Source organism: Alexandromys fortis, unplaced genomic scaffold, assembly GCF_014885135.2.
Source record: "Alexandromys fortis isolate MF-2015 unplaced genomic scaffold, M_Fortis_MF-2015_v1.1 scaffold_3, whole genome shotgun sequence".
Lineage (NCBI taxonomy): Eukaryota > Metazoa > Chordata > Mammalia > Rodentia > Cricetidae > Alexandromys > Alexandromys fortis.
This window is the reverse complement of record NW_026067909.1, coordinates 26,941,521-27,013,609: the sequence shown is the minus strand read 5'-3', so window position 1 is coordinate 27,013,609 and position 72,089 is coordinate 26,941,521.

Sequence of the window (72,089 nt, the reverse complement as noted above, 5' to 3'; positions counted from 1 at the left end):
AGCTCCGCTAGCCTCCTTATTCTGCTGGGACTCTTATCACAAACAGCCCAGACTGGGTGGCTATGGCAACATAGCCACAGTTCTCATAGGTCTGGAGAGAAGACAGAGATGGGGGAGGTGAATGGATCGAGAGAGGATTGCATTTTGGAAAGTCCTAGTTCCTGGCCACCATCTAGCTGTGTGCACGGTAGCCAAAAGAGTGGGGTTTGGGGTGGGGCTTTTTTCTCCACAGTCACAATTCTTATCTATCTCTGGTCACATTTAATCTAATTCTGCTTCATACCAACTGCAGTCACATTGGGGGTGCTGGGAGGGCCTTTTAAAGCACTCCTTCCGGAATCCGTAAGTGGCCTGGACCCTGGGTAGACCCCTTGCGGTGCTTACAGTTACAGGTGTGGAAAAAGACCTTAGGTTGGATTTTCAGGGCTGCAAGCTCCCACCTAGTGTCAGCTCCAGGAACCTGTCAGGGGCAGGATACATGCCTTTAAACCCAGCATGTCACTGCCGAGTGCGACGTAAACTCAGAGCCATGTTTCGAAGATCTGCACTTCCGACAGCCAGATAGGGCTCATGTCTCCTGTTGCTGTTGAGTGACAGAATGTAGTAGATTGTGCCTGTTATACTGTCAAGATGCCACAGAAACCAGAGAACCCCAGACAAGGAACGAACGTTTGTAAGAAAACAGAATCCCTCTTTGAGATGCCTCTGCTGGCTTATCCAGTGTTTATCTTCTCGGGGACTGGGGCGTGGTAGGTTAGTAGGATTTAGGGCAGATAGTAGCTGGTGCCTTCTGGGTACTTCTCTGTTTTCGGACTGCACCTTGAGCAAGAGAGGCCCTTAGAATTGGGAGAAGACAGTAGGCAGCTCCCACTGCTTAGCGCTCCAGCTTATAAAATAATGACTCAGACTTGCATTCCAACACAGGTTTCTCTGATCTCTTCACCACTGGATCTTAAACCACTGTGCGGCAAAGCAGCCCCTGAATTTGGGGTATGACTTGAACTCGGACTCTTCAGTCAATGCAACAACCTCAGCAGCTTGTTGAGCCCCTCCCTTACTGTGATGTCTGGGGGTGAGGACTGCTACCCTTGAGTGGAAAGTAGTTTTGTGTGTGCTCCCGTGTCCTTAAAGGCTGAATAACCAATAGTGGTATTCCATTTCACTGAACTATGAAAACTCGGATGAGGCTGTCTCCACTCTTAACGAAGGCCTCCTTAATTATCTTCAAAGTTGCAGATTCTCTAAGGCAAGGATGTGTCTCTCACAGATGCGTAGCACTGCAGAGACCTGACCCTCTACCACAGGATGCTGTACCTCCTGGGAGCATGTCCAGTCTTTCCCGCGGAAGAGAATCTTTCTTTCTGACCCACCTACTGAGAAGGTCCTGCAGTCTGCTCAGCAGATGGGCCTGCCTTATGCTCTCATATCTATGATATGCACAAAATGGTGCTGTCCTCTCCAGTTCTTGCTCTCTACATAGACAAATTACCCTTGGAAGGCAGAAACAGCCCCTATTTCCTCAACAGTTTCCTTAGAACACACCTCCTGCTGGGACTCAATGCTCACCTTGGGAGGTGGATACTCTAACAGTGTGAGTGATGTAAGTCCTGCATTTGGTCTCACTGGCCTTTTCATGACCCACTAAGGGGTGGCATAGATGATGGAGAGATTCCATCCAGCGCTCTGAGTGTATCGAGCCATGCTATCCGTCCCACTGGAACTCTATATCCTGAGTAAGATGAGGTCCTCATCCCAGTAAACGAGGTGTCATGCTTCTTGGAGGAAAGACAAAGAGCAGACTATTTCCCCGTGGTCAGAGAAAGAACCAGAAGCAGAAGACAGCCCTGTCCTCAGCCTCCGGCAGACTGGGCAGGTTGGCAGCACACATAGTCGGAGGAGCTTTTTAGTTCTCCACTGTGTTCTCTGGTGTAGAGACCATGTTAATATTCATGAATTGCATCTGAAGCCACAGGAAAGTGACAACTCTAGCTGGCCGTGCATTTTCAAAAGGGAACTAACAATCTCAGAGCTCCATCTGAAGGAACAGTGTGGGCTTCAGGTGGCAGCATTCCTGAAGCCACTCAGCAGGGAATCAGGCATATGTGACCGAGAGTGCAGGGAAGGTGGCAAGGGAAAGATAATGAAGACCTTGATCCTTAGAGCCTGGAGCCTTTGCAGGGGAGTCAGGACTCACTGACTTCCACTCCGGGCAAAAGTAGTTACTGGAGTTCCTTACAGAACAGCAGCCCACATGCCTCCAAAAGAGAGCAGAACTCTCCAGGAAGTGGAGTATTTTTGAGAAAAAACCCTATCATGTTCTAACAACAGAGAAAATTCAACTATTCTTATTTTTAAAGAAAAAATGAAACCAAAAAAGAGATAAGTGTTCTCTTCTGAACCCACAACATAAATTAAATTTACACAGCTATCTTTCAAATACAAATAAAAATTTAAAAACCTTAAGGAGAGCATCCAGAAAAAATGTAATGAAATCTCCAAGTGAAGGACAGATCCAGATGTGTGCTTACAATATGCACACCCCAGGCAGCATGCCCACTGCTCAGTACCTTGAAGATCATGACCATAATTAACCAAATGTTGGACTCTTTCACATCCCAGGGCTCAGCTTAAGACCTAACTTCTGCTTCCATAATCACATTAGCATTGTGACCTGTCAGTGTGACAATTGACATCCACACAGGCACAGATCACCACAAACTAATGATACTGCACATGCCCAGTGAAAAAGTGATAGGTAAGGAGCAGAGAAGTACAGCACAGCCCAGTTGTGCAGGGTGTTCATCTCTGCACAGTAGTGCAGGCTGTCCGTCTGAACACAGCTTAGCAGGGTGTCCTTCTCAGCATAGCTGTGAGTGGTGTCCATCTTAGCAGTGGGCAAATGCCCATGTCTGACACATCCCAGCTTGGATTTACCTGAACTTATATACAGGTCTGCTCATTCCTTCTTACCCATAGCCCTCAAATACATCTTAACACCTCTGAGCTTTGGACGATAAAGATGGCCGTCAGACTCAGGGAGATGTAGAAGTCAGAACAGCACAGTCATGTCTTGGCCTTTTACAGGTCTCATCTAATAGTAACCCATACAATACATAACTCAATACATAGCAGCTGTGGGGGTCTCCAAGCATAATAGTTGTGGGGGTCTCAATACAGAGTATCCATTGGGGTCTCAGTACATAGTAGCCATGGGGGGTCTCAATGTATAGTTGTCATTGATTGGGGTCTCAATACATAGTAACTGTGGGGGTTTCAATACATAGTAGCCGTGGGGGGTCTCAATACATAGTAGCCATGGGGGTCTTAATTCATAGTAGCTGTGGGGGTCTCAATACATAGGAGGAGCTGTGGGGTGACTGAGCTGAGGTCTTAATACTGTCCTGTTCGGGTTGAAATAGATCACACTTTTTCTTCGTTTTGCTTAAGAAAAATAATTCTTCACCATTTCATAGAACAGAAAAGTAGTATTACATTCCATAATTTGTTTAAAATATTAATTTGGGCCTTAAGAAGAACGGGTTATACTTCTGTCCCTGACCTGGACAAGTTCTTTTGATACCTAAGACTCGGTTTCTCCCTAACAAAGTGGGCGACCATGCAGATGAGTGTGGAAAAACATCCAATAACTTCCGGTATGTGACATTGCATGACTGACAGGATGTCATAGGGTCATCACATCTTGTCGCTAACAACATGTTTGCTCCTCTGTGTTCTGTATTCTTCAAAGCTCCTGGCAAAGTAGCACAGATAATCAGTGTTCAAGCCTGGTTTGTTAATGTAGCTGTAAATGCTTAAGTCATTTACGGGATTATTATCAGCCAGTTATCACACTGCATATGAATGGAGTCTTCTATCCTGGCTCAAGGATTATTTTATGTGGTGTTGGTTTGTTTTTACAGCCAGCAGCTGCTACTGCACTGGAGACAGACATTAAATCAACACGTCTATTTGGGCCTTGTAAATGTGATTGTTTCACCCAGAGTTTGCTCTATGCTTCCCGGGGAAAACTGTGATGTTAAAATTCCCACTCAACTAACCAAGAGTTGTATTGACAGACTATCAAGACCACACCGCAGTGAGGGCCAGAGAACAGCGGCTGAAAATGGCCATACAAGAGCAGCTCTGGCTCCCTAATAATTGTCACCTGGATTTAGTGACTCAGGCTTGCATCTCAGCCAGATGGCGGGGTTATTCCAACTGGCACAGGATTGGACTACCTTTTCAAATCTCCAGAGAAAGCTATCATGGTGTGAGGAGAAATATTAAAACCTAAAGAACTGCAGAACAGTAGTAAGTCCGCATTGTTCACACATTCTGCTCCCGAACTCTGGCTGTCTTAAAGGCCAGTTGTTATGCTTCCATCTTTGGAACCTCTCCAGATCCATGGAGATCCAGTCTGCCCCTTGACTGATGTGGCTTCCTGGAAGGAAACCTAACGTGGTCTTAGAATGGTGCCACAGACATGTCTGATTCCTAACCTTTCACAGTTCCTTCATCTCTGACCATGCATCATGTATCCCATTTGTATCACCGTGATACAGCATCCACTGTATCAAACCTGCCCTTCCTATTCCTAGTTACTGTGAGGGATAGCTGAAACTTTGGATCAACTCATGGTTCAGTCTTGCAGATTAGCTTCTACTAGAGGAATGGCTGAAGGGGGCACCATGGAAGGATGCTCTCCCTCTTAGTAATCAAAAGAAAGGTAGAAAGTTCTTAAAAACTAAATTGGGCAAATACTGAACTATTTCTTAGCATACAACATTATGCATGCTAAGTGCAGATGTGCTGTCTCATAACTGACATGGCTTCTCTGACGGGAAACCTAAAGTGGAGTTCTAAAACTGTGATCCCCATCTTAGAAGAACATTGGAAAATGAGCAGAGAATGTCAGAAAAAATTTTATCAGAACTCTAAAAAGTAGCCAAAAATTTGAATCAGCCAAGAAACTACATTTTTTTTAAAAAAGGAGAGGGCATTATTGAAGGAGGGAGTGGCAGGTTCCACCAACTCTGTTCCTAAGAGGCAGCCTTGAAAAGAGGGGAACCATGTTCCGAGTGGCCCAGTACTGCTATGTGAGAGGAAAGTACACTTTGCTCATAAGGCTGTATGCTCTTCCGTGATGTCATTGCATGGCAGGGGACTGTAACAAGGTCTTGCTCTCTGTTTCCACGATGGACTCTGAAAATACCGAACTGTTGTAATAGGAAGGCTGCTTGTTGGTTCACAGCTGCTTAGCTCTGAAATAATCACACAGAAACTGTATTAATTAAATCACTGCTTGGCCCATTAGCTCTAGCTTCTTACTGGCTAAATCTTACATCTTAATTTAACCCATCTCCATTAATCTGTGTACCGCCACGTGGCAGTGGCTTACCCAGTAAAGTTCTGTCTCACGCAGGGCTACATGACTTCTCCTTAACTCCACTTCCTTTCTCCCAGCATTCAGCTTAGTTTCCCTGCCTAACTAAGTTCTGCCCTATCAACAGGCCAAGGCAGTTTCTTTATTCTTTAATTGTAATCACAGCATACAGAGGGCAATCTCACATCACTGAAGACAGCAACCTGTCCAGACCTGAGAGAAAAGACAGATGGCAGCATACAGTGCACCCCCCAAGGCCTGGGGCAGCAGCTGGAGGAGGGGTTAGGATCATCAAAAGCACCTGTGTGCCCACAGCTGCCATTGTCCTCAACAGTGAGACACTCACATTTTCCATGGGTCTCAGGAGCAAAGCCAGGATGCTCACTCAGACCAACACAACAGTGAAGCTCTAGCCACAGATATTAGACAAGAAAAAAAAAAACATTTAAAGCATACAAACTGGAAAGAGAATAAAACTATTTCTTTGTACATCATAAAATCTCATAGAAAATGCTGAAAAGCCCCATCCCCAAGCCAGGAAGTAAACATACAAAACAAAACAAAAACCAGTGGTTTCTATAGACTGATAATGAACAATTTAAAAAGGATTTGAAAATTCCATTTATAATAGCATCAGAAAGAACAAAATGCAAGCTGGAGATGTGGCTCGGTGGTGTGGTAGATAGCTTACTAGCAAGTGAGACTCCCTGGCTCCAGTCCTCATGATAAATAAAAGTAAAAGAAAATTCTTAAAAATAAATGTAATAAAAGAGAAAAACTCAGGGTTTTTCTGCTCACTGAAAGTTAGAGGCCCTATTATGAGAAATCGAAGGGGTCAGCAGTAAAGAGGAAGGTGTCCATGCTCACAGACTGGAAGACCGTCTTGTTAAGATGTCTGCATGACCACAGCAATGTTTAGCTTTAGTGTGATCCCTGTCAAATCCGTTGACATTTTCATTTAAAATTAGGAAAAGCCAACTTAAAACTCACCTGAGCCCTGAATAGACAAAACCACCTTGTAAAAGAACAAAATAGAAGACTTAGACTTCCTAGTGTCAGGATCTATCCTAGGACAGTGTGACACTTTATTTGTGTGAGGGGAGACATCCATGTAGGATGATCTAGACCAATGGGAGGGAGCCAATGGCTAGAATGTCACTCACACATGGACACTTGGCTCTCATCAAGGATACCAGGATCACACAGTGGAGAAGGATGGTCCTGCCCATTAAATAACGTGGACAAATGGCGTGTCTGTGTGCAAAGCTGTGGAACTGGACTCTTCTCTTTCATAATCAAAACCTATACAAGATTGACTAAAAGCCTAAACACAGCATTATTTAACTCAGAAGAAAATAGGGGGGAAATATTCATTACATCAGATTTGCTAATCATTTTCTAGATAGGACCCTAACAGCACAAGCAGCAACAGAAACAAAATAAATAAGAATTTAAAGTTTAAGCCTTTCATGTTGGGTGGGCAGGAGGTGGAGAGGATCTGGAAGAACTTAAGGGAGAAGAAAAAATATCTTCAAAATATATTGTATGTCATAATATTTAAATTAAAAAATGTAAACTGCTAGTGCCAGAGAGGTCGTTATCACCAGAGTAAAAGGTCATGAGGTAGAGAGCATATCTGAAATATAATCTGACAGAAATAGATAAACAGATTATGCAACCAGCTCAACCCAGCAATGAAAGTAATAGCTGTTTTAACAATGAAGTCTGTAGGGAAGGAAAGACATGAGGATTACCATTTACGGTCATCCTCAGCTTCATAATGAGTTTGAGTCCAGGAGAACACAACACAAAGAAACCTTGTCTCAAAACTCTAAGAATTCTTGAAGGACCAAACAATGAAAACATTTCTCCAAGAAGACTTGAACATTGCTAGTAATTGTGTGAAAAACCCTCATCACTTATCCTTCGGGAGTGTAAGGGAAATTACAGTGAGACACCAGTTCACACATTAGGATGGATTTCTAAAAATACACACCAACAACACATGTGCACAACCCTACACCAACACACCAGAAAACTACACAAGTACAGTGTGGGCGCAGATGTGAAGAAACTGGATACCTGGTCATCTGAGGGGAAGTAGAGATGTATTTTTGTTATGGGCTACAATTCCTAAAAACTTAAAAGAAATGATCTGTCTATGGTTGAACACTACCACTTCTGGGAGTATTCTCAAAAGGGGTGGAAGCTGAGTTTCGTTGTATTCTCAAAACAAGGAAGATAGATAAAAACAATCTTCAAAAGGACACACCATAAACAAACTACAGAAAGTCAGAGAGAAGCCCTCTAAATCAGGAGGAGAGACCAGTGGGTGTAAAGACTTTGAGGATTATCTCCCGCTTTTTCTCCAAAGCCATGGATACCAGGAGAAGATGGGGCAGAATAGTAATAAGTAGTAAAGGGGATTGAAAAAGAAAGTCAACCAAGAATCCTATATCCACTAGCTTGCATGCTTCAGAATAAGGAAAAATCAGAATATTTTAGATAAGCAAACATTGAGAGCTACCCTTAGAAATGCCACAAAGAGTATAAAAGTTTAAATCAGGAAATGCGGTACAGAGTGCAGAGATTGAGCCCGCTGACGTTAAGGTAAGCAGGGAAGCTAGCTTTGCTGTGGTTTTGGTTTGTGACTGATTGTAAGTACTACAGAAATTAAAAAATAAATGCACAAAGATTGTTGTCTGTTGTTGAGCATATAGCATATAAAGATAACTTCTGATGATCAAACATAAGAAATTGAACTATAGGAGCTGAGGTTTTTATACTATTGAAGTTAAGTCTCATGAAATATAAATGATACCGACATAGTTTGCTACCAAGACAAAGGGAAATTATATAGTGGTGACAGGATCAAGCCCCTGCCCTGAGTGTACAATTTTAAATGTATATGCACAAAATGAAAAATCGGGTTCACATATATATAAAGCAAATGTTGACAGAACCAAAGGAAATGCACAGCCCAGTGGTACGGACTGGAGACTTGAATATGTGCAACCCAAACAGATGAGACTCAGAGATCAGTAAATAGCAGAGGGCCGGCAGTTTCCTGAGCTCTGTTGAGAGGACAGGCTCTCTACAGCCCTGTGTGCAGCAGCCCCAGAGCATCTTTTTCCTAGGAAGAGTTCTCGAGAAGAACTTGAGCAGAGGAAAACATTAGCAAATCCTAGCAGAGTGGTGAGGAGAAAGGAGAGACCTGTGTAAACAGAACAAATGAAAGGGGGGTGTCATGTGTACTACACAGAAGTGATGACAGTGGAGGTGTCATTCCACACCACTCCACAGGAACAATGGTGGTGTCATCACTACATGTCATATGAAAATAAGGATGAAAAACTGTGTTATGAGCAGTTGCATAAATCTGGACTAAATGGTGAAAAAAATCCCGTCAGAAATGAGCATTGCTGGCATGATTAAAAACCAGAAAGTATTAAGAGGCATATTACAAGATGATACTGAATCTCATTTCAAAATCTCCCCTAAAAACCATCAAGACTAGATGGCTTTACTGGTGAATTCCATCAAATCTATAAAGAACAAAAACCAATCCCCCCTCAATTCTTCCAGAAATCAGAATAAGAAGGAGCACTTTCCTTTACATCCCTGGAGGTCAACATCACACCAAAATCAAAGCCGATAAAGAGATTATAGGAAAGAAAACTACGGGCCAACAGTTCTTGTGAACACAGATGCCAAAATCCTCCCCAGACACTATCCAACCTAGTGTACAGCCTATTGATTGGGTGGAAGATGCGACCCAGTGGGACCATTCCCAGGAGTGTGAAGGAGATCTCACATAAGGAAATAAGTCTATCAGCCAGCATCATATTAGGAGGAAGAAATCTACCTGAACATCTCCACTACACAGGAAATGCAGCCGAGAAAACTCACTATTTGTTCAGAAAGCTGGCCTAGAAAGGAAATTCTTCAGTCTAAGAAAGCATGGTTAAGAAAACCTACAGCTGATACAGCTGGTCTCTGGTTCAGCACAATACAAAGACAACGGAATCATGCAGACACCACAATGCCCGTGTCTGCAGCTGAGAGTATGGTCCTGGAATGTAGGAAGCAAAGGCTGCAGCAGGTGGGGGAGATGGAGGACCTTAGGTCTGATAACTGTTTTTCAGTTGTAATATCCAGACAATCAAGGAAAGAAAAGATTGGCCATTTTACTTCCATTAAAATTAGCAAGTCTGCTCTGTGGAAGATACTTGCTAGAATGAAAAAGCAAAGCAATAGTTTGGGATCTGTGTAAATCCTATATCCTGCAAGGAACTGTACCTAAAATGTACAAAGAACTCAAAACTGGATGCTATGATCTCATTATCAGAATAGCAGGCTCTTGGCTAGGCCGTGCCACCTCGACTTGCCTGATCTTGTCTAACCCCAGTTATCATGAATTCAGACTTCTTTTGTGATATTTCTTGCGTTTGCATCTTCTTGTGGATTCTTTCTTCCTATTGTTGATTTGGATGTCTGTTAGATTATATTTCTCAGTGAAAGTTCTTTATATATGCTTTTTTGTTTTTTAAATTTTTATTTCTTTGTATTTTAAAGCCATTAGGTTTTTCCCCATCACATACATGTAATATGTAATACTTTTGAATGTGCTGTTTGCTGTTTGTAATTGTTTTGACATATGGCGTGTGCTCAGATCTATCGACAGTTCCTTTCTATCCCTGTTTCAAAAGAGCTTCTTCACGCTGAGGTTAAAACACTCATGTGTTTTTGCAGTTTCTTTTGACCTGGTCTTTTCTCACATTTGATCATTTGCTAGTTTGTTTTGGTTAGTGGTTGTCGAAGGCCACATTTGTTTCCAAGTTGATGAATCACCTCGGCATCATTTTCTAGAAGTTTACCATCTCATTTGAGTCTCTGCTTTTATTTGAGGCGTTCTGTGGTTGCATGAAAGAAAGAAGGAAGGGAGGGAGGGAGGGAGGGAGGGAGGGAGGGAGGGAGGGGAGGGAGGGAGGGAGGGAGGGAAGGAAAACTGGGCGCTAATAAATTAAACACACCGGCAGATATTTAGAGGCTCCTTGGTTCTGGAGGAAGGTCTGCTGCATAGAGGGGTGTGTAGGTTCCATTTGGGGTGCCACAGAGCGTGAAACTCACGCCTCTGTGATGTATTTAACACTGGACACGGGTGAACTGGCATATTTCGTTTTGCCACATTGGAAACTGTTTTCCAAAGTAAACTAAAATGCGCATGCCCTTTGACCAGGCTCATGGGCTTGGAACTGTCAAACACACATGTGCCCACAGACACAGAGTGGAGCTGTTTCTCTCATCGTGACACATAGGATTAAAAGATAGAGAATGGGTTGGGCGTCTACAAGAGGGAATTGTCACTTTGCTATCCATCTGTGTCTGCTTCTGGGACTTCTGAGGTACTGGTAGTGTATGTGGGGGAGGGAGACCAAACTACCATAAGGCAGGGATTGATTTCACAGATACTGTTCCCTAAAGCTTGGTGCAGACTCCCTTAGGAATCAATGGAGGCTAGACTGAGCATGTGCACACCGGTCTCTGCATGGTGCCACCTATCCCTGTCTGGGAAAGGTCAGAGGCAAATGCTGAACACTGTGTCTAGGGGAAATGTCTGTATCTGTGTGCTTCACAGATGCAGGATTTCTTTGAAAATGAAAAGCCGGGCACTTGACACAAAAGTGGCCTGTGGCCAGGAGCCCATAGACCCCATTCCCTGTAGCCGTATTATTATTTATGGCTCTTCTTTTACAATGTACATGCACTGTTAACACTCAATATTGATTTAACAAGTAAAGCAAAACGCTGTCACTTTAGAATAAGGCACAGTTGATCCAACTTAGATGCCTCGGGACTCCATCCATCAGTAAACACAGTCTGCTCTGCAGGTGACTCCGGCATAGCCCTGTTCGCATGTACTCTGGGTATGGTTCAAAGTTAATAAACTATTCTCTACAGAAAGTCAGGAATGATCACTCAATAGTGAGGATAGATTAGCCATGTTTCTTTTTTTTTTTCTTTTTCACACAGGGTACATGGTATACCTTTAGTTCAGTCAGGGAGATGTGATGGGGGATTTGTACAGTGTGTCATGCCTACTGTATGTCTGTCCTGGAATTTAGTTCCTTAATCTCATAGACATACATGAGATTGTTTCAATCAAAGAAAATGCTTATTTTTTATAAGAGAAAAAGGGCATAAATTCTGAGTCACACAGTGAGGAGAGAAGGAAGCAGACCCAGGCCCGCCCAGCGCAGTGGCTTGGGCCTCTGTGGCTATTTCTCTCAAGCCAATAGTTACAGACTGGAGGTTTACAGTTCACCTCGCTTCCAAAAACTGCTACTTAGCTAGCTCTCTTTGGAAGATTATAAAAGGATGCAACCATGTTTATTAATGTCAGGAGTCATGGCAATATGGGCTTTTTGTTGTCCATCTTAACACAGTCACTGCTAAGGTAATTACTAAGTGTGGCTTACTTTGGTAAATGGCACTGTGAAAATGGGGATTGCTTCCCAAACCGAAGCCACATTCATGAAACCTCCAATAGAAGCATCTCTGATGCACACTTTCACCTTCAAAGCACGTTATGTTCTCTGCCACTAAAGAAATCAAAGGCACATGGTATTTTCAAAATCCATTAATGTAATTACCCCGAGACCCATCTGTTCTGTGATGGAAACACTGGTAGGATCTTTCTCTCAGAAGTGCCTCCCTTCGGGCTCAGTGACCCATCAGCAGCGCCCTGCCGATTTGGTTCTGACCTACTATGCCTCCCACAGGGCTCCGCGGTGCAGAGGTCATAGAGGAGTGGCTACAGAGCTTGGCTCAACCCCTGTATGCAGGCCTCATCCTCCCCTTGCTGGCTTCTGGGAGATGTCTGCCCTGCCCATGGCCCCTCCCCAGCCACCTCTTCATCTGGGGCCAGGTGGTGATAATCTCTGACCATCTCCTTTCTGGGTTCCTGATGAGTGCCCACTGGTTCCGTATATAAGAAACACGGACTATCTCCTGTACATTTCTCCAGGAAGTTCTAAATATTTTGAAGACGGTTTCCTTTTTCCTCTTTCATGTACCAACAGGCCGGGAGCCACGTTTCACAGTTACTAAAATGGACTCTGGATTGTCTCCTTCCCGCGATGTTTGTTAAACAATACCTTGGCCAAAATGCTGTCTCAGAAAATGACAGTGTGGGCCCGTGCTTAAAAGCCACACCTTGAGAAGAAGGAAACTTGTAGAAGCCAAACAAGAATGGCTTGGAAGAATTTCCAGCACTAGATGAAGTGGATGGTTCTTAACTGCAGCATGTATACAGAACCCCTTGTACAGCTGCTTAGAAGTGGCTTTTCCTCCTGTAAGCTTGTAGTTCTTGAACAGCCCCATTTCAGTCTTAAATTTCTCAAAATCAAAGCAGCAGAGTGAAAACAAACTTGATTTGCAGATTGGCGAGCGGTACCTGCTTGTTGCTCACATGTAAAGCAGGGAGATGACATGTTTCCCTCAGAGGGCTGCTCGCTGTAAGGGCTCAACACATCCAGTGGCCACTGGCTTCTCCACATCCCCGAGTGCCGTTCAAGGGACTGGCAGCAGAGTGGCGCTGTCGTGTAGAAGGTCATTTCTGACGATAAGCGTGGCGCCTGTGCTGACCTGTGTCTACAGCCGGCACTCTCTGTGAGTTCCGAGTTCACTGCGACAGAAAGTGGGTCTCTGGTATCGCCAGCACTAAGCACCGTCGAGTGTCACGCTACTTTATTACTTTGGAGATAAAAGTTGAGTGGCTCACATAAACACTCTGGCATCTTACCACACTTCACTCTGCACACAGTGTGTGGTGAAGGAGAGAGGGAAGCAATTAAGCCTGCAGCAGCTCACTGCTTGCTCCTGTGTGCTTAGAGCATGGTGGATTTAGCTTTCTGGTTACACGTCCCTCTGGTGACAGAAGAGGTGACCCTGTCTTAACTCATACCCAAGCAGACATGGTCCTGAGAAGCTGTGGCGGCGGAGGCAGGGGTGTGTGTGTCCATCTGTGTGCCACGTAAACTGGCTTGTGCTGTATGATTAGATTACCTATTCACTGATATTAAAACAAGAGCAGCTAGCTATTTCCAGAGTGACTGAAAACAGATAAACCCAGTGGAGTCCCTGTCTCCGGTACCCTAAACTCAAGTCTTCTCTCATGCTGGGTGGGAGGTTGTAGTAAGTAGTACTTGGTGGTTCCATGGGTTTTTAGATAAGTAGGAGTTCTTTTATATTGATTTGCAGAATTAATTTTCTAAGCCATTCATTAGGTTCTAAAGCAGCTAGGTGAACTGATGGTAAACACAGACATTCCTCTCTTTTCCAAGGCATGAAGTCTAGAATAAATCCTGGGTTGTGCTGTGATTCTATGGATTAGGATTTATAGTTTCCCACGGCTCTGACAGTGAACCACACCCACCGTTAGCAGAGATCCAGGTGAGACTGAGCTAACGATAAAAAGGGGATTTGGGATACTGGATGAACATGGAGTTTGAATCTATTACGCAGTGAGTGTGAATCCATTGCACATTGAGTGTGAAACCCTTAGCAGTGTGAATACAGATTGGTGAGTTTGAATCTGTCACATACTAAGTGTGATTCCATAAAGCACGAGTGTGGGCCCACTGCACAATATGAAAGCATTGGGGTTTGTGTTGCACTGTAATACCTCACGCAGACGTGGCAATGAAGAACTCGTGGCTTTTCACATTTTTGAAAATACAATGAGAATAAAAACCAAGTACAGTGAAAAATTAGCACTCTCAAAATGTTCGTTCTCTTTTCTTATTGAAAATAAATCCTCTCTTATACAGTACATCACAACCACATTTTCCCCTCTGTACTCTTCCTAGCTCCTCCCCCACCTCCCCTCTCACCTACATCCACTCCAGCTCCGTTTCTTCTTCAGATAAAAATGGTTCTCTAAGCAATAATGCCCAGACAGGACAACAAGAAACAATAAGTCAAGGTGAAACCCTTCTGTTGATGCTGGACAAGGCAAGCCAGTAGGAGAAAAAGAGTCTGAAGAGCAGGGAAAAGAGAGACACACTCTCTCCCACTGTTAGGAGTCCCCTTACACAGACACACACACACACACAAACACACACACATACACACACACACAATGTACTACCGAGGCCATCAGGAACCTTAGCAATAGAGAAACATGCCATAGGAAAACCTTGGCTCATTCCATCATGCTGTAGGGGGACTCAGTGACTTCCTGGCATTCTTCCTTCAGCTGGCTTGTGTGGCTCTGCACCAACCCTGAGACCAAGACAAGCTCTGTCTCACAGCCATGATTGGCCAAGGCAGTTGCTCCCTTGCAATATTTCTTGCCTTCTCATCTGTGTGAACCATTCTACTCACCCAGTGCCGGATGGTAGTTATAAACGTGGGTCTCTCTGTGCGAGTCTGCCTCACTAGCTCATGAACTCCTGGGAAGCAAGCTTTTCAGTTGAAGGGATTCACCTTTTTGCCTGTCCATGGGCTTCACAGGCATCTGATGTTTGACATTAAAAGGATGAAAACGCTTTGAAAGCAGCTGTGACACACAGCTCAGCCCTAAGGGACAAATTTGAGCCACTTTTTGGGTTTGTAGGTCCTGGTTTACTTCGTGGACGACAGGAGATATCCCTATATCATTTTAGTGGTTTCTTTTGGGGAGGATGGCCCACGCTGCCTTTTTTTCTCTGTGGTGTTAGAGGCAGCAGCTCTCCGGTGGAATGTACTGTAACAACCTAGACACCCCAGAGGTGACTGGAGCACTGCCTGCTCAGGAGGCTGGGGATGTCTTGGTGACTGAGGACAGTTTTCTCTGTGATGCCCTGAAGGGAGGTTCACGTGCCATTTAGCTCCACTACCTGTCCTGCAGGTAGCGGACTAACCCTGTAAGAGGAGAGTGTTGGTTTCAAAAGGCTTGCTTTCCCTGTTTGCCCGTGGTTGATGCTCTGTGTCCTGGTGTTTCACAATATCTGTGCAGTTTCAGTAGATGAAGAAGCTGGTGTGTTTTATCCTGGGCAGACTGGGTTTCTTTGGACAACTGAAGCACGCACGCAGCTGAGCTGAGTCCTGTGGGTAAAGTCAGGTCGCAGCACTAGGGTCCTCAATTGAGTTACGAGGCAGGAACTGGTGAGGCAGGCTGCTGCTCCAAATCCCTATCTTTGACGTATGTTGTTTGCCGTCTGCATTTCTGAGCATTCCTTAACCTTTTCTAAATTAGGATAAACTCTCATTGTGCCCAATAACAACAGATCAATGTTTGTGACTCAAAAACAAGACACTGCACATGTCTTTATGTCCCCAGGGGAGTCTGCTTGTGCTTGTCACTTGTCTCCTGCTGGCTTATGCTTCCATCCCCTGGCTCCAAATACCCGACTGCCAGACAGTTGGACTGATAGGACCATTGCCCTTTGATAAGAGAATATGATTTTATGCCCACATGGCTGTCTCAGTTATTCCATAGCATCCACTCAGCATGTTTTAGTGCACATAGGAAGGATATTCCTCTCATAATAATTGCATGTATGAGCAAGTGCATATGTGCATGTATTTATGTTTGCATGCGTACAATGCCATAGGCCGACCTTCAGTGTTCTTCCTCAGGTACTGTCTGACTTGCTTTGGGAGCAACTGCTGCGCACCGTGCCCCTGTGTCTGCACTCTGTGCGCTGGCACCCAGTTACCAAGCTTTGGGAAAGGGGGCTGGAGGTTAAAATACACAGACACACACAGACAGAGACATTCCCCAAGAATGCCCCCTTTATTGTGTTCAGGGCAGATTATATAGAGATAGCCACGCCCCAGCCAAACCCACCAGAAACCACTCTCCTGCCATCAGGAACCCCTGAAGGTCTCGTGCTCAGAGCAGCTGTAGGCACTCAGATCAGGGGATTACAAGAAATTCAGGATCTGGGGTCTCACTGCTCCCAACAGCAACAGTGTCTGATTGGCCTGTGGTTCACTGAGTAGGCTGTTGGCTAGCCAGGATCCACCTCTTTCCATCTCTCCCTGATGGGATTATAGGCATGCACCATCATGTCTTGCCCCTCCACCCTATTATGGGTGCTGGCCATAAATGCAGATCTCCACACTTCAAGGCAAGCAGTTTACCACTGAGCTGTCTCTCTAGACTTTCCTTTCACTTTCCAATCTCAATCATTATATTATTGTGTCTGTTTTCCACTTTTGCCAACTTTCACAATATATAGGGAGCAGAACGAATTATTCTAGAAAAGAAATCTCATTTGGTCAGGGTTAATTCCCACTTTGCCTTCATTCGATTCTCAGTCCTTTACTTATTGGGGGCTTAATATTCACACAGTGCTGATACAGGCATGGTTTCTGTGTTCTTGTCTTTCTTTCTGAAGTAGTGGAAAAGGAGGGAGCTCTTCTTAGCAGCTGGAAGAAGTATCTGAGAAGCCAGGTGGAGATGCTCTGGGCAGGGGCTTACCCATGAGTGTATTCATTGTCTGGGCAGGTGGTGCAACTCTGATAGGCACCCCCTACCTTCCCCCCCTCCCCCCCCCCCACCGCACGGAAAATCTTATGTCAGACTAGAGTCTGTTTCCTTGAAAAGACAAAATGCTGAATTTCTGTGTTGGGCAGATGGAAGTTTTCTCCCCAGGTGTGTCCTAGGGTTCCTAAGGTTTAATCAGATTCTTGTATTTGTAACTAGGCATGGGCATACTTCCATCTCACGTCCTTATTGCTCAGGGCCATGAGAATATCAGTTTAGATCATCTGCTCAGTACACAGAGAAAGATGCTATTAAAGGGATTAATATAGTTTTCCCTTTCTGCTGTGGTCTCTTGGCTTGTTTTAGTTCTGTGTTTTGTTTGGGTTTTGCCTTTGGGTATCCATTCTCCCTCCTTCCCTTTCCCACCCCCTTGCTTCGCCCTCCTTCTCTTCCTTCCTCCTTTTCTTCCTCCTGCCCTCCTTATTTCTCGCCTTCCTTTACTCACTAATGTCATTCTAAATAAATAAAATAAGTTAATGTTTGAGTTGTTATCATCATTTTAGCGTTTGCCTTTACATTGACCGGTGTAAAGATAAGAAGACTGTTTACCTTGTGTCCAGTCACTGCACTGCAGCCATCTGGGATCTGACATTGGGCTGCACTTGTAGGTTTTGCCCCAGATGAAGCTCGCCATGTTCTCATCTCACTTCTTGAGATGCCCTCTGCTTGTAGTGCCCTGTGAACTTGCTGAAGGCAAAGCAGAGTACAAGGAGAAAGAACCATTCGTTTCTTAGGTCACCGTTACTTTCTCTAATCAACTGAAGCTAGGCTAAGCAGAAAGTATGTACCTTGGGGCTGGAGCATCCCAGACTGAACTCCTCCTCTGCTCACTGGGGGATCTTGCTGTATTCCTACAAGTTGTAGGTCTGTGTTCATAGACTTTGGGAAAAAGGAGGCCATTGGTGACATATACTCTACTGTTGGGGAGAGGCCCCATGGTGACACTTTCTGGACCTGAGAGAGAACGCTGCTGCTGTGGCTGCATCATCAGCGCTTTTGTTCCACTGAGCTTCGTTTACAAAACACAAGATGGAAGATTAATTACTAGGTACTCCAAGGTGTGACAGCGGAGCCTCAGATCAGCATAAGACCCAAAGCCCAGTAACTGACTCAGGGTTGCGACCCCTCTAGCAACTCTACCACCCCAAAAAATTACATTATGATTCATAACAGTAGCAAAAATTGCAATTATGAGGTAACAACACAAATAGTTTGTGGCTGGGGATCATCACAGCTTAAAAACTGTGTGTATTAAAGGTTCGTAGGCTTGGGAAGGTCGAGAACCACTGCTGTGGAACCTCTCATGCACCCAGCACAAGCACCTGTGCTGTTGTACCCGGACCTCTAGCTCAAGACATGTTCTCTACATGAAAGCGATTTTCTGTTTGGAAATGAAAGACTTCGAAGAAGAACGTTTGAAACTCCATCTAAGAAAACTCACTTGGAGACCTTCTCCACATTCTGTTTCTCTAACTGGGCTTGAGTTTTGAAGCCTGAAGGTACAAACCCCACTCCATCCTCATGTTTGTTTATGCGGGATGTTTAGTAAATGTTCAAATAAAGTAATCAGTAGGAGGGGTGGGGAAGAATGGTTACTCAACATCTGCTAAGTCGTTTGACCAAGTGGAAAAAAGCTTGGTCAGTTAGAAAGCTGTGGTGATTAAGATGAGATGGGACATCACCACGGTGAGGTCCACACAACCAGAGTCCAAGGCAGGCCTGCCGGGCTGCGCCTGTGTTTCATCGTTATCCCAAGGGTGACTAGAGAAAACAACAGAGAGGGATATCACAAGATGCTCTTCTGGGAGTGTGGGAGGGATACCTCCAGGTGATTCTGCTGGGTGCTAACTGTTCTGGAGACGCGTGTGGTTTTATAGGCAGCACTCAGCTCAAGTGGGTGGATTGGGCAGACTCAGCCAGCTAAGAGGACAGGTCATGATTTTACTACCTTCCAGATTCCACAGCCTGTCTTTTGGTGATACCAGTGGGTTTTGCCTGAAAGGTCATGAGGGTCACGGCAGAGTTTGAGTTCATTGCAGCTGTGCCCAAGTCAATGTTTGTTCTATACCCTTGTCTCATCTTCACTAGCAGAGAAATTGTGTGGGGAAACAGCACAGGGTCAGCTAGAAGGAGAACCTGTAGCAGAAGCAAATATTAGAGCCCACAGAGCCTCTGACACTTAGAACAACGCTCAGCCGAGCCCCTAAGGCTGGTGACCCTCTGTAGGTCAATCATCATGGAATATAAGGAGGTCTGGGGCGCCACTCTGCTACCATCTGTGCGGGTCCCCACCGTGTGTGTCCAGGCTAGTTGCTTATGCTGCAAGCTTCCTCGGTCACATTTCTGTACCCACCTGTCAGGTGCGGTGTACTGAAGCTCTACAGGGGAACGTGTGGCTCTTGGACAATCACTTTCTGTCGAGGCTGGAGAGAGATGCGGAGCCTCTCAACCCTGAGAAATGCAAGAAGCATATGTTTTAGTAAATTCTAGTAGCTACAAAGCAGGCCAAATATACAATGAAACCAAAAGATTCCTACATGACCACCTTAGGCAGAATAAATAAAGCCTTAGAAAGCAGAAAATAAAGAAAAAAAAAACCCAATGAATTTGGATGAGAGTGTTTATGCATGTTTTGTAATATAAATATGTAAAATAATATATAGGAGGGAGAGGGTCGTGATTTTGCTTAAGGCAGAAGAAGACACAGCTGTGTCATTGGACCAGAAACAGAAGAACTGCTGAGCTCTGGGAGAAAATAGCTTACATCTCATGTGTCTACTTCTTTTAAGAATGATTTGGAATTAATAATGATGTGGGCCATTTTTTAACACAGAGGCATCTTAAGTAGGGTTCCTATCACTATGATAAGACACCATGACCACAACATCCTCATAAAGGAAAGCATTGAATTGCAGGCTGGCTTACGGTTGAGAGGTTTACCCCACGCCCTCACGGCGGGAAACATGGTGACAAGCAGGCAGACATGGTGCTGGAGACATCGTGGAGAGTTCTACATCCAGATCCATAGGCAGCAAGAAGAGAGAGTGAGCCACCAGGCCTGGCTTATGCTTCTGAAAACTCAAAGTCCTCCCTCCAACAAGGCCATACCTCCAGTAATGCCACTCCCTGTGAGTCTTCGGGGGCCATTCTCATTCAGATCACAAGGGGATTCTAATTGTGGGTGACGGCTATGTAGAAAAGAAGTAACATTCCCCCACCACCACCACCACCACCACAATGTCTTGACCTCTGCTCCTGGGCAGCAGCTCCCTATGCTGCAGGGCGCAGGCCCAGGCATTGATCTTCCCAGAAGTGCAGAGGAGATCCACCAGCTTAAAGCCTGCACGGTAGCGAAAGGGTCAAGTTCAAGGGCCTTGTTGGACCTGAAGACCTGCCTGTTGCCACTATGACACTTTTCATGACCTCTGCCAGGGTACCTGCATCTCAGCCTTCCTCCATTCTTCCAGGGCATGGGGTTTGCTCCTGAAGGCCCTGGGGCTCCGAACACAGCAAGAATTGCAGGTTTGTGTGTGAGAAGGCTCTGCACTGAAGGCCTTGTCATGTGAACAGACATGCTTTCTAAATCCCTAGTTCATTTTTCTTAAAAGCTATTAATAAAGACTGAACAACAAGTGAGCCAACTGTCCCGCCACAGTGGTTGACACAGACAGAACTGTATGCTCAAATGCTATGACTTACAGATGTGGGCAACACTGCCGACCTAGGGATGACCTTGTTCCTGAGGAGCCTGGTTGGTACTTTCAGGAAGTAGGGTGAGTACCAGGGCCCCCCCAGCCTCCCTGCACGGAGTGGACAGTACTGGACCCAAGAGAGAGCTAGGGACCGGCAAAGGTGATGCCTGGGAGAGAGGAGTGCTCTGCGTCTATGGCAGCTTGGTCAGACATGCAACAACAGGTGGGAAGAACACCCAGAAAACAGTGCTAGGTCCGAGTCTTGAGACTAGACTGTGAAGTGTGGCCCCCAGTCAGCCCTGGAGAGCTGAGAGAAGCCTTAGATGAAAAACACAAAGCTTTTGACTTCCTCTTGAAGGTGCCTCTGATTTCTGGAAATCTCTACCAAGTTCAAAGTCTGCTCATCAAAGGCGTATACCAACATCAAAATTCTGGGCAGCTGGGATTAAATGGCGTTCGTTGTAGACTCCACATGCACTCTCAATGTATTAGTGATTAGTGAGGTTTGGCCAGTTACGTTTTTGGAAGGTTGTTTCAGCACAAATGCAATATGATTTCTGAATTTTTACAATTCTATCTTCATAAATTTATTCTTTGTGTCTCTGTCTCTCTCTCTGTCTCTGTCTCTCTGTCTCTCTCTTTGTCTCTCTCTCTCTCTCTCTCTCTCTCTCTGTGTGTGTGTGTTTAAAGAGAAGGTGAATTCTAGTTTGAACATTGGGGAAATTCAGTTAGTAAGTGCTTGCCGAATGCCTGTCTGTTCCAGTCCTGTGCAGGATCCCAAAGAGACTCAGCTTCGCCAAGTGCTACAAGGCACAAGCTTGCTTAATGTCTACGTGTGGAGATCTATTCCTCTAACTGTCCCTCCTCATCTGAACCGTGGGTCCCTTCCATGCCCTATTTAACATATATGGATGTGTGCAATTATTCTTAGGATTTTGTAATTACAGAAAAGCTTGCGTTGCTCTGTGAAATCTGTCTTAAACCCACATCATGTAGCTCCTGCAGCCACCAGTTATAAGTGGGTCTTTCTTAGAGTCCCAAGGCTAAGGAAATGCTGACCCCAATCCAGGCTCCTCTAACAATCCAGAGAGAACAGAATGGACATTGTAGGATCTCTCTGCCTCCATTATCTCAAGCTTACCTCTCAGGATGCCAACATTACTGATGGGGGAGGGGACCCTATAAAACTACATGCTTTATCATGCTAATGGTATGATGTTGGGGAAAGAAGTTCCTGTCTGAAGGATGAGGGATGCCTCTCCCAGCAGACCCCATACAGACACACCTCTTGGGTGCTAAGTGGGCTTGATGGCATCAACCTTCACCATCTGGAAGCTTTGCTAGGCTTCCTTGAGGATCCAGGGAAACTTGGAGTGAGGTGGAAATTGGCAGCCTGCTGGCCTCAAACCTGAGCAGTTTAAACCGAGAAATCATTCAGTCAGGACTCAGCTAGGGCTATGCCTCCAGCTGTGTAAAACCTAGTCTCTCATCTGCGTTCCCCCTTCCTCTGCTCATCTTCTGCTCAGAGGCGACACAAACCCATCTACACCCACAGGATGGATATTTGAGGAGCGAAAAACTTTCCTGAAATGCTTGGGACAGCATGCCCTGGATTTTTAATTTTTACCTTATTGTTCCAGTAAATCTTGAAAATGCACTGGTATGGTTCACAAAGCGGCTCCCCAAGGAGGAGTCTGTCGAGCAGATGCTTTTGAGGCAGAAGTTTTTTCCCCTCCTTTATGCCCAGTACAAAGGAGCACAGGCTGAGGACCATATGGCAAATCTAATTGAATAACCCATGCAGTACTCTGCAACGTGAAATCCTGTCCAAGATAAAAGTTGCCCCAGCAACAATGCAGCATGCTTTTTGCAGCAGCTTCTCTTGTTATCCTGAAGCAGACAAGGAATGGTAATATAGAATGATAAATGTGTTGACGAGGTTGAAAAAAGAGGGTCTCCTGAGCACCCATGGTGGCTGGTCTTGTTTCTCTCTGCCGTTGTGACTTTCTGTACCCTGCTTGCCATGCCTTGTTCTTTGCTGAAGGCACTTGTTTAGTCCCCAGAGGCCTGGGTGTCCAAGGCTGGCAGGGGTATGACTGCAGGTCCTTACTTACTCTAAGCCTCTATCCCTGCTTTTCCAGTAAAGGGATAGAGTCCATGATCTACCAGGAAACACTAGAATCAGATACTTAGCTTTACCTCATTCCTGAGCATCATTTACTGCAGGTAAACATGTTTTTTTTTTTTTCGTATTTTTCCATGAGAGAATATAAGGTCATTTTAATGCAATGATTATAAACTTGGGGGAAAAATTGTAACTGGAAGTTTCTCTTCCTACCTGGTCTCATACACTTTTAAAATTAACAACCCAGGGGCTTAATATTAATTACACACTGTTAGGCCTATTAGCTCAGTCTTATTACTAACTAGCTCTTACAACTTAACCCATTTTTATTGGTTTATAGTTTTACCACAAGGCTCATGGCTTGCTACCTCATGTCTTGCTTCTCCTGCTGCTGCTAAAGTGGAGATCTTACTTATCATAGAGGACTGATGAGAGAAGGCAAGGAATACAGTGTATCCAAGTTTCTTGCGCAGTCATTGGCATCTGATACATAGTAACTGGAAGATACTGTACAAATGTGATGAAGAAGATAAAGAAATGAGGGAATGTGGAGAAAGGTGGAAGAGGCCAGAGGAAAGGGGGGCTCTGGTGATGATAGTCATGGTGCTGATGGGGGGTGGGGTTTTGGTGGTGTTGGTGAGGATAATGATGATGATAAAGATGATGATTGTTGTGATGATGATGATGATGGTGATTGCCGTGATGGTAATGATGGTGATGGTGGTGGTTACGGATAGTTGTGGTGGCATATTTATTCTTTTTTTGTGCTGCTGTGACCAAATACCTGAAAACAAGCCATTTGAAGGAAGCAGGATGTGTTTCAGCTCTTGGCTTGAGTCCTTTACAGTAGCATAGGCACGGCAAAGGGAAACAGAACAGCAACAGCAGCTCACCATAGGGAGTAGTCCAGGTTTTCTTGTATTGGGCAGATCAAGCAGCTGAGAGAGATGAATCTTTGTGCACAGCCGACTTCCTCGTTTTTTTCCATTTTATTCAGTCTGAGACTCCAGGCAAGAGGCTGCTGCTGCCCACACTCATTCACTGCGGGTTCTTCCTTTTCTCTTAGGCCTTTCTGGAAATGTTCTCACAGACATGGTTAGATGTGTGTCTCCTATGGATTCTAGATCTGGTTGAGCTAACCATGTAGATTGACCATCACCAGTGGCTATCCCATTTCCTGGACAGTTGCATCAGGATTGAGTATGTGTGTTGGCATAGGGAGTGGGGTGTCCCTCAGTCTTCAAATCTTCTCTCTCCAGTATGCAGAATGTTGTTTTTGCTGTAAGAGATTCCTAGACAAAAAATACAAAGTGAATATTTAAACTGATGCTGTCAGGCTGGAAAACAGGGAGATTCAGGAGATGGAAAAGCCCAGAGGGGGCTGAATGAAGCAGTTGGCAAAGCAGGCTCGCCGCCCACAGCACGGCTTCCTGATGTGTGTTTCCTGAGACCCGAGGGCATTCTTCCTGTCCCAGGACAGACTGTGGGACCACGAGTGTTTTCGTCTCTTCCTTTAGGGGAGGAAGTGATTTTCAAGTTTGTGCCAAGCGCCTTGCCTTTGTGTTTCTGTAGAGGATCTTTGAGGCCAGGGGGCGATGGTAAAGGCTTTCCTGGGTAAGAATAAGTAAAACCACCTCTTGCTCCTTCCGTTAATAAAAATTAGGTTTGCATCGTTGAGAAGGGCGCTTTGCATAGCTGCCGTGTCTCCGTCTCATGTCTCATGTCACTTAGGAGATGCACTGCCAGTCTTTGTTAGTAAACCACGAGGGAGGTGGGAGACCATCCCCTTCTTCCTTCAGCGGATAGCTCTTGTGGGAAAAGTGGGCAGGCGGGCAGGGCATGTCGGAGTTCTTCAACTATTCCTTTACTCATGCAAATGTCAGCTTAACTGGGCAGCTCGGTGGTGTTGGGCATTAGAAAGATAGGATGTTAGCTCTCAGGTCCACACATCAGTGACACAGGGATGCACTGCAGGACACTGGCTTCATTGCTATTCCCCATTTTATCCTGGCATCTGTGGTCCATTCCTGGGATTAGCAGGAGAGGATGTGCTGGAGGCGCCATGGATATAAGTAGAGAAAGAAGCTGCCTTGATAGATCCTGGATCACACAGAGGACAGGAGAGGAAGACATGGCCTCTTGATGGACCAAAGCTCTCAGGGTGCTGCCCTTGCACTCCAGGGATGCAGACATAAAGGAGTATGCTGGAATTGGAGGTAATTGGTCAGCTTATTCTGCCTCCATTTGCTGCTTTAGACACTCATGAGGGCTGCACCCAGAATACGCTGCTCAGAGGGACATTCTCACTGGAATGGAGACCAATATGTGCTCTTTTCTGCCACGAAGTAAGAAATGCTTTTAGTCACCAGAAGAAAGAAATAGTTGGACCAGGACAGTGCTACAGAGGGAGTTAGGAGCCTTCCCCTCCCAAGCCAGTGTGAATGCTTGCTAAGAGATCTTCTTTATTGGATCTACTGGGCTTTCCTTCCAGATGTGTGGAACCAATACTTTTGATAACAAAGTGAGCAACATGAAGCTATGCACATGTGCTTTCAGCACCTTCCAGCACCTCACAGGTGCTCCACTCCTAAAGGCCCTGCCTAGCATAGGCTATCATTGCAGGCCCTTCTAGAAGCATGCGCTGGACTCTGACACTCAGGACCAGCATGCAAGCCAGCTGTCAGTACGCACCCCTAGAGTCGCTGTGAGTAATTCCCATAGGAGGGGCTGCCACTCCCTTCCCCAGGTGGGACCCTGGGATTCTGCGTCAGTGGTGACATCAGCTTTTTTTCCCATTGAACCTTGTAGCAGGCAGGACCTCGAGACTTCACACCCCAGCACCCCAGGGCTGTCAGAGTCTCCTCAGCACACCACCCACAGTTGCCAGAGGCTGCCCTCAGCCGAGTACCGAAGGGGCTAGAAATAGGGTAAGAAGAGGAGGCCAGAAGTGCCGGGATAGTCCAGCTGAGGAACTAAAGGGCAGTCTGGGTTCTTGGCACTCAGAACTGTGAGGCGGCCCAGACTGAATGAAGGCAGTCTTATGCCAAGTGTCTTTTTCTTAAATGTAAATAGATTCACAGGGAGGTAGTATAAATCTATGAGTAAATTATAGATACACACACAGAGATATATACATATATATATAGTTCTTAACAAACCCTCAAAAAGCTAAATTTAAATGACACTGATGGATCTAGAATGTTTCTCACAGGCTTCTATGCTTGAATAGTTTGTAGCAATTCTTGAGGGGACTGTGGAGTCTTAGGTATATGAGGTCTAACTGGCAGACAGGTCGCTAGGTACAGTGAAGGCTGTAGCCAGTCTTGGACCCCGTCTAGCATTGTCCGCTCCCTGACAGCAGAGCTACCCATGTCACATGCCCGCTTCAATGGACAGGGTCCACCGTCAAGCTTTGTCTGCCTTGATGAGCCAGGTAAACCCACACCCGTTTGTCTCTGTTGGGTGTTATGTCACAGTGATAAGAACAATAACTCAAAACAAACGAAGAGGCCTGGCGATGGTGACGCACGCCTTTAATCCCAGTACGCGGGAGGCAGAGGCAGGCAGATCTCTGTGAGTTCGAGACCAGCCTGGTCTACAGAGCTAGTTCCAGGACAAGCTCCAAAGCCACAGAGAAACCCTGTCTCGAAAAAAAAAAAAATTCCTCCTGCCCTTATGTCGGAATATATTCGACAACAGATAACGTGCCAGAAGCCCCCGCGTGCTTGCTCCTTATGAAGTAATTGAGCATAAAAGGCAAAAAATGGGGCATGTTTTATACAAACAAACATTAACTGAAAATAAATCCAAGACACAGACATGAGAGAAATGGAAGCATCCTTAGAAGAACACACAGGCAGGGGTCCTTGTGACCTCTTAGTGAGGGCTTCTTAGATGTGATACCAGCCGTACAGGAACACTGGAGAGGAGCCTTGACAGATTGCAGTTCATGGTGTTCAAGGGACACAAGGCACTGTGGGGGGAAAAAAAACTCCACAAAGTGGGAAATGTTTACAGATTATACAAGTGCCCAGTGTCCCAAATAAATGAACCTGCAGAAAAGCACACTTCAAAATAAAAGTCGAAGCCAGGCGGTGGTGGTGCACACCTTTAATCCCAGCACTCTGGAGGCAGAGGCAGGCGGATCTCTGTGAGTTCGAGGCCAGCCTGGTCTAGAGGAGCTAGTTCCAGGACAGGAACCAAAAAAAGCTACAGAGAAACCATGTCTCGAAAAATCAAAAAAAAAATTTGGCACGTTATTTTAAAAAATAAATAGTCTGCAAAATCCCCACAGACTTCAGGGTAGGTACATGGAAGGATGTTCCCACTGGTAGTTCATAGAGAAATGCAAACCCCAATCTAACATACCCAACCAGTCCAGCTAAGCAAAACAATGGACAACAGCAGCTCCTGGAGAAGAGATGGCGAAATCAGAACCGCATAGATAAAATGGTGTGGCCATTCTGGAACCAGGTACTCACTAAGAAAAACTAACTAACTTTAACACGGCTGACAGCTATTTTCACTCTGTTGCTTTGACAGAAACATGCTGACCAAAAGCAATTTAGGGGAGGGAAGGGATTATTTCATATTGCAGGTTACTCTCACGGAGGGACAGCAAGGCAGGAACTTGAAGGTAAGGCTGCTTGCTATTCCATAATGCATTATCATCTGCGGCCAAAGGACTCACAGCCAAGAAAGCACAGGAAGAACAGTGGAGGATGCTGCCTTCCTGCTGCTCACAGGCTGCTGTGTACTCTTTGCTGGCTTTCTTATGTAATTCAGGAGTGCCTGCCTAGCGATGGTGCCGCTCGCAATGGCCTTGGTCATCCTGCATCAGTTAGCAGAATGCCCACAGGTCCGTCTGATCTGGGCAACTCTTTCTCAGGTGACTCTAGACTCTGTCAAAATGGATAGCGAAAGCTAACCAGAGCAGCGGCACAGCAATTTCACTTCTGAGACTATAACCAAGTAAAATGAAAACACTTATCCATAGGAAAACTCAGATGAAGATGCTCATAGCAGTCCTAACAGAAAGTGGGAACTGTCCAGATGCCGTCAACATTGGATGAATACACACACCACAGTACATTCACCATATAGCGTAAACTTAGTGGACAAAGCCAGACTTAGAAGTCCACACATTGTATGGTTTTAGTTAATATGAAATGTGCAGAACTGCAGGCATCCACAGATCAGTGGTACCCATGCATGGTAGGAAACCGTGGAGAACAACCGGCCACCAGCACAGCACTCTTCTGGGTTGATGCAAACAGCACAACTGTGCTAGCGGTTACCACGCAACTCTGTGTCCATAAAACCACTACGTGAATCAGATTAGAAAAGAGAGAGGTCTCAGTTTTAAAAATCTAAAAAAAAAAAAAATCAAAAGATTAAATCTACGCAGTATACAGAACATAGAATCTCATAAGGAGTGGAGGAGGACCAGGACATACCATAGATAGGCTACTTCATGCTGCAAACACCTCACAGGAGAGCTAGCAATTCAGATAGCGAGGCAAAAGCCCTCTGTGAGACTCGGACGAGGGCTTGACTACTGAGATGTCTTGGGATACAGAGTTTTAGTGAGGACCGTCCAAGAGCAGATGAGAAGCTTGCTGGCCTTCTGTGCTTCCGCGGTACAGACATGGAAGATCTTGAGCTCTGTTGGGGGAAATTAGGTAGACGTTCTGATGACAGGCAAAGGTAGGACGAGTCTCACCTCAGGGACCCAAGATGCATATGGTTACAGGCAGCTGCCCCATTATCATCACTCGACTATGTTTGCCCTGGATGGGAAACACATCCAAGCATCCAAATGGTACACATATGAATTTTCTACTGTTTCCCTTTTGTTTAAAATTGAATGCATTTGACATACACCAGTATTTTCTAGTAGAGCTTTGCACGTATATGTCCCAAAGGAACACATATGAATTTTCTAACATTTCCCATTTATTTAAAAATTGAATGCATTTTGCATACACCAGTATTTTCTAGTAGAGCTGTGCTTAGTTCTCTAGTAAACTATTTTTTTTACAGGATATTTAATTTATCCTGATACTTCTTGTCAGGAGTACTTTATGGCCATGTGCTGTTGAGCATCACTAGTCTCTCCTTTGGTTACCCTCTCTAGAGCACAGGCAGATGCATCTGACAGTGCTCTTTGCTCAGCCTCTCTCCGCACGCTTTCGGTTTGATGTGTTCGTAGAGGTCACGTCTCAGAGAACTCAAAGTCAGTAAGGAATGAGTGAGCTGACAAAGGTCAGCTCTGTCAGCTTTTCCTCAGAGGTCTTACAGGTAACTGTGAACTGGGGCCATCCTTCAGTCAGACAAGGGCCAAGAGCTCCGGGGAGCAGGGATGACACAAACCTTGTGGTGACCCTTTTTGCCGCCTCCCCAGGGTAAACAACCAAGGTGTATCAGCAGAGGCACTCCCTCATCACAGACACCACAGAGTATTCCCCTGTGAGAGCCCTGATACTGCAGGTGCTGGTTATTGCGTGGGTTCTACATTCACTATGATGGAAGAGCTTGCATCAGTGAGTGCACTGAGGGGCTCACTGGAGGTGAGTTCTCAGGGTATTAACTGACTGGCACCACATAAATCCAAGATTGGATTGTGTTGTCTGAGTTTTCTGTCCTGCCCAGTTTCCACAGTCGTTAAGTCCCAAAGAAATCACAAAGAGGTCTACAATAACTAAAAACTGATTGTCCCATTAGCTCAGGATCTTATTAACTCTTATAACATATATTAGCCCATTATTCTTATCTGTGTTAGCCACACGGCTCAGTACCTTTTTCAGCGAGGCAGTCACATTTTGCTTCTTCGATGGCCGGGAGAGGACTGCAAAGGGATGGGCTTCCTCCTTCCCAGAATTCTCCTGTTTTCATTGACCCACCTTTTCTTGTCTGGTTGTTCTGCCTTTACTTCCTGCCTGGCTACTGACCAATCAGTGTTTATTTAAAATATAATTGACAGAATACAGACAATTGTCCCACACCACTTCCCCCTCTTTTTTTTTTTTTAAATAAAAAACCTCTGAATCTAATTTCTAAATCCTGAAGATTCCCAGAAAGTCAAGGGACCACTTTGTCCCACACATGGTGAATTTAATCTATGGCGAATGCGAGGTCCCAAGATTTTAACTTAAAATATCTGCATAGCAAATAGGCTAGCAGAGCCCCTCCACTGCTACAAAGTATTACTGAGCACATCCCAGCACACTTTTTCCCATCAAAGGGCATGAAGTTGATATTTTAGTCTGTCACGTTTACTTAACTCTGCTACCCACAGCTTATGCTGTTTACAAGTGAACAGCATTGACCAGGTAATAAAAACATACTCAGAAACAGCAAGTAGTGCCCCCCCCCGGGGTTGTCGTGGTTTGCCAGCCTCTGATAGGGGGATTTATGAGACAGAGCGGTTTCTTTCTGTTCCGTTGTAAATATGCTGTGATGTGTTACACAGTAGGATCAACAGGGTATCCTGTCTTTAAAATTTCCCACCCAGGGAGAGTAAATGAGCATGCCCTTGAACAAATAGCTTCGGCATTTGGTTTTAATGTGGTTACTAAGAGAAAATTACAAAGGGATCTTTTAGTTAAGGTCAAGTGTGTACAATGGTTGGATGAGCAGTAATCTTGTTCTTATAATGGTCACATTTCCTTAATTACTACCTCAACGTGTCCTAAAACACTCTTCAGCTCTCTGGTATAAGGACCCACTTACCCGCCAGATGACATCCTGCAGGATGGACTGCCTATCAGTGCCTATGCATGATTATGGTATATTGACTGGAGCTGCTACCTAAGCCGGAGTTCTCAGCATGGAAATCAGAGAATTATAGGGAAGTAAATGCCCCTGCTAGCAGATGTGGAAAGAAATTGAACCTTCCCTTGGCTGTTCACATCCCTGAGTAACCTGTACGTGTCTGGCTAGGCTGTCACCAAGGACCCAGAGTAGCTTATCAAAAGAGGACTCATGGGAATTATGTTTCAGGAAGAGATACAGACAACACATAACAGGAACAGGGGAGGGGGTGCAGAGGTACAGAAGGTTCGTTATCACAGAGAGACAGGACAGCAATGAAAACCATCCATGAGCCTGAGGATAGCCTAGGGCAGGAGGCTCATCTACAAAAGGCCACTGGTACAGCACACTGAAAAGCAGTAAGACAAGGAAAGGAATGTTTAGTAGTGGGGTAAGATCAGGTGAGATGGGAGGGGCTGCCAGGTGTTTACAGCACCACTTCTCCTTCTGGGAGGCCAGCTGAGGGTGTTTGGATATCGTCCTGGTTATCAGAGGCCACTTTAGCTGGGTAGTATCCAGACATGAGGCTCAGTTAGCTCACAGTGAGAACTGCTGGTAACAGGAGCCATTTGTACGGGGGACCGTGTAAGTCTCACTGTAGTTATGAGCTGTATCCCTTTGCATGCATTTCCTCCAAACAAGAATGAAATCCTGTTTTGAAAGTTATTTAATTTTGTGTGTGTGTGTGTGTGTGTTAAAGTTCTACTTACTCCCGTTCAGTCTCTTTGCTTAAATGACAAAAGAAGATGAAGTTATAAGAGAGAAATCTTTGCAGAAAACTCAGCTGTGGCAGGTGATGCTGTACTTCCTTTATCTGAGTACAGCTACAAGTGGTCCTCCCTCTGGATTAGAGGACAGATGCTGGGGAAGAGACAGAGAGACAAAGAAATGTGGATGTAAATACGTGCCTCCGCAGATAGGTCAGTAGATGAGATTGATGATAGAGATGGATGGATGGATGGATGGATGGATGGATGGATGGATGGATGGGTGGATGGATGGATGATGGATGGATGGATGGATGGGTGGGTGGATGGATGGATGGATGATGGATGGGTGGATGGATGGATGGATGATGGATGGGTGGATGGATGGGTGGGTGAATGGATGGACAGATAGGAGGATGGATGGATAGGTGGGTGAGTAGGTGGATAGATGTGTGGGTGGGTGGGTGGATGGATGGGTGGATGGATGGATGTGTAAGTGGGTAGGTGAATGGAAGGGTGAGTGAATGGGTGGATTGGTGGATGGATAATAATGTATAGAGGTAGATATAGATGATAGATGATGGATAAATAGATAATAGAAAAATGACAATTAGAATATAGATGATAGATAGATGCTGGGCTGACAGATGATAGGTAGTTAAGTAGGTAGATAGATATATGATAGATAGATAGATAGATAGATAGATAGATAGATAGATAGATAGATAGAATGAACAGAGGGAAGATGTAGATGGCACTGAGTAAGGAAGAAGACCAGAGGAAAACAAGCACACCCACCTTAGGCAAGGGCTCCATTAATGAGCTGGGAAGATCCTAGAGGGGAGGTGGAAACTCTGTAGCACACAGTTATTCTGCCCTGTGACACCCCAAGTTCCCCCTCCAGAGACTATATCCATCCCTAGGGAGGGAGGGGCTCACAAGCCTATTGGCTGAGTTGTTTTGCTGGCAGTCATAGCAGACACTCCATTATTAGTGTAATATTTATAAGCAATTACATATAGACAGAATATCTTCAAACTTACTTTTTAAAATTATCTTTGCCCTGAAGGTTCAAAGTCTTAGTAACACCTACTTTTACCCATTTACCCCCAAAAAAAAATCAGTCTGGGGCACCCTTCAAGAAAACCTAGATATGATGATGCTGAGGAAGAGAGAGAGAGAGAGGGGGGGGGAGGAGAGAGACTTTCCATCCTAGTAAGGCTGGAAAAGGATTGGAATGAGGGGAGGGGAGGCCTAGCCCCCGGCTGATCTTAAAGGGCAATAAAGGGGGACCCGGGGCTTGCAAAAGATGATAGGATGATTAAGGACATGGAGAAAGCCAGTCAACCAAGCAAAAACTGTTCATCCACATCTCTCAAGAGCCCTCAGCACCCCAAGCTATTGTATCTTCTCAACTGTGCCTGCAGCTTTTCATCCCTGCCTTTATCTCTTAAAGGATTAGCAAAAGTAAGCTCCTCAGGAGGGAAGCTCTGATATTCAAGTCGGTGTCTGGCATGCTGGGGGAACCCAGTTGTAACCCCTGGGGAATTTGGAGTTTGCTCTGCACAGGTTCAGCATCCCTGTAGAGTCAAATCTTGAGCTTGTATGTGGTCAGTGAGCATAGCCACTTTGGGACACACATCACATCAGCCCTGCAGGACCCAGAGGTCACTTGTGACATTGTGACCCAAGTCACCTATGCTTTCCATGGCGATTTAAAGTGCTCACTGGGTTCCTGTCTAAAGCCTAACACCCACAGGAGCCTCGGGTGTAAAACAAAATAGCATCAAGCTATGTTATGAAAGGTGTGGGTAAGCCCCATCTCTCCAGATCATCAGACCTGGTACCCTGCTCCCATTAAAATCAAGTCTGTAATGCGTATCCTGGAAACTTCTCATCAGCTAATCAGTGTGAGCCTTCTAAAATGCAAGGAGAATCTATCATAGGCTTCCTAGGGGATATGGGAGAAATGCAAAGGAGGCAGCATGGTCTTTATCAGGAACCTTTGCACTCTTGGTATGAGACTTGTCTCCCAGGAGGAGTCTGCAAGTGTGGACTGCTGTAACCCCTGAGCCTGGCTGCAGAGTTCTCTCTGCAGCTCCCAAGAGACTTGTGTTCAGCTCCTCCTGGGCTTGATCTCATGCCCTACAGAAAAGAAGAAATACATGCCTTTTCTCAGGGGACATGCCTGTGGGCTTCCTAGAGTCTAGAGAATGAAGAATGAGTGACAGGTGAACCAGAGAGATGAAGCAGGAGGCAGAGACAGGTTTTGAGAGTTCTGTTGAATGTCAACAAAGAATGGAAGGCATTTGGAACATGGACGACTTGGGGAACCAGGTATAAGGTCACAGCATGGGAGTGCAGGTAGGTATGGGGGCCGGAAGTGGGGATGCAAGCATGGGTACAGATTTGGAAGCCAGCACAGCAAGCAGGGGTGATCGGTGCTTCTCTTTTCCTCATCTGCATGCCCTATGGTCTACACCACACATCCACTCAGTGGTTGCATAAAATACAATGTTGCAAGTAGGGAAGGGATGCAGAGAAGGGAAGCCTCCCCATGACTCAGCCGTATTGCTTAAAATTTGGTCATCCTGGCACCCATGTGTTATTTAGAATGTGAGGGCTTTGAGTTTTCTTTATTTTTCATATTCTTGGCGTGTCTGGGGCATCAGCATTCACTTTCAATTCCTTACACGTCCAAGTAGAGAGAGACGGATTTATGGCTGTGGTAGAATTTCACTAAGGGCTTCTTCGCTTATGAATGCCGAATTTTCTGATGAGATTTCTCATTTCTAGCTTTATCCCCCCTCTTAACATTAATTGAAAGTGACTAAACAGAACTTCAAAATGAAAATTAATGAGCTTGTAAAATATGGCGTATTTGTCAAAATGCCAGACGGAGTCGCACGCCGCATGTTCGGCATTTCTTCTCCATCGATTAAGCTAACGCAGGATCCCTAAATGCAGAGCTACAGGTCTTTACCCTTTGCACATGGAATAAACTGCTTTCTGTCTTGTTAGACATGAAAGTGGAATGTCCAACAGGGCCATGGGTCTGACTGTTTTCTCTTCTTTGGAATATTAGGCTTTGACAGGTATCCACACATGCAGTGCACTGCTGGGAAACTCTTATTTCTAAGGACTTTGTTCTTGCTGCAGCCTTGCTTTGGCTGTCTGCTCCTGCTTCCACTGCCGAGCATGCAGGGAGCCAGCCTCCCTGAAAGGCTACTCGTGCTTACCAGTTCAGCTTAGCTCAAGATTTGCCAAGACTCAGAAAAACTGTCTTGTTACCACCAAGATGTCCGTTAAAATCCTAAGAGGTTGAAGGTGGCAGGCAGGCTCCAGAGAGCCCAGAGCCCTCTCTTGTGGAGAAATCAATACTACAATTCACTCTACAGAAGTATAGATAAGACACAGGGTGCTGACCCCATGGGGGCTCACCCAGCTTGTGGTTGGAGCTTTTATTTGGCTTCCCTTTGTACCTGCTGAGCCTCGATACCTAAGACTGAGCCTAGGTGTAGGCTTTCTAGACCCTCGGAGCAGAACTGGTACCACATTATCTGTGTCACTGAAACAAGGCTAGGTGTCCAAGGCTCCGTAACCACAAGATGCTGGATGCTATAAGCCAGAAGCCTCTGGTGGGCAGCCGGGCAGCCTTGTCTGGATGTGTGAAGTGTGAATGCCAGGCTGCTTTTACTGACCCTCGACTGAATGTTGTGTGTGCTCTCAATGTTTCGTTTCTATAGTGAACTCTGAGAAAACAACGTTAGACAGAAAGGATGTATTTCTGATAGAGCATTTTAGAGATGGTGGTGTTGTGTCACATGGTTCTGTTGCTTCCCTGCTCATTCAAAGGGATTCGGGGATATCATGGTTGGTACAGGGAGAACAATGTGTCTGTCTCACATCTACAGACAAGAGGAAATGAGGGAGGAGGAAAGACGGATGAAGGAGGGAACCTTTTTAAGACATGTTTTTCAGTGGCTCTCTTTCCTCAACCAGTCCCCACCTACTAGGAGTCTATTCTGTGCTTTGGGGCAATGGTCTTGTACTCTGTAAAGATTTGTCACTCATATTGGTTTAATAAAATGCTACTCGGCCAGTGGCCAGGCAGGAAGTATAGGCGGGGTGACCAAAACAGGAGAATTCTGGGAAGAGGAAAGGTTGGTCTGCAGTTGTCACCCAGACACAGAGGAAGCAAGATGAGAATGCCTCACTGATAAAAGGTACCAAGCCACGTAGCTAACACAGACAAGAATTATGGGCTAATTTAAAATGTAAGAATTAGTTAATAAAAAAACCTGAGCTAATAGGCCAACCAGTTTATAATTAATGGTAGACCTCTGTGTGTTTTTTGGGGATTGAACGGCTGCAGGACTGGGCAGGACAGAAGCCTCTGTTAACAATTCTGCTATAAGACCTCTCAATTGATTAATCTGTTAATGAAACTGGCATCTTCACAATCTAATTGACTCTCATTAGCGCCACCCACTGGGCCAGCTATTCTTTTGGAGGGGAAACTTGGAAGCTGCTTTTCCTCCATGAAAAACGGGAGTGTGACTTCTGAATGGTTCATTTCCGGAAGGATTTGCATTGGAAGTTTATTGCTATATCAGTGAGCAAGAAAGCTAAGAGCTAAGATTGTCCTGTGGGTAGACTCATCACCTTCTATTGTTTCCACGCTGTCCTATCCCATCCTCCAGTCAGCCGAGTCAAGAAGGATGCTCCGGTTCATAAGAGGGGATGTTTTCCTCCTCCTTTGTATCACTGGCACCATGCAGTGGAGCATGCCAGGAGAGGAAATGCATGCATACCTGTCCCCAAATGTTTCAGAGCATGTTCCAGTAAAATGGGCTCTCTTCTTGCATGAACAATCATTCTCATTGTTTTCCCATGACTCAGTATGAGAAGTGCTGGGAATTGTATCGGGGATGCTTTCCCCTAGTGATATAGGCCACGGAAAGAAACACACAGGCTCACTGAGATCCTGTGCCACGATTGCATATATGTTTATTCCATCCTAGATACATGCGTGAGTCCGCCGGGGTCCTAGCAGAGTGCTGCATCTCAGGCATCTTAAACAATGGAGGCCAGAAGTGGGAGAGCACATAGCACAGCAGAGCAGCTTCCCCCGAGGACTTCATTCCAGTCTTGCCTCAGTGAGGGCTCCCCGTGTGCTGCCATGGCCATGTCCTCGTATGTTCACTTGGACACAGTCAAGCGGGGCTGACACCCCTGCAGTAAGGACTTCATGTCAGCTTCATGGTGCCTATAGATGCATTTTTTTTAAGACAGTTTTATTCTAGGGAGCAGATATGAGGAGAGTCTATACATGGCTCCTGGGAGTTAACGTGTCAGTCAGCAAAGATAGTCTGCTTGTGGGAGCTCCACTCCAAGACCCCGACCCAGGGCACAAGATCTTCACTCCTATTGATGGGACATCATGATGAGAAGCTGAGTCCAGCCACGCGGAATAAGAATATCCTTTGTTCTGAGAGTGCGCCCCCTTCTGTGGCATCGTGTGATGGAGTCTGCCACAGTGCAGATGTGTGCAGTATCTGGTGTTCGTTTCCTTACTAATGGAAAAAGATGTTGGGAATTCTACATTAGACTCGGATTTTTGTGGAGAATGTTTGCTCATAGAGCATCCAAGTCTGGTTCCACTGTGCAGCTTCTCCTATGTGCTCCCTACTGGAGAACACACAGATCTTGAGCACAATAGGCCTCCAGGCTTAGCTTTTAGATACCAGCCCTCACTTCCCTTTTGGGCTGTTAATGTCCTGGTGCTGACTGTATGTCTTCCAGAGAGTTCTAGCGTTTATCCTTTGGAAAGTCACTCTTTAGTCTGGCATGGATGTGGTTGAAGTCTACCTTGCGGGATCCTACAACTGCATGGTGTTGAGAGAGTTATTAACACTTGCCGTGTCTCAGTCTCCTCACCTGCGAAGTGAGGCTACTTCCCACTTTCTCCCTTGGGTGTTGTGAGGCTGGGGCAGTGTGATCCACAAAATAGCTGTATGTCCACAGGGACAAATGTTCAGTGCTCAATCCTCAGCTGCTCTTTTGATGATGGTGGCTCAGGCTCACAAGGTGTCCAACATAGAAGAGTTTGCCCTTCTGATAGCCACTTTTATCTGCTCTGGAGTTTGATAGAGGATTTGATTGATATTTCAGAGAAAGAAGTAGAAGGGAGGCGTTATGATCTACTCCTTTGCAAAGGTGATTGTTATGGATGAATCAATCCAACCATGCGGTTCAGAGACGTGGCTGAATTTTGATGTCCTCTCTTGGCAGGGAAGCTCAGTCGGTTCCAGGTGCTCTATTGTAACATTTTCTAAAGCTTCAGGTACCCATAGTCAACCCCATCCTCGAGCATTAGAATCTATTCTGTCTATTTCCAAAAAGAAAGAGCCACATAGCTGTTATTATAGCACTTGGCTGCATCGTTCTGCATTATCATGTCATTGTTGTTGATACTGTCCAGATTATATCAGAAGTTCTCGTGTGTGTGTGTGTGTGTGTGTGTGTGTGTGTGTGTGTGTGTGTGTGCGCGTGCGCGCGCGCATGTGGGGAAAACAGTATCTGTAGGATTTGGGACTTTCTCTGGTTCCTTGGTGGATCAGGAGGATGACTTGTGTTATAAGACACAGAAAGCTGCAACTGTTTTTGACTGGGAGGTATAGGGTCAAGCCCTCCCAGAGTAGGAGGTAAGGCCTTCTGTGTTCCACACTGTCGAGAGTTTCTTATTCCCTTGTTTGCCCTGCTGCTGCAATCCAAAGGGACTAGATCAAAGTATAAATAAACCATTCACTCCAGTTAAAGACTAAAGTATCTCTCCCGCTGGGCGGTGGTGGCGCACGCCTTTAATCCCAGCACTCAGGAGGCAGAGGCAGGCGGATCTCTGTGAGTTCGAGACCAGCCTGGTCTAAAGAGCGAGTTCCAGGACAGGCTCCAAAACCACAGAGAAACCCTGTCTCGAAAAACCAAAAAAAAAAAAAAATTTGTTTAAAAAAAAATAATAAAGTATCTCTCCCCCCTTGATAATAGCTTTTGATGTTTCTTTGGGTGATTTTCTTTTTCTGTTTATTTATTTATTTATTTATTTATTTATTTATTTATTTATTTATTTATTTATTATGTATACAATATTCTGTCTGTGTGTATGTCTGCAGCCAGAAGAGGGCACCAGACCTCTTTACAGATGGTTGTGAGCCATCATGTGGTTGCCGGGAATTGAACTCAGGACCTTTGGAAGAGTAGGCAATGCTCTTAACCACTGAGCCATCTCTCCAGCCCTCTTTTTCTGTTTTAAACATTTTAAAATGATAAACCATCTCAATAAATAGATCATGCATTAAAGACACTAGTTTTAAAATATATGTTTCTTGTTAGCAATGTTAGCAATAAAGTTGTGGCTGAAACACAACACATTGCATATTTACGCTTTCATGGCTTGTGTGTCTTTTCCTGTGCCTTCTTTGGTCTGTATGTAGCGGTGTGAGATGTGGGAAGTGTGGGCTTCTACACACAGAGAGCCATGGACAGTTTGCTGGTTAAGAGCCAAGATTTGGAGTTGGGTTGGTGTTATTTTATATGCAAGTTATTTCCCAGGAAGAAGGGAGGGCTGTATTCTACAGCCATACAAGGTATTATCAAAAGAGTCTAACACTCACCCTCCAACAAAACCATTAAAGAAACTACAAGGTGGCCATTCAAAACCGTGAGAGTTGTGGGCATGGAGCTCAGAGACTGAGCAGTGAGGTCTCATAAACTCTGGTTCAATGTCTATTCTGCTCTAGCCTATGAGACACTTTGAAGTTCCCACAGGAATAGAAACCCAGAGGACTGAGTCAGCCGGAGAAGATGCTAAGAACTCTGATAGTTCCTTAGTGGCATCCAAGAAATGTAGACAGTAGACACCAACAAATGGCCTCGTTCCTGGTCCTTGTGATGAGGAAGCGGCCTATCTTTAGGGGTGACTTTCTGTCACAGCCTCCCCCATTCTCCGCTCCTTATTCAGCAAACTTGCTGAGCAATGGCTTGGCATAGGGAGAGGGAGGGCAGCAAACAGCTGGAGCATGCAAGGCAGAGAATACAGATCTTAGAATCCGATGAAAGAAGCAAAAATTATCCTTCCGTCACTTTCATTCTCTCCCGACTCTGGTCCAGTGACATTAATGAAAATGATGCGTGTTAAAATAAACATAAAGTACCCTCAGAGGAGGCTGATGCAGTTGCTCACTTAGGAGGACCGCAGCGTAAGTCACCATCGAGTCAGGCTCGGTCCTTTGGACTCAGTGTTCAGGTGTGGACACCAGGGTTCTCAGGCATGTATTCAGCCCTCCGATAAGAGGTCGGCTCTCCTGGAGTCGCATGCTATAGCCAGGCTGGTCTACTGTGTCAAATCTACCAGGCACACAGGGCATCATTCCCCCACACCTCCAGACTCAGTGTTTCCTGCAGGGTGTTCCTTAGTTTATTATTATTAGAGCGATTTCCATGACTGTGGTGAGCCCTGTACCACACAGTTACCGTCACCACTCCCATTATTGGTCGTAACGAGGCCGCAGCAGTTGTGACAGTAAGTATCCCTGCCTCCAGGTGCCCTGGCACTTACGGTTCCACCGAAAGCTCTCTTGATGAGCTCTCGCGCATTTTCCAAAATAGCTGAAAGGAAAACTCTACCCGTTGACGGAAGGCAGCTCTCACAGCATAAGACACCAGCCTTTCTGACGACCCTCAAAGCAACTCCGGAGGTTACAGGATGTCCCCACATGCCCAGCCCGTGTCCTTCTGAGGCCTCAATGCTACACTCACCGAAAGCCATCTCAGTACTGGTACCGCAAAGTCATCTAGTAACCACAGCAGATGAGCACAGGCTTCTAGAAGGTGCTTGGCCAAGGGCCAAGCACTGGAGACGTTTGCCAGGGTTCAGGTTATGTGGTTGAAGAATAAAAGCCTCCAGACGCTCTGTGGGGTCACTTTGCTTTTGTCCACCCGAGTGGAACTGAAATCATCTCAATGGCTGTGTGGAGCCCAAGGGGTCTCTGCTCCTGGCTTTGTTTAAAAGACGTTTTAATTCTTTTATATTATCTGTCCAGTGTATAGAGAATAGGATCCATTCTGTATTTTTAAACACTTTCATATGATGTACTTTAACAAACTCACCCCGAATGTCCCTCATCCGAACCCTTTCCAGTGGGATATTTTGTGATCTTTTACTCTCCTGCATCCTGTGATGCCTGCATAGGTGTAGAATGCAGCCCTGCCCTTCTGTCTGGTGGCCCTGGTCCCTCGTCATTCTACTCAAGGTCCCCTGGATCCTTGCATAGAACTGCTCTCTCAACTATCTGAGCTAGGGCCAGATAGGTGTTCAGATAGTGTTCCAGGTCTCTGCAGGACTATGTAAGGTGGCAAGAAGGTATCACCGTGAAACAGGAAGTTCCAGGTACAAAGCATCGTCAGAGTGGAGACTGTTCTGGGTCCCCACCCCTAACCCTCATCAAGCAAATCCAAGGTAGCATTGCTACCTTCATCTGGCACCAAACTTTCAGTGTTCAGTCTCCACTGCACTCCAGACACAAGGTGACTCCCAAGGACAGCATGGCCCTGTTCTCTCAGCTGACATTTCATGGGTCAGCTTCTTCCCACATGGGACTTAAGAGTTCTAAGATGACCCAGATTCATCTGACGTTTCTACCGTAGGGCATGTTCATAGGATGTTTATCATTCCTACTGATTTACAAAAAAATGGAAATATATGCATTTCCTTTAAAAATGACTTTATCTCTATTTTCCCTTTTATCATCTTCAGAGTTAATTTGAATACCCAGCCCTGTAGCCAGCTGCCTGTTGTTGCAAGATACATAAACACTTCAACTTCTGCTGGGCCGTAATCATTTTAGGCGAATGGCATCAAATGAATTATATTATTATTTGGCTGGCTATATTTTTGGCTCACTACATGGTCTTAAGTAGAAACAGAAATCCATCTAGGAGCTGCCCGCTCCTTCCCATGCCATAGTGTCTGAGCTACTAGAGCAGTCTCAGCCAACAGCAGCATTCCCACCCAAAACCCTGGTGCAAGGCATGATATTCTCCAGACACTGGTACAGAAATATAATCCTAAACGGATAAAATAACCAATGCATGACTCTAAGCAGGAACTTCCATCCCAGCATGTGGAGCAGAGACAGGAGCCTCATTCGTCACAGATACCTCTTTGCATGGTGGCCCCAATGTGCTTCCTCTCGTTAGTCCACCTGAGAAGCAGAAGGAGGAAGGGCCCAGAGATGACGTGTCAAGTATCCTGGGAGAAAGAAGTCTAGAAGAAGTGAGCAGTCAGGGATTAGGGGGAAAGCTTATCTACAACCAGGTGTACATTGAGACCTCTCTGGGGAGCAGACAGTGGTATCTACACTGGTGGGGACAGGAGATGAGAAAGAGCCCCACCTTTCTCCTATCGGTTGGCACAGCTTTGGACCAAGACAGACAGAACAGACCAAGTCTGCATCCTAATGGCACCAGGAAGGTTTGGCTCCAGTCTATCTACCCTCGCTGCGTAACCTTGGGGCGGCCGTGCCAGCTCTCTGCTCAACTGCAGAGAACAGCTGTGATCCTTGTGGTGATGGAGAGTGGGCGTGGGAGGAGCCTGCAGCATCCCATCCATGCATGAAGCTCTCTAGTCTTCCTCTTCCCCCAAAGCTGTTGACACCTTTGCCTCCCTCACACTCCCACCAAGAGAACCCTTGCCTGGAGGAGCAACCTCCTCCCTCCCTCTCTCTCTCCTCTCTCCCTCCTGAGAACACTGATGTCACTTTCTTGGAAAGTACTTCAGAGGGGGCCCTGCTGAGTACTGAGGTATTCACATTGATTTTCCACAGATTTATGTTTTAATTAGGGAAGCTAAGACTTTAGCTTTGAGCACCAGCATGCGTGTCTGCCAGATATTTATTTTAGCTTAAGATGCATGGCCTCACAAATTCCTGTGCTTTTCTTAGTTTAGTGCGAATTCAAAGTATGTAACTGGCGTATCTTGCCGTGTCGCCTCTCTCTTGATTTTCAAATATTTGTTTGCAGCTCTGGCATTCCTAAGGGGCGGTGGGCAGTAGGCAAACACACCGCGCTCCAGACCCACAGGGCACAGGTGCAATGCTGCCAAGTCCCCCCAAGCTTTAAAGGAAGCCAACAGTCTAGTTTCTGTTTGAATGTGGGATTTCCTCATTTTCAATGTTGGCAAGTAATTAAAATATAGAAGTGGGCCAAACGCGATCCATCTGCAGGTAGAAGTGACTGCCAGCCAGCCCACTTCCATTTTGCTGCAGAGGGGGAGACAGTGCTACAAGGAAAGATCCACACGCAGCCCTGAAATGCCTCCTCCCAGAGCCAGGCCATAGGCAGGGAGGACGAGGAGGCTTGGTTGTCCTGCACCCAGAAGCGTTCCTCTCTGCCCTCTGCACTTCCACCTGCACTGCCAGCTGAAGAATGCCAGCCACATCAGAGAGGCCCTGCTGATCCAGTACAGGTAAAAAGCAGCTAGCTCTGGCACCAGCTTCCCATTCCCTGTGGGTCACGAGTTCTGCAGGCTGTAGCCCTCGGTGCTTTTTGGCCTTCTGTCCTTCCTCGCCTGGGTGAGGGGAGCTCATTCCTAAGTAGGGAGAAGTTGGGAGGGAGTGAAAGCAAAACGGCTGCTGAGGTAGGATCTGAGCTGACCTCCCTTGTGGAGCACCGTGCCGCCCAGGGCCAGGCTTTGGACTACGAGTACAGCACACGGAACTGTACCTGTTTCCATAGCGTCTAGAGGCTTCTGTCTCCACCCCCACACAGCTGGCCCTTCCTGTCAGGGCTGCTGTTTCCTACTTGCTCACTGACTGCCGCGCTCCTGTCTGAGCCCTATGAAGACCTGGTTCACTCTTCCTTGAGGCTCAGACCCTTGTCTTGGCTCGGCATGACTAGGGTACAGGATGGAGCACAGCCCCTCGGTAACCTTACTTCTTCCTCCTTCTGTCTAGTCTGTCTCTGCCTGGAAAGGTCCTCACAAGACCGGGGAAGAGATCTCTTCTCATATGAGAGCTGGAAACAAGTCTAGGCATTACAAAAAACCCACGAGAGGGAACACAACTATGGTGATTATGAGACGGGGGTGTACCACAGGTATTGGGAAATAGCAGGGCACATGGGAGATCCTTAGTTGAGATAAATACTGACCCCTGTGTCCCTGGAGGGCTTCTAGTCACCTAGTGGGAGCCACAAGGGCCTGTGGAACTCATCTGAATGCACCTGCTTCCTTCTTGAAACAGCCTCGGCTCCTACAATTGAGTAGCCGTCCTAGGAGACGCTTGGCCACTGCTTCAGGCTATGAGTGGGTTTAGCTTCTAGAAGTTTGCTCACTCATACAAAATAATTCTCACCAAACTAAAAGCTGCTGCCTGAATGTCCTCCAGCTATTAACGGCATTGACCTGTCTCCAAACTCAAGTATCCAGGCGTGCCACGCGGAGCGAAATCAATCTCAGGTCCCAGCAGACAAAGCCACGCCGCCAGCTCTGCTGAATCGCTCCCAGAGCCGAAGGCAGGCTGAGGGAGGAACCCATAAAAAGGTACAGGAGGATGGAACAGTTCCACATGGCTGAGCTGCGGGCCCAGAGGAGCACGGGGGTTCAGATATAAATGCTTATGTCACTTTTCCTTCTCGGTGTCCTGAACAAATGTTTGCCCAGCAGGAAAAATAAGAGGTGGCGGGGCACAGAGCCACTGCCTAGGTGTCTCCATTAGAACTTGGCCAGCTCTGTTCCTGTCACAGCCAGCCTTGCCCACTGTCCAGCACAGCTTCTGCAGCACGGTGCAGCATCTTAAGTCAAGCCCCACCCCCCCACCCCCCGCAGCAGGCTGACGTCTACCCTTGTCTGTCTAGACCACCAGACTCTGCTCTGGAAACCCATAAAGACCACAGAGCTCTTAGTCTTTCCTATCTTCTTTTTATGATTTCCTTCCTCCCTTCCCCGCCCCTTTTTTGAAATGAGTTCCAATATCCTATTTTCTGGATTATCAATATTTGTGCATTGATCACTCCCCAAAACAGACATTGGTCACAAACTAGTACCAGATCTGGGGTCAAGGGTTGGAGATAGGGTAGAATAAGGCTTAGTTCGTGTGTATAGGAAATTTCTGGGCTGGCCCTATGGGTTCCTAGTGAGGGGAGGGTATGATTCTGCAGGCCTGTTTTGGTTACATGACAAAACTGTACCAAACAGATGTGTGATCCAGTCTGAGCCAGGAATTCGGGGTAGGAGGCTTCAACCAGCACTGCCTGGAGACAAGAGGAGATGATGGGAGGGACTGAAGGATTCTGGGTATCTGGCCAGGTGTGTAGAATGTGGGCCTAGGTGGCTCATGGTTACCTAGAATTCCCTGTGCGCAACTGCAATGGGAAGGGAAAGACAAGGAGAGGCGGGAATGGGATAGATTGGCACAGATTGCAGGAAGGCGTTCACCCTGGAGAGTCCAGGTTCCTAATAGTCCACAAACTACATGCTGAAGATGAAGAGAAGGAGGAGGAAAGCAATGACAACCCTGGAGTGTGTGCTGTTGAGATAGGAGATGTTCTGGAGCCAGGGCTGTGCAAACACACCTGTCGCCCCCTCTCTGGAAAGGGTTACTTGACCGCACACCTGTCACTGGTAGGCGCATTAACGACATACTACATTTTGAGCATGTTATTAAGGAAAGAAGTTTGTATTCTAAAACAAAATTAGAGAGCTTGGCCGCGTAGGAAATGTCTACATTGTTGAGACAACAGAATACAGAGGAGCGGGATGAGCAAGTCTCACAGCTCCCCTGTGGGAGTCGGGGTCCATGCCTCCTGTTTTGGAGTCTCTCAAATCTCAAAAGTCTTTAAGAATCCATTGAAAACATCTGTCTCATAAAATTCACTGATCACCAAACTCAAAAACTAGCACATACCTCTTGGCGACTTAATAAGCCTAGCCTTGCTTAAGATGCAGCCTAAATCCTGGAAGCAAAGATACTCCCTGCTGGAGTCCCCGAAGGACAGTGGGATCACTCCCACTTCCTGAAGAGCCGTCCTTGGTGTGGTAACCGTTGTGAAAGACAATGTGTATCCATCCGGTCAGACAGTTTGGGCTGCTGCACTGGGAAACTGTGCTCTGCCTTACCACAAAGAGAATAAGAATGTGTCTCATTGAGCACAGCCTTTTGAAAAGGTCTGTGCTCGTGTGTACATTCCTTACCATGATTCAGAAAAGAAAAATCGCACGGCGGTGCAGGGACTCAGGTTGCATTCCAATTTGAATGTCACATTTTGATCGGAAATAACAAGCTGCCTACTTAGCCAGTGTCCAGATGTGAGTCACATACAAATTGGCAAGAGAGGAACGAGGACGCGGCAGGGACAGAGGCTCAGCAGGCAGGGTGTGTGTTGGGGGAGTGTTTACATTGTGTATCTAGCACACCCTCAGAGAACAGCCTGGCCTTTGAAGACCAGGGTGGGCCCCTTGGTGGTGAGTGGGAGATTGTTACACTTTGAATCTGACTTCCCTTTTCATTTTACTATCTGGAGTCCACGCCAGCTTTGGCCTCTATGGTTTTTCTGAGCACCGATGCTATTCGTTTATTAAAATTTTACAGGCTCCGGGTTGTTGAGTTCTGCAGGCCTCCTGGGAATCTTGTACAAGCTCCTGGGTGCCCCCACTCATCCTGTGGAGTCCCTATGGAACCAACATGGAGAAAGCCCCCCTAGTAGAAATTTATAGGGGGTCCTCAATTCAAGCCTTATTTATCTGGGAAAGGTTATTGATTGGGTATAGTTAAATGTATGCCTCAGGGTTTTTAACGTAGTCATGAGCTTACTCAGTGTTCTGACACCCTGTGGGATGCCACAGAGCCGTCTCGGTCATCTCAAGGTACTGCAACCAGGTACCCTGAGCTTGGTTGTACCTCAGACCAGAGAGCAGTGTCCTTCCCCAGTGTGGTCCAGCCTGCTCTAGACGTCTCTGGGGAGATTAACATGGGCCTAAGCAGCTCCATCTGCTCTGTGTATCTTCACACACTTTGATAATTAGAAATTCTTCCTGAAACAAGCCCTAGTATTTTCCCTAATGCTGCCTCCCAGTGCCCTCATCTTGTCCTTCAAAGTGACAGCCTCGTTCAACCCACTTCCCAGACAATGGAGGACTCACCTAGCCGGTCACAGGCCCTAATCATGCTGGGCAGATCCTTAAAGGCTGATATTGAACTATCAAGTCAAGTATCATTGTCTTCTGGAGGAGAGGGGACTTTCCCCGATTTCCATCTGTCTGTCCCCAGGACCTCCCTGCCATCTGTCATTCACTTTAGCATGCCTGGGATGGAAAACTAAAAGAGGCACAAGGATTCTTTTCTCCCTTGCCTTGTGTTAGCTCCATCTTCAGTGTGAACCCACAGATTTTTATTTTACTATGTCCTTAGCATAAAATAAAACTGGAAGAAATTTAGAAACAGAAGAGTTCCCTTCCGTTTCCTCCTCTGCTACATGTGTGCAAGCAAGGGGCTGGAAGGGGCGTCTGCTCTAGGACTGTCCCATGAAGTCTCCCCCCACCCCAGGTCTCTTTCCTCCTTCACCAGTGTGACGTCTCTCTGTAGCACTGGCACCTGGCCTCAGCCATCTATCGCAACCCTCTCTGTCCCTCATGTCCCTCAGTTTCCATCTATGATGTGGGCATGAATGGATGATGACTGCAGTGCAGGGCTGCTGTGAGAATCACATCTTTTCCTGTGTGTGTATACATGTGCATGCATGTGCATGCATATGTGTGTGTGCTTAGTACTTACTACACAGCACTTAGTACTTTGCATAGACAGCAGGCACTGTGTGATGGGCAGCAGTCGCGGTGACACTCATTAAAGGTCTGGCCGGCTCCTGCTTGGTCCCTCATTGCTTCCTGCATCTGTCTTGTCTCCATGGGGAGAAAGGGAGCCCACTTTCCTTTATTCTCTCTTTTCTGTCTTAAGTCTCAGAATGGCCCAGCACACGGCAGTCCACCTAAGAAGAGTCGGAAGGACCTGAAATGGTGTTCTCCCGCACTTTAGGATTATCACAGCCATGAGCATACACTTTCTTCCTTATGTAGACAGGATGCTGGCTGGGTCATATACCCAGTGTGGACTGTACTCATCTACCAGGGAGCTCAGAGGCTGACATGAAGAGGAGGTACAGACCCACACTGGCCCTGTGAGTTCACAGCCAGGCCACCCAGGGCTAACACCCCTATTAGGATTTGGCATCTCTAGTTGTAATCTTTTCAGAAGAGTTCTGTTTTCTTTCTCCTGTGACTAATTGGAAAAGGAAGGATTTAAAGATCTTTTGTATGTTCTCGTATTTAATGATAATGAGACTGAATGCTGGTGTTAGACAAATAAATCATGGAAAATAGCGAATCAGGGATTCGGACTGAAGGATGGGATTGGGTGGGAGCATTTAGATCTTGTCACTGCTATGAAGAACAGGATTGAGTTTTTATGTCTTCCCTGTTCCGAGTGTGCTGCAAGACCTGTTCTACCCTCGGGAGAAGGGGGTTTATATCCTCTTTCAGGTTAGAATGTGGATCTCTGGAATTGGTATCTCATGGCCAAACATGCGGCTGAGTGGATGTTCCTTTTAAAATGCCTCTTGGCTCTGAATACTAGAGCTAGCAGACAAACAAAACACTTCTTGAAAAATAGACAACATTTTACTCTCAGTGGTACAGCCTCTTGGCTTTGCAGGTGACTCGGCTCACAGGTGGACAGCACGGAGGTGACCTCACCTGCTGACATGGACTGCTAATAGGCTGTGTCCGGATAATCAATCATTTTGACGATTAAAAACTGTCATAATGGGTATCTGATGAGGCTCATTTGCTGCAGATTTCTGAAATACTTTCTGTGGGTACCAGCTTTACAACTTTTGCTCAAAGTGCATCATGAACAAATATGCACAACAAAATGGGAACTATTAAATTGGATGCTTATGGATATCTTCCCTCCCTCCCTCCCTCCCTCCCTCCCTCCCTCCTTCTCCACTCTTTCTCTTTCCTTTTTGGAGAACAAGGTTCATGATGAAGGTCACATCATATCTGTGTCCTATCATGTCATATATGTGTGTCTCTGTGTGTGTGTATCATGTCATGTGTGTGTGTGTGTGTATGTGATGTTGATACTAATTGGGCTGTGCCTATGTCCTGCTTATGCACACATCTGTGTGCCTGTCCTGCCCATGTGTCTTTCTAAAGCTCAGTGTTTCCATCATCCTGGACACTCTCAGGGACTGTGTGTTGGGTGCTAAAGTCCAGGATTTGCAGATGGTACTTAACTCTCAATTGTCTGTCTTCCTGCCTTCTTCTTGGGGGGAGAGTTAATGTGTAGCACAGGAAACCAGAAGAAACAATGGCTCCTCAGGCTGTCTTGTAATGTGTCAGCTTGTGAATGGTGTTTACTCTTTACAGGAGGCTAGGGTTCCCCAAGAAGAAAAGACAACCCATAGCAGAGAGATCTATCCACAGCAAGACCCAAAGGAAATGCCTTGGTGTTGGTGACCACTGTGAGCCTCCTTGTGCAGAACCTAGGGTATTATTCCAGGTATGAGAGGAGCCCCCAGACATGTGGTAGCCTGGTAGTGAAGTCTAGAACTCCAGACCATGGCTCCTACTCTACAGAGTGCATCAAAATTCTCCCAGAACTGATCAAATCAGACTCCCAGGTCCACCCAGACCTGTGAGTGGATTTCAGCTGGCTTATCCAGTTCATCCCCTAAGCTTGATGCTGGAGGCTCAGGAAAAGCACAAAGGCTAGTGCTTCAGAGAGTGATCAGCATAGAGTAATAGGTCTGTGTGTCGGTGGGTCACAGAGAAACTGTGGTTGAGAGTAGGCACTAGATGCTCTTCTCATTGTCTTGATGTTCATGGTATACCAGTAGTCCCACTCTCTGTGGGAAGAGGCAGACACTGAGCAGGTGCACTTGGCAGAAGGGCTTCTAATCTTGCTTTGCTGGCATGTTCTTAACTCCTGTGTGTATTGCACACCTCCTGGATTACCTCAGCAAACATTGGCTACGAAGGTGGAGAACTTAGCCCACTTCCTAGAGTCACATGACTTATGTTGGCCAGTGAGTGATGTATCCCAGAATGCTTAAATGTAAAGTCTTCTAGAGTAGGAAGAATGGTGTAGGTTAGAGAAAGCTCAAGAAATGCATATGTAAAACTCCAACACATCTCTTGCTTTCATTGCTGGATTCTTGTTTTCCGTGATGCAATGCAGGCAGTGCTTTCTCACAAGTGGGCATGGGGAATACAACCACATTGGAATTCATGCCAGTGTAAGAATGTCTTCACCTGTGTGTTGTTCTTTAATGTGAATACCAAGTCTGCATTGCAAACTGAGGTGTCACCAGGTACCACCTAGATGTGAGATGGGATGGGGACACTTGTGGATGGTTTGCTCCCCATGGATGACCTGAAACTCTTGACCAAGACATAGCCTCCAAAGTCCTCAAAGCACATGCTCACTGTGACTGGTGTCCCAGACTCTCCCAATCATGTGCTCACTGTGGCTGGTGTCCCAAACTCTCTAAAGCACATGCTCACCGTGACTGGTGTCCCAGACTCCCACAGTCATGTGCTCACAGTAACTGCCGTCCCCAAACTCCCCAAAGTGCATGCTCACTGTGGCTGGTGACCTTGTCAGATCAGTGTGTTCAATGTCTGGGATACTGTGGCAGCTTTTTCTTGAAGGCTGACTCTTCTATGGGGGTAGTGTTGATTCTACCCTTTCTTCAGGTGGCCAGGGATCACTCTCACGGCAGAGGGATCTCTCATGCCCTCTCCTCAGTTCCACCTTTAGATCCAGGATCAATAAGAAAGAGCTCCTATTGAATCCCTTGCTGTATCTCATGGTTAAAACTGGTTCTAACTGTGGCTGTACATACAGTTAAGAAATAGGCCTCAGTGTAGGCGCCGGGGATCTGTGCTCCTGGTTGACCTCTGAGGGTTTTACTTCTGCCGTTACTCATCCTCTGTAAGTCCGTTGGTTTCGCCTTACGTTAAGAAAACGGTACTATGAATGTTATACTATATTGCTACAGTCATCGGAAAACACTTGATTAGTTAATCGACTAGTTTGCATTAGTTTGGGGAAGTGAATGGTCTGTTCTGCACTCTGGTGATATGTTCATCTTATGAATGGAACCTCAGCCCACTGGGACCATCTCTGGTAATGCCCATTTCTAGAACAATCTTTGCCCTTGGAAGCCGCCTCAAGTCCCCTCTCCGGGATACCACACTTGAGCCCAGATATTCCAGCCAAGAGCCACCGCTTATTGCCAGAGGGTCTAGATACTGGTAAGCCCTGCAGGAACAGAGGTGTCACCCTAGCTTGCTCACCCTGTCCGTCTATGGTCCCAGGAAAGTTGCCTCCTGGGTAGAGAGACCCAGCCAAGGCACTTGTCTTCACCTACTGGCCTGTACTTTTGAGCTACAAATCCATGAACGAAGTGGCATGGGCCTGTAGAAGGGGCTGCTCCAAGCAGGGTATATGGTATGCTCACACAGAGGGCTTCTCCTCTGCTGCGGGGCTGCCCCCTCCCAGCTCAGAGCTAGGACTCCTCCTGTGCTCCAGGCTCAAAGCTGTGGAGAGATTGTGAGACTCTGTGGGATCCACCAAAGTACTCCTTCCCTTTGGCTAACACTGGGCCTCCCTTTGAATTAAAAATGAAAAAGAAAAATCAATTTCTTTCCCTAAAAGGTTTAGTTAGTATCTCTGACTGTAGAACCATGAAATGTGTGGAGCATTGATTAGGAGAAATGTTCTTGTTACCACCCCTGACTGAAACGCCAGGTGCTGCCCCTGCTGGGTGAGCTACCTGCTCCTACCCAAGGCATTTGAACCCCCCCCCCCCCAGTTTTTCAAGTACTCCCAGATCACAGTTTCTGTTCCAGGAGCTTCCTGGGCGCCGTCTTTGCATCGCCTCCTCTTCCGGCACATCCATCCTGTGCGTCGGTCACATAAGTCACCCTCATTTCAAAGGTGGAGAGAGGCAGAGGGGCAAGCTACTGGGAAGAATCCCCACAAGCCCTTTCCTGTGTGGAGGTCTCTGCCCACAGGGCTTCTCAGTGCCTTCGGTTCCCTCATTTCTTCAACCACCCAGGTGTTCCCGGGGTGCTTTCCTGGGCTCTCCTTCGCCATTGTGGCCACTTTACCATACATGACCTTCCCAGACCCTTACATTGCACAGATGGGAGAATTCAGTGTGGGCCTTGGGTAAGTTTGTTTTTTGGAGAAGGAGGGTACCATGAACCATCCATGCTGGGCCCCATCATTCTGAAGAAGCTCGGACATAATAAGCCTGCCGTGCCTCCTGACTCTGGGGTGTGTTGACTTTGCCGTGTCCCAGCGTTCTCATCTGGACTACAGGAAATTCTCTACTACCTGCTTGGAATCCCTGGGGCAAGAGCTCCGTCACTTCTTCGTTTTGTTCTTCTTTGTGTCCCGCCTGTGCCAAGCAGGTGGTCCCCAGAAATACCTCAATAAATATTTTTAAGGAAATTGGTGCAGAATGTTTAAAGAGAGCCCTGGCGTGCGCACAGGAATGAGGGGAGTCACTGGGCCTCCCCACCACAGAGCATCAAGCATCACATAGACCAGACGCGTGCTGGGGCAGCTTCGGAGCTTGGATTCAGTCTTACCTCCTTACAAATTAGCTACGCCTGACCAGCGGTTACCAGTGGCAGCAGCCATTGTGACCTGTATTTGAAAGGTTCTCTCTGAAATAGCCTGTCTCTGTTCTGGGTCAAATTAAGCTGTTGCTTTTGGGGAAATAACAACCTAGTGGAAAACAAACAAAGAAAAGTCTTACCATGTGGCTTTAAAAGGTGATGTGTTCAGAAGACATGCTGTCAACAATGCTTTCTCTACTTCATGGTGGAGACCAGACCTTTTGTCTATGGCCCAACTACAAAGCGTCACGAATCAAGGATCAGGGCTTCAGTGTTCTGAGTCACTTCTTGAAATGAAAGACACCCACACACTTGAACGCTGTGAGGCCTCCAGGCCACACTCAGCTTCTTCAGAAGGCTTTGTTATTAATTGCCTGTGTCCTGGTGAGAAATACCTGAGAAGGGACACTAAGGAGGAGAGCTGTGTTTGGGCCTGGGCCTTCAGGGAGCTGTGTTGTTGCTAGGGGCCTGTGGTGGGTCTGACGTGAGGGCAGTGGGAAAAAGTGGAGAGGAAGCTGCTCACCTTATCAAAGCCAGAAAGCAGAGAGACAGACAGGGGCCAGAGGCAAGCTACTTCCTTCAAAAACACCCTGAGTGGCCTACTTCTTCACAGACATATCCCCTAATGGCCCGTTCAACTGTGAGCTCATTGAAAGATTAGTCTATCGATGGAGTCTAGACTCTAATACAAAATCATCTGGGGACTAAGCCTTTGGCACATGTGCCTTCTCCTGGGGGTCGAGTTACCTTATAACCAAAGCACATTATGACCAATAAAATACTAGCTATTTGTTGTTAAACGGAACAAGGGCATAGCTTCTGGGGAGGTTACTAACCTCAGGTTGTTATAGGATCTCTAAAATAAGATGAAGAAAAATACTGTGAGACCATGCGTATCTTGAGCACATCAAGACGTCTTGAGCGTGGGTCCAGAGACAATGATAGAAGCTGTTATATTGACCCAATAAAATAATACTAAATAGTTGCTCCATTAAAACTAGACTCAAAGGTAGATTGCAAGTGGAGGAGTTGCTCTCAACCTACTGGGAAAGAATTGATCCCACACAGCTGCTGAAGGGGCCCAGCAGAAACTGCATGGGGACCAGCAAGGGGCAAGAGCAGGCAGTTGATGAGAAGCCGGGGAATATTAGTGCAGACCGTCAGCGCGCTCAGGAAGATGCTCAGCTTCACTTCTAATTGCTGTTGTGCTTTCAAATGAGATCCTGTTTGCCTGTCAGCCTGACAAACAGTCTGAACAGCGCGTGTTAGCAAAGTCCGTGAAATGAGCTGCCTCCTGTTGAAGGTTCATACGTTAAATATGTCCGCGGGTCAGCTTGGCAATTTAAAGTGAGCATCAACTGTCTTTAGAAGTGTAAAGTGGGCTCGCCTGATAGACGCGTGCCTTGTGTGGTTTTGACATCGGCACACTGTGAAGAATGCACTGCCATGGTCTATGTGAGAAGTTGATGGGATGGCTGGAGCTTCTGTGGTCAGAATTCTCAAGAACAGCCCCTACAGTACCAACATCACAAGGGCAACTGGAGAGATGCCCGAGAGGGGTGTGGGCAGCCTGAGGAAGTCCTGGCTTTCTGGATTTTGAGGACTTGTTTGGGAAGCCCAAGGGCTACATGGCCTGCAACCAGATCTAGGTATATTGGCTCAATATAGCCAGTTTCCTTCCTGGACACTCGCAGGAGCTGAGTCTCCCTTCAAGGTCATCCACACAAGGCCCACGCGTGTTTGCAGTGCAGGGCCCTGTTAACTCTGCAGGGACAAGGAACATGGACCACTGGCATCTGCAAGCAAGCGTCCCCCAGCAGAGCAAACTAATAAATCAATTGATTGCTCACAGGGCACAGGGCGAAAGCTGCAAATGCCTCTGACAGCAGCAGAATCTGCTGGATAGAAGGTCATTTGGCTTCCCACTGTTCTCTTGGGGTGCAGTGTGTTCAGGAGGAAGATTCCATAAGCGTGTTTGTGGCGTAGTGGCTGCGTCTGGGGTTAATGTGAAAAAGAGCATAAGTGTGAAAGGGGTTTTCATTTCTCAGGGCTCATTCATATGTTAGGAAAGAATATTCTCATAAGCATCAATTAAGGAAAAATCAGATAGGCAAAGAACTCAAGAGGAGAATTCATTGCATTGGCACTTCTTGTCTGTTTAACAGTGCACATCGCTGCTGTGACTGAAGGAGCTGTCACTGGTAAGAGCTATTCTGTTCTCAGAGGGACTTCCTAAGGCTGGCCTTCTGTTTGATGGGAAGGGGCCTTATGATGGATTGTGCCTGTGCTGTGTGCAGAGCCTTGTCTTTGAGTTCCTGTTGCCTACCCAGCTACTCACCAGCACCAACTCCTCTGAGCCAATGAGATGCCACCAAGGGCCTCGGTCACCCTTACAGTGCTTTCTATTGTTTAGAAACTCAACCAAATTTACAGGCAAGTGCTCCTGGAAAGTACAGATACGGTTCCAGAAAATCTGCAAGGGAGAGCTGGAGGACAATGGGAGAAATGTTGAAATATGAGCGGCGGGGCTGCGTCCCCAACACCCCGGCCGCTTGGCTAGCTCATGCCCAAAATAACAACACACAAACTGTATTCATTTAAAGAACTGCTTGGCCCATGAACTCTAGCCCTTACAGGCTAATTCTCGCACCTGGACTAGCCCATTTCTAATGATGTGTGTAAGCACCCCAAGGTGCGCTTACCGGGAAGTCTAGCCTCCGTCCATCATGGGTCTGAGCTTCATGCGTCTGCCTCAGAGCGCAGAGCTATTGCGTCTACTTGGGAGGACTGAGCATGGCATCTCTGCTTCAGAGCTCAGAGCTGTCTGGTCTGTCTGGGAGCAGAGCAGAGTCTGACCTCACTTCCTCTTCCGCCCAGAATTCTATTCTGTTTACTCCTCCCATCTATGTTCTAACCTATGAGGCCAAGCAGTGTGTTTATTACTTAACCAATGAAATCAACAGATTGATATATGACACTCCCACATCAGAGAAAAACAAAGATAAAAGGAAAGTAAGGGTAGAAATGACTTTCCATAAACTCCAGCTCCTGTAAAGAGCGTCAGGATGTGGTACAGAAAGCCTACTTCTTTAAACTCTAGAAGAATCACTAGACCTGAACAGTGGGCCTTTCGTTCCGTAGGGCACGGAAGGGACAGTAGAGGAGCACTGGAAGGGAGAAGATGCACAGCCTTCGGGCTTCACCGTGGAGGTCTGGGGAGTCCACTGACCTTGTAGTATCACTGTATTTGTGTAAAAGCATACATACACCAGATAGGCTAAAGATGAAAGGTTCCATTTAAAATGAGAGTGAAATTAACTCTAAGGGAGCGTGGACAGCTGAGCATAGGCAGCAGCTGCAGGATTAAGCAGAGGGGTGAATTTGAATGGCTTGAACAGTACCCATTGGAAAATTGCTTGGATGCCTTGGTATTGGAACGGAGTTCCAGTCTGGGGCAAAGATGAGGAGATAGACAGGGCTGATAGTTTCACAACAGTGCAGATGTCCTTGTGCCACTGAGTACTTAGAGATGGCTAAAGTGGCCAGCTTTGCAGCCTGTGTGCTTATGAGTGTGTGGTAGGCTTTGAAATTATAATTATATCATTTCCCCTTCCCTTCCTCCAATCTTTGCATGCACCGGGTTGAGCTTGCTCATATTCATAGCCTTTCCTCTTTAATTGTCAAGATGTGCATATTTATTTATATATTCATTCATTCATTCTCTCATTCCTAAATACATAAATGCAGCCTTCTTAGCTCATATGTTGTTACCTGTAAGCATATGCTCTAGGGCTGACCACTTGGCATTGTATAACTGATTGGGGGTCTCTTCCCTAGGGAGACCATTTCCCCCACCCTCAGCCTTCCCTAGTTGCCTATCGTTCTTTGCCTAGGGTTGAGGCTCTGTGAGCTCTCCCCTTCCATGTTTGCATGTCCATTGGTGTTGTTACACAAAACATGAGAAAATGAGGAGTAAACAGACCTGAGTCTTGGCCCCGTGGAAGTGACTCACGGTGAAGGAGCCAAGGTGGGAGGTTTAACGAGGTGTGCTACTGCACGTCGTTGGGCAGCTGTGTGGAGCCCAGGAAGGTGAGCAGAATAGAGCAGCCAGGGAAGCATTGGATGTCCTCATCAGTGACATCACATGAGACTCAGTAGCAAATCAAAGCCTTGATGCTCTGATGTACTCCCAAGGCAAGTCTAGAGTCCATCAGGCTGGGAATGTAGATGAGACAGCGGACCCACACAGACCATCCGTGGAGCTCAGAGAGTGTGCTAATGTGTTTCCTTGCCAAGAGGGAACTCTTTCCATGCAATGGGGTAAGGCCAGAATTGGGGGTGGGGGGAGGGAGAAGGACAGAGAGCAGTGTTGAGCTGAAGAGAAGCAGAGTGGGTATAAGTCCTCTTGTAATGCAAGATACTGTTGTGCAGGATAAAGGCATGTGAATATAACTGGTTTCCTCATGACCCAGGTACTTGAACATACTTACAGGGTCAAGAAAAGAAATAGGTGGGCTTACTTAGCAAGAGGAGGATTCCCCGGGGAGGTTACTTTCTCCTTGACAGGAAAGGACAAAGGATGGGACCAGAGATTGTCAGCACAAAGTCTTTGGAACTCAGAAGGATCCAAAGTAATGCCCAGAGAAAAAGGTAGATATTTGGAATGAGCCTTGGTGGACCAAGAAGGGAGCAGTTAACAGGAGCACACTGGACAGGAGAGCTGTTGAGAGCAGCCAGAACCACAGATCTGGAAGGCACCTGCCTGCACAGCTCATGAATTCTATCCCTTTGACTCAGCATCCTGAGTAGGAAGTGCTGAATGACTGGCGTTTCCTGACCTCGGCCTTTGCAGAACGAAGGGGACAGAAAGACAAGAACTGCCATCCACCAAACATTCCTTGTCTTTGTCCTTCCTTTGGTGCTGTTGGGGCAGTGTGTGAGGCTCCATGGTCACAGCAAGAGCTCTCCAGGAGCATGGGCACAGAGCTACCTCTATAGCCGACTCCTGTTACATAATTACTGGGGATCAGCTTCCCCATTTCCCAGAGCTGGGCCCAGGTACCCCCTGGAAAGGAGACATGGGGAACTCTCACCAATGCATAGCAACGGAACCGTAGACCTCTCGCGTGCACCATGGAGGAGTCAAGATGGTTTCTGTCTGCAAGTTCCAGAGTGGGAGTCAGCAGGCAGATACTTCAACTCATGGGCAGAGCTCACAACCCTCTTGCGGAGTGTCTGGTTTACAGGAGAAGTCATTCCAAAATCAATAAGTGAATTGACCTGCTGTGTGGGCTATCAAGGTACAAACCAATTTAATCTGGAATGATCTTGGCCTAAAGTAGCAATGTTAGTAGAAGCATTTTACCTCCCAGGACTTCCGTAGTGGACATAGGAGACATTTATGTGACCTACAGTTTGTGGCCTACTGTTTCCCTCTGGAACACTTCTACGTGTTTTTTTTTTAAAAATCAATTTATTAAAATAGCACCATTTCCCCCTGCCTTCTGTCCCCTTTTCCTAGAGTTAATGGATCTGTTTTCAGGGCGGCTCAAGGTGACACAGATGCCAAGAACTCTGAGTATCAGGGTTGGGCTCATGGGCACCCCTACCCCTTCCTTCTCCTTCCCAGTCCTCTGCATCCTTTGGTGCACTGAAGTTAGAGGGGAAGCTTGTGAGCTGTGTGCCCAGGTGGCAAAGGGCTGTTGCTTGCCCAGTATGTGTACCCTGCTTGTATGAGGACTGGACTTCAGCCCTGTAGTGGCAGCTCCTCCTTCTACCTCATCACCTCATTTACATCTGACCTGCTTAGGGATTACAGTGGGCAAGGGCATTCTTCTTTTGCTGAGGTTCTGCCTTAAAACATCATCAGTAGACTTAAGCAAAGCTTTCCTTTGCAAAGCCATATTGTAGTTAGCCAGAAGACAAAGTCCGTAATGAATACTGTGAGAGACAAAGTATTTGTAACACAACAGTTAGCACCTACAAAATGAGTAGGTTTGTGACTCAGGGATCAGATTGAAGGACCCATGAGTTGTGTGTGTGGGGGGTGGTCAGGGATCATACAGTGGGTGACAGATGAACCAGCTGCTGCAAGCTGGAGTTGTTTGAAGTGAGTGCCTTGAGAAATGTGTTGCATTAAGTCATCAAAAGAAAGAGGACATCTTTTTCATTTACTTCTCAGGCGGGGACATCTAGGCACAGCAGGCACTGACTGTTTCAGAGTGTGTGTGGTAAGGAACTGGAAAGAGTTATTCATAAGTAGGTATTGACCCCATGTTGCTAGGACTTTCAGAGATGAATACACCGAGGCTTAGGTTTAGACATCAGACGTGGTAAAGATCTTCACAAAGGAAAGGGGCTTGCCAGGCTGCAGAATGCACCCTATGGGGGTGAGCAGGGTTCTCGCCTTGGGAACACTGGGTGGTGCATGAGTAGTCAGATTATGGGATGTTAAATACAGAGACACATGGAGGCAGATGGGGAAAATACACATGACCCTTCCCTTGCTGGGCCTGAGGATGGAACTTACCAAAAGTAAATACATTCTGTCTGCAGTTGTCTCTAATAGACTGTTTTGGGGGATGGTTATTATTATTTTATGTATTTGATTTGAATTTTAATTGTGAATTTACAATCTGTGTACAGTAGAATAGAGACCCATGAGAGCAGAGAGCTGGTACTGAAAATGGTACCACATGGTCCACTCTGAACACATCACTAAGATGGTTCAGACACGATGGCCTGATGAAAGAAAAACCCATGAATTCACGGGTGGCTCTGGGGATGCATTCTCTGTTCTTGATATTACTCTGGTATCTTTAAAATAAATTTTATTGTATCTATTAGAGGGCCACAAAGTGATAATGTGGCCTATAGATACACAGTGAAAAGGCTGCCACGGAGACACCAGCTCGCTTATCATCACCCCATGGTTATTTTTTATGATAAAAGTACCTGCGATTCATTTATTTACCGCCTCTCTCACAGGGTGCTGTTCTTTCCTGTGGTCCCCATGCTGCACCCTGGCTCTCCAGTTTATCCATCCTGCAGGGCTCTGCTTTGAACCCTCTGAATAATGGGTTCACAGGTAGCAGGCTCGCAAACAGTGGGTTCATGCACCCAATGTGAAGTCTGTGTGAAGTGTTTCATTGTCAGGGCCTTTGAACCCCCTTTTCCTTTAATTCTCATAGATTGGTCAGTCCACACAGGCTTCGCCCTTCTGTGTCCGGCTGTTTTCACTTCGCCCATCTGTATGGTAACAAACGACAGGACTCCCCTCCTTCTGAAGACTGCACCCCATCCCTCTGTGTAGTTAACCTCTCTCTGTAAGCAGCTTTCACATCCTGGTCAAAAAGCAGTTGCTTGTGGTAATGAACCTGAGTGGACGGAAGTCTTCAGAGGTGGTGACATCATACCCTTTGGATCAACACTCAGAAGAGGGGCCATGGATCACATGGTTCTTTCTTTTTTTTCTGTAGGGGTCTACACACTGCCTCCCTATTGGCTATACTGATTTGCATTGGCACCAGCAGGACACAGGGCTCCCCTCAGAATAAACACTCCTGCCAGCCAGCATCAGCACTGAGTACTGAACTTCCCCAGTATTCAGATATTTGGTCGCCTCCATGGGAGGACAGTCACTTACCTGGATTAGAGGGGATTCCATTTTCTTAAGCCCGAGGGGTTAGAGAGCCTTTGGACTCCAAGCTTAGCAGTCTCGTTTTCACTCTGTGTAGGTGAATGACTAATGACTCTTGTCAATTAGCTTGGGTCACAAGGACACGACGCATATCCTTTCCTTTGTTCCTGATCCAAGACTCCTTTCTCCTGGAAGCTCTGGGCACTCAGGTGATCTCAGGACTCAGTCAGCCTTCTGTCCCCAGAGTCCGAGCCACTGTGTGCTGTCTCTAGTGTTGCAGGATCCTGCCTCGGGGCTTCCTTTCCTTGCTGAGCCTGAGAGCCACCTATGTTCATGGGACAGAGTGGAAGTAAATAGACTTTGCCTGCCATTGTTTCAGATTGACTGGTAATTTTCAAATTAGCCTTGAATTTTAATTTTGACCTTACATGCTGTGCAAACCAACTGGGCATCAAGCTGTCCTGCTAATGAACTGCGTTGTCCTCTGTCTCGGGAGACTCGCAAGCCCTTGGTCAGCACTTCTCTACTTTAGCAAGCGCACTGACTTGGGCTAGATAATTGCACAGCACAAGCTGCACTTCCCTTCTCCTTCTGTGGGTAATTGCGGTTGGGTTCTGCCGGGCATCTGCAGTGTGACTTTGCCAAATTGCATATCTCTCTCTATGTGTGTGTGTGCATGCTTGCCACGTGTGTGTGTCTTTTAGATGTGTTGCTTTCTTATTTTTTCCCTCAACTATTTTCCCCAAATGCAGAAAGATTGGTTCTGTTATAAAGCAAAGGCTTCTTCTGGAAGGGACTTGGGCTTGTTGGAATAACGGCACCCCTGTCCTAGGAAATCACCTATTGAGTGACTGCGGAGAACTGACTGATTGAGCTCAGATGCCTCGGCGTGGTACTGCTACCGTCTGTAGATAACAGTGGATCACCTGTGGTGAAGGACTGCCTGCATACTATAGGGTACTCAGCTCCATTGCTAGACCCCACCTACTAGCTACCTGCTGTGTGCCAATGAAAACTGTCTACAGAGTGTACAAGCATCCCCAGTAGATCAATGCATGTGTGCTCGGATGAGGGCAGTTTTCCAGATCACCTTTACCCTCAGGAGTCCAGGAATTTGGGGGCTCATGTTCCCTTAGCCTCATTTGAAACATCCCAACATCCACGTGACATTTTCATATCCTTTCTTCTTCCAGTTAGCCTGCTTTCTCTGCAAAGGTATTTTATGTCCTCAGAGGCTGGTCGATCACCTGATTCCCTCCTCAAATACCAGTTTCCCTTAGGATCCTCAGGCACCTGGAGCCCTGGCACAATGCACACACCGGTAGTACTGGCAGCAGATCATGGTGGGTTTCTGGGGGCAATGGAAGATCAGAATCTTTAGACTCTCAAGATCTTTTGAGATGCTGTTTCCCTAGAATCCAAGGCTTCTGGCATACCCATATTCTGTTTTGACCACCAAGCAATGGCAATCTAATGCTGAATCAATACTATGTTACCTGTGACATTGAAAATACAGATTTTTGATAACCTTTTTGCAAGTTTAGTCTTAAGTATCTTCACGGACGTGCAAAGGCTTTTCTAGTGAAATCAAGGCCAGGGCACACAGCTCTGTCAGGATGATGCCATCTTCGGCCGGCATCATATCGATCAAAAGATTCGCAACATTAAGGTTGAGATTTTAGAGACACAGAGGGAAGAATGCCCACCACAGCAGCCCACATGTTCTGATAATCTATTGGCCTATGGTGCCCACTGCTGGTCTGAAGAAAATGGATACATTATGGTCATCAGTAGCTGAAGTACTCACTCTTTCTGAGACACGAATCCTTCAAGAAAAACGGGCCACATTTACTGAAGTCCCCAAATTCAGTGGCTTACCCAGCCCTTCTCACTATGGTGAGTTTGTCTCCTCTTGGTAGGCACTGTCCTGAGAACAAAGTGGAGGGTAAATTGTGATCTGGGAGGAAACCTCTATAAACACCAACGTCAGAAATTCCCCAAACATAAGTTCAAGAAGAGAGGTGAGGATAGAGAAAGGGCTCCAGCCTTCCCCACGCCACACAGTCTGATGTCACTGCGTGAGGGGGAGTTGATTGAGTCATTTTGATGGAACTAAGAGCATTGATAACAGGGACTGATTTCCAGATGTATCTGTGGCTTTCCAGAAAAGACAAGGCTTGAATTGAATATGGAGTAGAGTTGCTCTCACCAATGTGGTTGGGATTGTCATCGTAGTATGTTGGAAGAACATGCTCACGTTCTGTTTGAGCTGGGCATTCATCTTCAGCTCTCTGGATCAGAGTAACCTATCATCCTTCCAGGACTGAATCGGGCTACTGCCTCCGCAGATTCTCCAGCCTGCGGATAGAAGCTGGCGGGGCCTCTCCTCTTCCACACCTGCGTAAGCTGGTTCCCACACCACTCCTCCCATTCCGAATCAGTATTTATGTCTCTCTCTGTGTCTCTATGTCTCCTATGGGTGCTATTTCTCTAAAGAGCTCTGATGAACAGCTGCTGGTAAGCAGACCCTCCATAAGCAGGAGAGTGCAGGAAGTCTATCAGCTAAACTATGTTCTCTTCAGGAGCATCAGAGGTGGCACACAGAGTGGACAGGGAGGTGACCTTTCTGTGCTTGCCTTTTATGTGACCTCAAGCTTCAGTCAGCGCCTGGTCATTCAGGAGTGGCTAGACTCCTGCTGGCTTTAAAGAGTACCGTGCAACCTTCTGAGAGAGGGGAGTGAGCTGTCAGGAGTAGCAGCATGGAGACAACACTGTAAGTTTGGCTTTTTGACCTCACCAAGAAGGAGATCACCGCAAAGCTGATAGTGCAAGTTCTCAGTGCTCACCAGCTTCTATACACAGGGAATATTGACTTAGGCACCTTCGTTGTCCCCGTGTCCCCTCCTTTCAAGTGTTCCTTCCTAGTCCTTATCTGCAGGATGAGTCTTCAGTCATGAGCAGGCATCATAAGGTCAAGAAGCGTTTCTCTTCTTGGAATGACATGTAAGTCGTTGTTCATGGTTCTGGGAGTGTTGCTTCATGGCAGAGCGTTTATATCATCTGTGATGTTCCTTGATCCTCAGCCTGCAAAATCAAGCAGTAGATAAAATCCCACTACAGGTGTACGTGAAAAGGGCTGGGGGTGCACTTTGTGTTTCCCAGAATGCCAGCTTGTGATTTGTCTCTGCTCCTGCTCACCTGGCAGCCTTTTGTGTTTTGCTTAGTTTTGTTCAGAATTTCTTCAGATTGCTGTCCCTCATTGAGCTTTCTTGTATTACTCTATAGTTGTTAATTTTTATTGCCCTGTCCTAAATTGCCTGTCCTGAAAATACATTTTTGGTTTTAGTAGGATGTAAAAACAGGTATTCAAGATATTTCAGGAGTTTTTGCTTTTTTTTTTTTCAGCTCCGTAATTTTAGATGGTCCTTTGATAAACCAATATTTCTCTGGCCTTTTTTTGCTGGGTGTCTGTGTATTGAAGGCTCTTTGAGCAGTGATGAAGAAGGCTCAGTCAGTAGCGTGCTTGCCACACACACTGGACTTGATTTCCTTCTCCAGCACCCACGTGAAAGAGCTAGATTTAGTGTTCACTAGTCAGCAGAATGAATCCCAGGCCAGCCTGTCTCTAAAACAAAACCAAAACAAAACCCCACAAGGTGAATGGGCTCTTTAGGAATCACACACTCACACTCACAGATCACACAAAGACTCCAAGGCATGGACAGAGCATGGGAGGAGGGAGCACTCCCCGGGATCCCTGCAGGCGTGCCCATTCGAGCTCTCGGTGGCCGCTTCTCCTTAGTAGTTATCGCTGGAGAAGAACTATTCTACTTAACAAAAAAAGCTACCCCTCAATCCAGTTTGATTTGAAAAGCAGTGCTTAGATTTGCCTGAGCTCACAAATATCTAGGCTAGATACCACTGTAGCTTGAAGAAATCAGCGTTAGGTCTGGTCAAAGCCCCCAAGAAATCTTATAGAGTTTTGAGAAACAGGAGGTTTTGATGTTAATAAAACAGAGCAAGACAGCATTCACCACTCGAACCACCGTTTTCCTTTAGCGAATGGCTTTCTGTCTGGAGCCTGGGTGTGATGCCTTCAGCTAGAAAGAAGTTTGTGACATCAGTGGTGGCTGATCAAACAAGGGCATTCTGGGTAACACAGTACAAGGGGCAGATGAGGCCCTGGCTTTCCTTGCCAAATGTATCAGCTGCTTTCCCTGTTGCTTAGAACCATCTGTTAAACTTCAACAAATGCCCAGTGTGTGCATGTTACGAGCTCACTGGTTTAGGTCTACCTCATCTAGACACCTCAAATTTTATCCATGATCGTTCTTCGACTCAAGTGTGTGGAAAGCCAAACATTCTGACTCTCTTGCCTAACAGTGGTTTATTTCTCCTGCTCAACTCTTCCTCCAAACCTGCAATATATTCTCTCCTACCTGGGTCCCAGCTCCGTTTGGGAGCACATCAGAAATCCAGTGTGTGCCGCCTGATCATAAACCTCTAAAACCTGAGATCAGCACCCAGGCTCCAAGGGGACTTGAAGGAAGATAAATATCAGATGGGCCCACTGTGTTCTCCCCAGTCAGTGCTGAGCTCCATTCTGACAGGTCCACTCCACTGCGCCCTCCCCCAGTCAGTGCTGAGCTCCATTCTGATAGGTCCACTCCACTGTGAGGTTTCCCCCATCAGTGCCTAGATCCATTCTGGTCAACACATCCCTTCCAGACAGAGCTGTGCCAACATCTCGTCTCTTACCCGTCCTTAAAACAACCCCTGATCTGTGGTGGGCTGCCTCTCACTTCAGCCTGGCTTCCATTGCCCTTTGCTGGGTTGTCCAGTCCTGGGGACCTTGGAGTTTGGGGGCCCTTGCCATCCTGCCTTCTTGCTCTGCACATTAGCGTTCAATCCAAGCCTTCTCTCCACACCACACCTTCCGTTCTTTAGAGATACCGTTCTCCCTGTGACCCGTTTCATCTCCTGTTGGTCCTTACTATTTCTTCTTTATAGAGGCAGAGGTTCTTCAAGGTTCTGGAGATCTTTCCTGCTTTTGTGGTTCTCCACCTGCCTTCCACTCAATTATTTTTCAAAATGCTGTATGCTTTTATCTGGTCACATAGATTTCTTTGGCCCACAGAAAAGAGGGAGAAATCCCTTAGACTGACATACAAACCCTTTATAACCTTGACCCTAATGGCTGTGTCTTCTTCATCCTCTCTGGCTTCATGTCCTGATCTGTCCCCTAGGGCTCTGTGTGGAGACAGAGGGAGGAGACACAGGTGGTGAACCGGTCTCGGGTCTGTCCTTGGGCACACAGACAGAGGCTACTAAGTACCAAGTGGTCCCTGGCAAGCACTTCCTTTCTGCCCTAGTATTTGTTTCCCAACTTGGAGTATCCTGTCTACACCCTGACATCCCCTCGTTTTTAAATTCAAGACAGAGTTTCTCTATGTAGTCCTGGCTATCTTGGTGCTTACTCTAGACAAGGCTGGCCTAGAACACAGAGAGCTCCTGTCCTGCCTCCCAAGTATTAGGATTAAATGTGTGTGTCATCACAGCCCAGCCACCCCGAGATTTGGCATGCCCAGGACTGAGTGTCTCCTGATCTGCAGTACTTTGTCAGCTGCTGTTCCTTTGTTCGGACTCTTCTCCAAACAAGGATGGAGAAACTCTTCTTCCATCCCAGCCACAGTGTTCCTTCTCTCTGGAAGGTTCCTGTCCTTCAGGAGATGGAGACTCAACATCTTTGAGCTCCCAACTTCTCCCTGCAGGGGGCACTGTTCTAAGACTCACAGCAGGACACCCCATTTCCTATCTGCTTTCTTCAGGTCCTTGTGGGGTCTTCCTTACCACTCCAACCCATTAGCCTAGTTCAGTTCCTTCACTATCCACTCTTTCTTGGTCTACTTTTAATGGCTAAAGTAAACAACAGACAAAGCAGATGGATAGAAGAATAGAGAAATGGATGGATATGCATAAGAACAGATGAAGAAATGAAGGAGTGTTGGGATAAATGAATCTTACCTGGGAAAGGAAAATATGGTTGAGATGCTGAAAAGGCTTTTTTGTAAAAAAGATTTTTCCAGATGACTCAAATAAAGGACAAACATTTTATTCCAGGTCTCAAAAAGCTATTGACCATTTTACATTAAGTCAGACAAGTTGTTCTGGAAACTTTGAAAATACTTTGCCACACACAAAAAAACATTGCCTTCAGACCAGGGAAAGACAAAGTAGTTGGAGTCATTTCTTGTGACTAAGAGGGCCGGAAGGGAGCCAAACACCTGGCGATTCATCACCAAGGTGAGAAGTACCATTGAGTCAGAAGGGCACCATAGAGTCCCAGATCTGGGGTTCCCCTGAACTCAGTGACTGGATGATATGGAGGGAGTGGCAAAGCTACAGGAAGTGGGCAGATGTGTGGCAGTCCTTGGAAGGGACACAGTGTGATAAACACTTGTAGACAGACAGTATCAACTGTGTGCTTACTGAACAATGGGCCCTTGTGGACAGACAGACAGGTAGTATCAACTGTGTGCTCACTAAATGATGGGCCCGTATGTACCCTGTTTTCCACAGAAACGAACCTTGAAGTCATTACAACCCATTCCCTAAAGACATGTCGTCAGGATGCCACGATTCCAGACAGACAGACTTCAAACAGCTACAGCCTTATGCTTCCATGTGGGGAGATGTTCATTTGGGCTTCTAGAGTCAGGGGCGGATAGTCAAGCAGATGTGGAATAGTCAGAGATAGAGTAAAATGTCCAATGAAGGACATGGTGGAGCATGGCTCTTGTCGAGAATTGAAAAGTCACTTCTCCTGAGCATGTGGCAAAAGGCTGGAATTTCTGCAGCGCTCAATCCAGTAATGGACAATGGGACACCAAAGCTAGAAGCTTTACCTCCATAGAGGAACACTTCGGGGTGAGCCTGCAACTTAGACTTTAAGGTCAGGGTCACTCAAGCACAGCGGTGTTTGCCAAAGTTGGTGACGGAAAGTCTGTGGGATGCTTGATGCAGGTCAGACTAGTGTCAGCATGCAAGCGAGAAGGGAGACTGTTCACCTGTGCCCTGGGCGCTACAGTCTCAGGACTTCCAGTGCCCACTCAAGTCTCAGTGGATTTTGTCCTCGGCAGGTCTTGACTTAAAGTGTCCTGTAACTATTCAGTGAGGTCCAAGTGTCATGATAACTGTAGTCCATTGTTGTCTTCAGGGTGAATGGGTGTGCACATGTGAGTATTTGGGTGGTAGTTTTGGGAGTGAGGAGGGCAGATGGTGTAACCATGTATCTCCCAGCCCTACCTTCTTCTGTACACTCAGCAATTGAGAAACTTCCCAGTCCCATTGTTCAGGTTTTCATGGAGACTTCCGAAGCATGGTTGACTGACTCCTGAGAGGCAGTGGAACCGACAAGCCTTTGTCTTTTCTGCAGGTGGGCAGTCGGTAGCCTGGCTGTTTCCCTGGAGCCCACATCCTCCGTTCCTGGTTTACCCATCAATAATGATGATAACAGGATCTGCCCGCCACATGCAGCTGAATGGGCTATTAGGAGAGCACACGGCATTCCTATCACTTCCCCTAAGTGTTTCCACTTAAGAAGTCACAGGCAGGGCATCAGGAGGCCTGGCCAGAAGCAGAGATGAGGACCTGACATATTTACTGTGATTCAATGGGGTCACAGGTGCATTCATTAAATGCGTGTGAACAAAACCTCTTTCTTGTAACCCCTTTCCAGTTACACAGGTGTCACTCTCTACTTTGTCTTAAAGCATCCCTGTCATTATTCAGAAATTTCTTTAAATTTTCTTTAAAAAAAAAAACCATAGTATATGCTAAATGAAGCCTCCTTTAGCACTGATACCTTAGCCTGGGGAAGAGTCAAGAGCCTCATTGCCTCTGGTCTTTACTGTGATGTTTTCTGTACCAAACCACACTTTACTCACACAAAACTCACCTGCTCTTTCCCAAATGCACCATGGCCACAGCTGTTTCGACTCCTTGTCTTCTCTCTAGCTTTCCTGCCTGATTCCACTTTGGCTGAAATTCTACCATCGTCTACGTACAGACCTGTTGGTACGTAGCATTCCCAGCATGCTCGGTGGTCTTTCTGTTTTCTGTGCTTCCATGGTTTGGCATGGATCTTTCCTATCTCTCATTAGGATGTTGGAAGAGCATTTTAAGGCTGCACAGATTATCAGCTTCCCGAAGATAAGGGCTCTCACTGGAGGCTACAGATGAGAGCGGTGCTGTGAAAGTAAATGCAAGTGGGGAGAGTTCCTGGGCACAAGGGGGCCCCATAAGTACCCGGAACAGGACAGAAGCCTTTTACCCACTCCCATCTCTCACCTGCTCCCCCCACCATCCAACATGGAGGCATATACATTTATAATATGGCAATACGAGTATTTTTAATCATCCAAGTAAAGATGTTTGGGTGACCCCCACAATGCAGACAAGGAACAGTCTTAAAAGGAATCTATTTTAAAATAATGAGTGGATAACTGGACCTCGGTGGTGATTTTATCTACATGCTGGAGTTTGGCTGGAAGAAGCTTATGTATTTATCATAAATGGAAGTGGGCAGGGCTTGTAAGCACAGGTTAGCCCCGCCCTTACCATTCGATGCTGCCAATCTTCCTCAGTTCCTGGAGACAATTAGTCTGAATAAGGGAGACCTGGGAACTCACACGTTGATCAGGCCCCTCTCCCCAAGCCCCACCCCATTTCTGACCCAGGATGGGCTGAGGAATCTCTGTCTTCCACCATGTCTGGCTTGCCTGAGTTGGCCCTGCTGTCTTAATTCAGCCCCAGCTAGGTGAGGTCCAATGCTTTCAAGGCTGGCTCTGTCATAGTATATTCTGCAAGTGCTGACCCTGATCTGTTCCGAAAGCTCAGCCCTAAGCAAGCCTGCTCATGGTTCTGGGTAGCTGAGATTAGCAATCCTGCTCTCCCCCCCCTCCCATTGAATGTGCAGAGCAACGAAGGTCACAGTGGCTCTGAATGCTGCCGACAAGCACTTAGGGAATGTTTGGAGGGAGACAAGTAGGTGGGAAGCAGGAGCAGTTAGCCCACGTGACTGAAGAAATCATGAGGACTAATCTGTCTCGTGCTTCCCTTGTCCCTACGCTCTGTCCATGTCTGTCCTCAAAGGAGGGATATTAGCAAGGCACAAACACAGTGAGTCAGAAAGAACTTAGACCAAGCAGCACAGAAAGCATTTCCCTGACCAGCTCACTTACACAGCTTGAATGGGTTTATCAGAAGTAGCAGCTGAGTGATCCAAAACTCTTCCCAAGAGGCCAGTTGGAAAGAAGACTTGGACAACACTGACAGATGTAATACGCTAAGTGTGCACTGTCAAATAGAGAGAGCAAACGTTCCTTACAGGAGTCACCCAGAAATGTATTTACAGAAGTGAGAAGTGCCCTGTCTGGGGTGTGTTTAAGATTTCTCTTTGATATGGTTACAGTAAGTTGATATGGCAGTTGGTTGTTCCTGTTCGAGAAAGCCTTTTGTAAGAAGTTAGCTGCAAGTTTCTGTTTTGTAGAGCCCTGAGGGTTAGTTTCATGGGCATTTTAGGTTGGCAGAACCTTGATCATTGATTAGATGGAGGTTTCTGATTGGTAGAGCCACAGTCATTGGTTACTTGGAGGTTTCTGTCTGTTATATCCCTGGTTATTTGTTATTTGGGGGTTGCTGGTTGGTAGATCTTCAATCATTATGTTTTGGCTGATAGAGCTCCAATCATTGGCTTGGGTTCTGGTTGGTAGAGATCCAGTCATTGGTTAAGGTTCTGATTGGTAGAGTCATAATCGTTGATTAGGGTTCTGATTGGTGGAGGCATAATTGTTGATTAGGGTTCTGGTAGGTAGAGATTCAGTCATTGGTTAGGGTTCTAGCTGGTAGAGCTATAGTCATTGGTTAGGTTCTAGCTCGTATAGCTCTGGTCAGGAGCCAGCTGACAGTGTAATGCTGAAGCCTCCAGTTTCCATTTTCTATCTCCACTGAGTTTCTTTGCATAATAGAAGCTTCAGGTGTTGGGGTCATCCCACTAATCAGCCCCCAGTTACATTTTCTGTAAGACAGTGATCTTTTTCATTTGCTGGGAACCCATGATCTCAATGCTTTCTTATTCATGATTGTGGTTCAGGGCTAGACCCAGTCCTGGAGAGCCAGGAGGTAAGAGATGAAGATCTCAGGAAGATATTCCAGATTAAGTTTTTGATATGTGAACTGCAGTTCTACTCTGAGGTGGAATGCTGGTCTTTGAAAGGCATAAAGCTTACTGAAGACTCTTTCCTAAGGATGAGCTTCTGCAGCCACCAAGATGAAGATAGAAAACGTGGTTTCTTAGAGCAACATGGAGCCAAATGCGTGCACAGATACACCTGTGCTGTAGTAAGAGGGGAGGTGGTAGGTGTTCCCGTCTCCTCTCCTAGGTTCCTCCTCCAGGATGAGGGTATGGTGCCTCTTTCTACACTGGGTCCTGTTCAGTGGTTGCTCTCCCACACCCTCCCAGCAAGGCAAAGGAGCCCTCTGTGTCCATTGAGAAATGATTCTGGCTTTGTCTGTCTGATCTGCCTGGAGCACTGTGGTCACTGACTATGGGGTGAGGGGCACGATGGGAAGGGATGCTTTAGAATGATGGTACTTGGCATTCTTCTTAATTTGGAGATGTTCAGCAGAAACCCTTGTACCACAGAGTGAAAGCAGACGAGAGAGAGATTCAGTGGATACACAAAAGTGTAATTCATTTTTAATGAGAACAGTTATGTTACGGTAGGTAAAATAAACCACGAAGTGGAATTTTGCCCTTTGGGTAATGTTACAGCTCATTAATGGGCTTCAGTGTTCACTTTCAAAATGACATTCTTGGCGAAAAGATTTTAATCCCTATATATTATCGGTGATCTGTGGTTCCTTTGGTTGGATTTTAATTTAGATTCTAAATAAGCTTTTGAAATCATCCTTGCTGAAAATAAGAAGGAAATAATAATGCTGACTAAATGTTAAGAGGCTCATTACTTGCAGTGGAGGAACCCCCTATACACCTTAATGTCGCATGCTTCCTCACATGCAAAGAGAGTATCACACTCCCCGCCCCCAAGGTCACTTAGGCAGCTACCTGAGACTGAGACTGCATCTTGATCAGAAGACAACAGGAAGTGGACTGTGACAATGAGCAGAGCTTAAGCAAAAGAGACCTCGAAGTCTGCCTCACAGTGACACACTTCCTTCAGCAAGGCCACACCTCCCAATAGTGCCACTCCTTATGAGCTTGTGGGGGTCAATTATATTCAAACTACCATACCATGGATCAACAACTCCCCCAATAGTGAGGCACCAAGAAAAGAAACAAGAGGTATAGGTGGTGTTTCTGCCAATGAGCCTCAAGCCTTCTCCATGCAAGCTGTCTCCATGGACAGAGGTGGGCAACCTTCATGCTGAATTATTGGTGACCTAATGTCTATTTGTGGACACCCAACTCACCAGCATGTTTGAGATGAGGTCTTGGTATCTCTGTGTACGAGATACATACAACTCACAAGGCCAGGCGAGCATCTGCTTCCCGTTGTAGTCCACTCTACCTAATGTTGGTCACCTTCCTCGTGTGATGTCTTATGCATGCTGTGTCTCCATCTACAAACTATGGCTCCCACTACGTCCATCCCATGGGCTCTTTGATGTTTTCCAGCAACCCTGATCCCACAGACTTCAGACAGGCTGGCCACTGCACAGAGGTTAGGACTTGAGTCTGGCGCTCTGAACACGCAGTACAGTTACATCCTCATTACAAGCACAGATGTCTGTCCGCCGCCCGCTTCCCCTCGGCGCAGACATTTGTAAAGACCAGCTGTGAAATGAAGACTGTAGCACTCCACATTCTTCACGGATTTGTTTTGCTTTCTCCACAAAAGCGGCTGCCAAATTTAGTCTGAGAAATGGCCTCTGCATTCAAGAGCTGCTCCAAGCTTCAGATAAACAGGCAGGCAGGCTGCGCGCTCTGAATTCAAGGGGTTGGAGTCCATGGATTAGCCCCATTGAGGAGATAGGTCTTGTCTAAACATTTGCTTTTAATTGCCCCAGAAATATCTATGGGGCATATTTTTTTAAAACTGCTGTCGGAGGTACAAAAGAGATGGGAGGGGAGTGAAAGATGGTGAGGTTGTTAAACCATATCTTCTTTTTACATTTCTAAATTCAGGGCTATTTATTAATGATAATAAGGGAAAAGAACACATTTGGAAGCATCATACTGAAAGCTTTTGCACCCTGCTGCCCCATTCTAGATGTGTCATGCCGGCAATGTTACGATTTAGGGGAAACCAAAGAATGGGGCAGCCGTGGCCCACCCACTGCCTGTTGCCTGCAGATATTTGGAATTCCCTCTGTGAGCTGAGATCTGGTTCAGAGGAAGTGGGCTAGCCTAACCGGTGCTGGGACCTGGG